This window comes from Copadichromis virginalis, linkage group LG1 (genome assembly GCF_057382275.1).
Source record: "Copadichromis virginalis isolate Kocher_CV1m ecotype Utaka linkage group LG1, C_Virginalis_male_GT1.1, whole genome shotgun sequence".
Lineage (NCBI taxonomy): Eukaryota > Metazoa > Chordata > Actinopteri > Cichliformes > Cichlidae > Copadichromis > Copadichromis virginalis.
This window is the reverse complement of record NC_140618.1, coordinates 4,701,121-4,773,209: the sequence shown is the minus strand read 5'-3', so window position 1 is coordinate 4,773,209 and position 72,089 is coordinate 4,701,121. Positions and strand designations below refer to the sequence as shown.

At 39.7% G+C, this 72,089-nt stretch overlaps 3 protein-coding genes and 3 long non-coding RNA genes across 9 annotated transcripts; 1 reads left to right on the top strand and 5 right to left on the bottom strand.

The window, feature by feature from the left end:
• Nucleotides 1–32,617: 32,617 nt before the first annotated feature.
• On the bottom strand, nt 32,618–33,202 carry LOC146718180 (uncharacterized). Its single transcript, XR_014920741.1, has 2 exons — nt 32,883–33,202; nt 32,618–32,792 (listed from the first exon to the last, which is right to left on the bottom strand). It is a non-coding gene; the product is annotated as an uncharacterized LOC146718180 (long non-coding RNA).
• A 1,600-nt stretch (nt 33,203–34,802) lies between these two features.
• On the bottom strand, nt 34,803–35,850 carry LOC146718179 (uncharacterized). The gene is made up of 2 exons (XM_085432281.1): nt 35,246–35,850; nt 34,803–35,203 (listed from the first exon to the last, which is right to left on the bottom strand). Exons 1-2 carry the CDS (start codon nt 35,848–35,850, stop codon nt 34,861–34,863), a joined length of 948 nt encoding a protein of 315 aa, XP_085288407.1. The 3' UTR covers nt 34,803–34,860.
• A 58-nt stretch (nt 35,851–35,908) lies between these two features.
• Nucleotides 35,909–36,911, bottom strand: LOC146718178 (uncharacterized; the record flags this gene model as incomplete). Its single annotated transcript, XM_085464663.1, has 1 exon — nt 35,909–36,911. A coding segment is annotated over exon 1 (891 nt), but the record flags the coding sequence as incomplete, so codon positions are not given.
• Nucleotides 36,912–37,202: 291 nt separating this feature from the next.
• On the top strand, nt 37,203–38,693 carry LOC146718177 (uncharacterized). Its single transcript, XR_014920618.1, has 3 exons — nt 37,203–37,556; nt 37,745–37,807; nt 38,158–38,693. It is a non-coding gene; the product is annotated as an uncharacterized LOC146718177 (long non-coding RNA).
• Nucleotides 38,694–38,733: 40 nt separating this feature from the next.
• On the bottom strand, nt 38,734–42,476 carry LOC146718176 (G2/M phase-specific E3 ubiquitin-protein ligase-like). Of its 4 annotated transcripts, XM_085432077.1 has the most exons (7): nt 42,330–42,476; nt 41,296–41,750; nt 40,784–41,068; nt 40,273–40,496; nt 39,787–39,987; nt 39,483–39,672; nt 38,734–39,230 (listed from the first exon to the last, which is right to left on the bottom strand). In XM_085432077.1, exons 3-7 carry the CDS (start codon nt 40,962–40,964, stop codon nt 38,923–38,925), a joined length of 1,104 nt encoding a protein of 367 aa, XP_085288203.1. In that variant the 5' UTR covers nt 40,965–41,068; nt 41,296–41,750; nt 42,330–42,476; the 3' UTR covers nt 38,734–38,922. The 4 variants fall into 4 exon arrangements, with proteins under 4 accessions (XP_085288203.1, XP_085287960.1, XP_085288118.1 ...); XM_085431834.1 differs by having other exon boundaries at nt 40,784–41,750; XM_085431992.1 differs by having other exon boundaries at nt 40,784–41,391.
• A 1,382-nt stretch (nt 42,477–43,858) lies between these two features.
• Nucleotides 43,859–47,394, bottom strand: LOC146718175 (uncharacterized). The gene is made up of 3 exons (XR_014915150.1): nt 47,095–47,394; nt 46,222–46,284; nt 43,859–44,384 (listed from the first exon to the last, which is right to left on the bottom strand). It is a non-coding gene; the product is annotated as an uncharacterized LOC146718175 (long non-coding RNA).
• Nucleotides 47,395–72,089: the final 24,695 nt, after the last annotated feature.

The following is a 72,089-nucleotide window of genomic DNA, read 5'->3' as shown; positions in this document are numbered from 1 at the left end:
ACTACCATACAAAAAGACCGTTTTGATAAAATGTTATTAGTCAAAATATATGTTGTCCACTGCATCGCTCACTCTGCTGTGTACCATCTACATGGGATAGGATATAATATGATTCTTGGTGATAATACCAGGATCACGTAAAGATTAATGGATCAAGGACAGACCCTTGAGGAATCCCTGACTTGATTTATGCAAATTTAAACTGTTGAAACAGAAAACCTACTACCTGATAAGGATGATTAGCGCTAACTGAGAACCTGACCTGTTAAACCAACTGACCGATGAAGCGTTTCAATTAAATGTCAGGAGCCACTGAGAAAATCAGCTGTGACATCAGGCAGAACTAAAATAGGAACGAACGAAAGTAGGAGCTATTAGTAGTTGTTTCTGTGCTACAGTTTAATCCAAAATCTGATTGGCTGATTGGCACTTCTCACAAAGAGTGTGAGTTGAAATATATTCATTCAGTTGTTTATAAACATTATTTTCAAATATTTTGCTGAGGAATGAATGATTAGAAATATGTCTATTTCCAACCATTTATTATTAATTACCAGTCCATCCAAGTTATTTTTCTGCGTAGAGGCAGGATATAACATTTGAGACAAACTGGTTTGTAGAGAACTGTTGTTAATATTTACTATTTTTATATCAATGAGATAAAGATTTGAATAGTTTGGTGGGGTCAACTACACAGTTGAAAGACTATAACTGATCAATAATTTTTTTCAGATCTTTAGAATTTACAGGAGAAAAGATGGACATTGTGCAGTGATTTGATCTGAATGTGAGGCAGTTCTATATAAATTGCTAGAGAGGCTAAGATATTACTTCTTATTTTATTAACCTTGTTGCGGAAGAAATAAGTAAAATCGTCAAATTCAGTTGTTATGGTTTTGGAGGGATTAAGTAGTTTATTCATAGGTGGAAAAAACAGAATTGGACTGATTCATTTGGGAGATATAGGATTGCGTTGCAGATTTTATTTTATTGTTGTACCAGTAAAATTGATTTTAATATATTTAAAAATTAATAGGCAGTTTCTCTCAGTGCTCCAGCAGATTCTAAATGCCATCTTTACCTTTTCGCTGTTTGTGCAAGGTGTTTTTGGTGGACCACACACATTGATATTTGTGTATTAATATAGATATAACAGCAGAAATTTGGTCAACAAGTCGAGATATTGCATCACAGAAATGTCATTACATGATGACAGTTCCACATGTGCATTTTAAAAATTCACTAATGAATGTATCATCTGTGCAGGCACTGATTTGGTGCTTACTGCTAAATCAGTTGGTATTTGTTTTGACAGATAAACAATAAACCTCTCAAAGTATGCTATAATGATCATTGACGGTGAAATTTGGAAAATTTGTGACCGTGACATTGAGGACTAAGAAAAAAATTAGATCACGTATATGACCTTTTTGGTATGGGTGGGTTCAGTCACATGCTATTTAAAATCAAAACATTCCAATAAACTAATGAACTTTCAGAATTGTTGCTCTTGTCAATGTGAGTATTAAAATATTCACACTGACACCAGATAACCTGACATAATAATACAATCAAATTTCGGAAAAGTTTCTTCCAGGAAGCCATCTCTCGGTCAAGGAGGAGAAATACTGCAGTAGATACAGAATTAATTACTAAACTTAATAATTCAAAACTTGAATAACTATCAAACGCCAAAGATTTATAATTAATGTTTTTTTTCTCTACATACAACAGCGATCCCCCCACTCCTCCTGTTTTATGGCTGCAATATTCAGAACTATAGCCAGTGGGTGATGTTTCCATCAGCTCTTTGTTACCATGATATAAAGCCAGTTTCAGTTAAAAGCAAAAGGTTCATGATACTTTGAACTTGATTCCAATGATCCACAGCTTATATCCACAAACATGGATTCAACTTCACCTCCCTGGTAGTGCTAGAGTGCTGCAGGCACAGACATTAAACTGATAATGATTCAGGAACTGTTCCCAGTAAGTGTCCCAAATTTAAAAACTTTTTACTACATAGCCTGAGGGCTGCTGAGACTTCTGTGGCACAAAATCAAGGAAGAGGAATTTCATGAAAAAGGAAAAACAAAAGCACTTAACTACTGGCTAATTAGTTTGTTATTGAGATAATCTTTCTGAAATCCAATTTGCATTGTGCCTGGTGAAGGCCACTCCTGCAGGACTTAGTGTTTGTTAACTTAATCATGAGAGTTATGCTCGTGTCTTTGATTGCACAGTTGTACAGGCAATTTTAGCTGCTATGTGTTACTAGCACAAAACGGCATCTATTTTACAACCTCTTTTATGTAGGCTGTTGTATGGATAGTACAAGTTAAAATGGCAGAGATGAAATAAACTCTCAATGAAATGTGCAAGCAAAATTTTGTGGAACAGCTCTGTGAAAATCCTTAAAGAAAAAACACAGGAACTGTGGGGACCAGTGATTTGTTTCTAGGTACATACATCCTGATTGTTTAATTAAATACCAGGCTTTTCTCACACTATTGGGCATTGACTAGTCAGAGAACTACAATCACATTAAGGCACATTCGCTGTGAAATCTTCAACTCTCCTCTCAAAAGAGGCGTAGAAGTTCAAGAAGTCGCTAATTGCGTATCGGTTCTAGGTGTAATTAATGTATGACACATTAGCAGTCCAGATTATATATTTTAGCTATGTTACAAGTGATGTTCTGAGGGTATTTTTTCAACAACAAATAGCCCAGTATGCACTCTGTAATGCACAATGACATTTACCTGCAAAACCAGACTGCATTAACCAATTAATAGAGGCTGGTTTTGCAGTGTGGGCTGCAGTTAACACAAAATTACATACAGCAGGGTAGAAATGCCAGCTATTTTCAAGCTTTATAAAGAAGGCTGAATAAGAAGTTCTTTGGCAGTGCCCAGCTGTTCAGTACAATCATAGTCTTCTACTGTCGACCACTGAGCAGCTCCACTGGAGCGGTCAGGGGAGTTCAGCAGTTTGCTTAAAGGCAGCACAAAAGTAGTTACTGTGAAGGCTTGAGTGTTCCTGATTAATTTCCCTGTCAACCCTTTAAGTTTAGAGTAAGTCTTTCTGGAGAAATAAAACTATCACATTCATTTTGAAATAGTGGTAACAGGGCAGGTACGTCAGTCAGACAAATTCTTCTGTTACACACACAACAGGGTGGAACTTGTGACCTATCCATCTCGTCCATGTCTTTCCCCTTTCTCCAAGCATTGTGGCTCCTTCCAAAAGTCTGGGCATGAGCGCTGGCATCCAGGTCAGGATATCTGGACACAGCACCGGTTTCCAGTGCCACTGTGATAGCACGCCAACATGAAGCTGTTATCATTCAAAGAACAGCCACGTCATGCCCAGAAGAGGTGCTGATACTGAAATGCATTCATTTGTTTTCCAATTTCATTTCATTTCCAGACAGATCCACACAAGGTTATAATGTCAGCGCATCTCTTGGCTATCAATTTAAATAAATCTGTCTCAAAAACAGGCTGGCCTTCTGCCTGTCTGATGTACCATATTCCGAAGAAAGAAAAGAAAACAATGACCCCCATCATTCCCATTCATTACGTCACTACTGTTATATAATAAAACAGAAATAGAATCATTGAAGGCAACAGCAAAGAAAGAAAAAAACATGACTGAAAGTACAAATATGTCCCTTTTAATTGAAATGGGGTTTTTGAGTCTCCAGACACTAAGTGACTCAGGTAACAATGCTGAAAATACATCTTTAGTCTTCCTTTTAATTTATCTTCAGGAAACAAAACAAAATGAAAAACCATGAGATTACATTTTAGGTATGTGTGTTTTTCCACTCCACTGCTCTGGCTTTCCTCCCCCTGTTTCCATCTAGTTCTCTGTTATTAAAAGACAGGTGTCAGTCTCCCTGTTTGCCTGTACGTGCCACAGGCTCATGAATACTGGTTTTATTTTCTCTCAAATTATTTGTTTTGCCTGCATATCCTGGAAAGCTGCAGACACTCTTTGGAGCGATTATCAATCTGAGAAATAGCTTTTGCGCTGATCCCTTTTCAAATACTCTTGAAATGAGACTCCTGCTTTGTATATTTTTTTCTCATTTCCAATAAAAAAATGTATTTCTTACAATTCTGTGGGTTGAATATATTATCTGAATGAATATAGCCTATAGTAAATAAGTGAAAGTAGAGACTATGATCACCAAAAACACTTTAACCTTACGTAATGCTGCTTAATCGATATTAGTCATGACTAAACATTCATTTTACCGCTATATGAGGTAACTGGTTATTCTTTGTCATTCAGAAAGAACTGTGATTGGGCTCTCTCTGTGTGATTAGAGTCTGGGTCTGTCTAATGACTAATTCCTAATGAGTACTTCCTCATCTCTTCATTTCTTTTTCATACAAAGATCATGTCTTTATACAAGTTGGTGATGTTGCCAAAGTAAAAGATTTATTTCAAAGGGCACAGGTATAAAGTACTTTTACACCTGTGCCCTTTCTCACTCACTCCAGCATGTCACTGCTCAGGGTTGCTGAGTCATGTGACTGCAGGACAACTAAACACAGCAGAGCTGGGAGGATGTGGGCGGAGCAAAGTGTGCCTTTGTCAGAGGAGAGGAGTTTGTACAGACATGTCTACTTTCTAAAGAACAGAAGCAATGCACTGAACTTACAGGAAAAAAAACAACGTACAGTATCGATACTATCGATATTTAGATTGATCCACCCACTACTACTGATGCGACTACTGCCATTTGTCTTAATCATGTTAATCGGATCTTGTTATTATAGATTACTAAAATACACCAATAGGCACGATTACTATATACAACACTGGCTCAGCAGATGGTGACTCAAGAACTAACCAAAGCATTAGATGCTATCAATTAACTTGTTGAAATAAATGAGAAATTCATAAGTCAAGTTGTAAATAACTTGCAAACCCAAAGATTTAATATGAGGATGTTGAAAATCATTACGGCTCTAACAGGTCTGTGTGTTGTGCAGGTGTGTCTTATCTCATCCAGGAGCTCTCCTGTGAGCCAGTGCACCTGGATATATTTGTGACTATAATTCTTCAACTGTTGCCAGCAATGCTTGATTACATTCCACCTCGAAGGTGACTCTTACGTAGGGACCTTTTGCTTTGATTACAGGTTGATTCTTCATTCACTTTGGCTCAGTCACACTGAAGTAAAGATATGATGACACTACTTTCTATTGATCACTTCTAATTGCACAGGTTACCTGGTGGAAGACAAACTGTCACCAAACAATCATGGTCTCTTTGAAATAGGGGTTTTAACAAGTTGTATTCTTGTATATTCCGATATAAAAGCAAGGATGTTGAGTGCCTATTTCATTTTGCTATTAACTTGTTATTTTGCAGCACTTATGTCCCCATTCATGGAGGACTTTCTCTTTCAGTTCTACAAGTATGCGCTAAAGATGAGTACTCAGTTTGAGTTTCTGTTTATATAGATGGCAACAGATTGGCAAGAGACTGCAACGGATTTTTGATTGTCATCAGTTTATCAGTCAAAGTGGTGTTATCACAAACAGATCACCTTCAAGTTTTCTAACTTGACCCCACTCACTCACAAACTGTTCACTCACATGTTTCTGTTTGATGATCACTGTCTTGAATATAATGACTGTGATGATATGGTCCACATCTTGAAAGCAACTTTTTATCGTTAAAGCTATCGTCAGCTAGAGGATTGTTGAGGCCAGACATCTGATGGTCTCCATTGCTCTCCTCCTCAGTCGGATAGTTTTTACATAAGCTGTATGTGTGGTATTTTCCTGTTTATGAACAAATTATTCTTCCACTAAATACAAACAAGATGGGATAGTGTGATACTGCTAAAGTCTGAATAAAAAAATAGCTTTACCAGCAAAGCACCCCCGCAGTATAACACATCCTACTCCTCCACACAACAGATACTATCTGTTCACTATCTGTTCATCTTGCAAAAACACAAGGGTAAGAATGAAAAGTATCACTTTTGAATTTATTAGTTTAAAGTGCAGATTTCTACTGGTCGAATGCCCATAGGTAGATTTACTTGCGTTTCTTTATCAAAATTATTCTTGTTCTAATAATCTTAGCTGTAAGTCTTTTGCTGAAATTTAAACACAGAGGTTTGAATGATGCTGTTTTATCAGAACCGTTGATTTGTCGGGTACTTGAACTGAATTGTTGCTTGGCTTCTCATCTCACAAAGAATTAACTTGTTGAAAAGCCTGCTAGCTGTAAAGGCTTCCTTGCATACCGAGAAAGCATGCTAGATATGTAAGGAACCAGATAGTCACAAAAGAACAAACAGTTGTGTACTGTCCAACAAGTGTTTTATTTTACCCTAAATAATAAACGGAAGGTGTCAAGTAAACATAACCATCCTTCCATCCATCCATCCATCTTCTTCTGCTTTATCCGGGGCCAGGTTGCAGGGGCAGCAGCCTAAGCAGAGAAGCCCAGACCTCCCTCTCCCCAGCCACCTCCTCCAGCTTATCCGGGGGAACACCAAGGCGTTCCCAGGCCAGCCAAGGGATATAATCTCTCCAGCGTGTCCTGGGTCTGCCCCAGGGCTTTCTCCCGGTGGGACATGCCCGGAACACCTCACCCAGGAGGCGCCCAGGAGGCATCCTTGTCAGATGCCCGAACCATCTCAGCTGGCTCCTTTCGATGTGGAGGAGCAGCGGCATAAACATAACTTTATTCAAAAATACTGTTTGTCGAAACAAGTACTTCACTTGCCAAACTTACCAGACAAAATAAGTGAGAGTTCAACGTATATACTACCAGTGTGTATATACTAGAAATCGAAATGAAAATAAAGCAAAATACAACGATGCCCTACCTCCAGGCTATCACAGCAGATGGCTTAGTTCCACTCTAAGCTTTCCTTTTTCTGTAACCAAGAATGGCTGGAGCTGAAGACAGGTAACGCAAAAGACAGAGTAAAATGTAAATTAGTCAAATGTGTATAAGTCAGTAATCAAACAATGTGAACCAAAATGTGGACACAGCCAGGGTCAAAAAAATCAGTTGAAACTAATTAACGATACCAACAAACCTAAATGTTTACTATGAGCCACCAGTAGCTATAGCAACATTAACTCAAATATGGAAGGGAGATATTTAAAGTATAAACAGGAATGTTTTAGGCTATAATTTAAGTGTAGTGAGCAAACTAATACTACTAAATTGCTATTTAAATTGTGCAGCTGTAAATTTAGCCACCGTAAAGTAAGTATTGAAAAGGAATTGCAAAGAATCGAGCAGTGGCTATGTGAAGGTAAAACACAAACTACATTATTGTATTATGTTTTATAGATTTGATGACATCAGATTTATGAAACATACTTAAATGACGAGATGTGTCCAACTGGTATTGTTCCCCATTAACCCTACTGAAAACCCTTATCATTGACAGTATTTTTAAAAATTCTTATGTCTTCAAACTCACAAATGCATCTGCAAAACAGGTTTTCATACTCAAATGCACACAAATTAACTCATCAATATATACAGTAAACCTAAAAACAGGTACATCACTGTGTTTACCTATTTCAGCGTTTTCAAGCATATCTCTGAATTTCGTGTATTGACCACTTATTGCTTTTGAAAACATGCGGAAATATTGTTCACATATTCACTTTTTGGTTCAGTCAAGAGAAAGGTGTGCCACACCAGAGACTTGCTGAACTTCTCACATCACAATACTGCAAACTTTTATACATGTAAATCATATGCTGGGACATTTTAAAGTATTTTATTTTCAAAGCTTGTGGTTTTGGTTTTATTACAACTGCTTCTGCACAGACACTACAGGACAAATACATCCATTGTGCATTGTGTTTTCTAAATAAACTATAATAAATTCATATTTTTACACCTTTTAGAAACTAAAGCAAGTTATTAAATTCAAGTTAAGCCTTTGCACCATGTGTTAAAGACATGACAGTTGATTGAGTGGCATAGATCTTCATGCATATGAAGACAAGATATATTTTTTTAGCAAATAGCTTGAAAAATCATGCATCTGCAAGTAAGAAACTTTTGCAGCTTTTAATCTGTTGTTGTTGAACAGATTATCAGTGCAGAGAAAGCCAGTTCTGTAGCCATGTCTTTGATATATCTGGGTTTTCTAACCCCCCACCCCTGATGCCCTGAAACCTGCTGCTTCTCTCCCAATGAGCATTGATTCAGCTAAATAATTTATCTCTCTCTCCATCTCTGGCTCTCACTTATACACACCCATACACACAAATGCAGACACACACATTTATAAACTTCAAAAAAAAGAATAATTTATATATATATATATATATATATATATATATATATATATATATATATATATATATACACTCAACAAAAATATAAACGCAACACCTTTGTTACTGCTCCCATTCCCCATGGGATGGACGTAGAGACCTAAAATTCATTCCAGATACACAATATAACCATCCCTCCCAAACAGTGGTCACAAATCAGTCCAAATGTGTGGTAGTGGGCACATCTGCCATATTGAGATAATCCATCCCACCTCACAGGTGTGCCACATCAGGATGCTGATCTGACATCATGAGTAGTGCACAGGTGTACCTCAGACTGCCCACAACAAAAGGCCACCCTGGAATGTGCAGTTTTTTGCGCTATTGGGGGTCTGGGGACCCAGAACCGGTCAGTATCTGGTGTGACCACCATTTGCCTCATGCAGTGCAACACATCGTCGCATGGAGTCTATCAGATTGTCAATTGTGGCCTGTGGAATGTTGGTCCACTCCACTTCAATGGCTGTGCGAGGTTGTTGGATATTCGTGGGAACTGGTACACGCTGTCGTATACGCCGGTCAAGCACATCCCGAACATGCTCAATGGGCGACATGTCCGGTGAGTATGCTGGCCATGCAAGAACTGGGACATTCTCAGCTGCCATCTGCCCTGAACAATGTGAACCATGATTCATCCGTGAAGCGCACACCTCTCCAACGTGCCAGACGCCATCGAATGTGAGCATTTGCCCACACAAGTCTGTTACGGCGACGAGCTGGAGTCAGGTCAAGACCCCGATGAGGACGACGGGCATGCAGTTGAGCGTCCCTGAGACGGTTTCTGACAGTTTTTGCAGAAATTGTTTGGTTGTGCAAACCAATTGTTCCAGCAGCTGTCTGGGTGGCTGGTCTCAGACGATCTTGGAGGTGAACCTGCTGGATGTGGAGGTCCTGGGCTGGTGTGGTTACACGAGGTCTGCGGTTGTGAGGCCGGTTGGATGTGCTGCCATATTCTCTGAAACGCCTGTGGAGACGGCTTATGGTTGAGAAATGAACATTCAATGCACGGGCGACAGATCTGGTTGACATTCCTGCTGTCAGCATGCCAGTTGCACGCTCCCTCATTGCTTGTGGCATCTGTGGCATTTTGCTGTGAGACAAAACTGCACATTCCAGGGTGGCCTTTTGTTCCCACAGGGAACGGTTCTGGCTCCGTTCCTCTTCACCATCTACACTGCAGACTTCTCCCACAATTCCACCCAGTGCTTCCTGCAGAAGTTCTCTGATGACTCTGCAATAGTCGGCCTCATCACTGATGGGGACGACAAGGAGTACAGAGGACTGACTCAAGACTTTGTGGACTGGTGCCAGCTGAACTACCTCCAGATCAACGCCAGTAAAACCAAGGAGCTGGTGGTAGACTTCCGCAGGCACAAGCATTCTCCACTGCAACCACTGAACATCCAGGGTATGGACATTGAGGCTGTGGACAGCTACAGGTACCTTGGTGTTCATCTGAACAACAGACTGGACTGGACTCATAACTCAGACGCCCTCTACAGGAAAGGGCAGAGCAGGTTGTACCTGCTGCGGAGACTCAGGTCGTTTGGGGTGGAGGGCCCACTCCTGAAGACCTTCTATGACTCTGTGGTGGCTTCTGCTATCTTTTATGGTGTGGTCTGCTGGGGCGGCAGCATCTCTGCTGGGGACAGGAAGAGACTGAACAGGGTGATCCGAAGGGCCAGCTCTGTTCTAGGATGCCCTCTGGACCCAGTGGAGGTGGTGAGTGACAGGAGAATGGCGGCTAAGCTGTCATCCCTGTTGGACAACGTCTCCCACCCCATGCAGCAGACTGTGACAGCACTGAGCAGCTCCTTCAGTGGGAGACTGCGGCACCCACGGTGTGGGACGGAGAGATTTCGCAGGTCTTTCCTCCCCACTGCTGTCAGACTCCACAACAAAGACTTTAACTGAACAAACACACACATCCACACATGTGCAATAACACTAAGTGCAATAATCTTTTCTGGCATCGTTGTATTTTTACTCAGTTGTATATAGCATTCGTATTCTATTTTTATCTTATTGTATATTTTTATTCTATTTTATTCTACTGTATATAGTATATTTTATTCTATTCTGTACAGCTGTGTACTGTATTTATTCTTATTGTATTCTAATTTTTGCGTCATAACTTTTGCACTGTCCACTTCCTGCTGTGACAAAACAAATTTCCCACGTGTGGGACTAATAAAGGTTATCTTATCTTATCTTATAACCAGGGCTGCACATAAGTGGTCCGCAGGTGCGCATTCGCTGTCAAAATAAAAAACGCGCACAAGGGTTAGGGTTAGGGTTAAATTTAAAAACTGTACTTTTGAGTTAAAATATATATTTATAATTTTAATAAATGACAAATTAAAAATGCATGAACATTTTTTTTGTATCGAAAAAATATCGAACCGTGACACCAAAGTATCGAACCGAACCGAACCGTGAATTTTGTGTATCGTTGCACCCCTAATATATATGTATGTATGTATGTATGTATGTATGTATGTATGTATGTATATATATGTATATATATATATATATATATATATATATATATATATATAGATATGTATGTATATATATATATATCATCATCTTCTACTATGCTAACTGGTCGGCAGTTTTTAGCTATCCAAACAACCAAGGAATTGGTTACCTTTTCTCTCACATTTTTTGTTATTCGTCCACAAGCACCATACTCCTGAAGCGTAGACTGGCGAGGTCCCGTAGAGGTGGATTCAGTTGGGTGTTTTGCTCTCAGGTGATACGCCAGTGATGAACTGCTTCTGTGGTACTTGAATTCAGCGTTGCAAATTGTACATCTTACTCTCGTTTTGTCCAACAAGCCATCATGCAAATTCTTAAAGAGAAACTTTCCACCCAAAAGTCCGCCCTCGTCCATGCTTGCGTGTGTTAGCTAGTGTTAGCTAGATAGTAGCATGGTGTCACTTCTTCTTCTTCTTCTAATCATTTCTGTCAGGCCAAACGCCAGCATAGCACACTGTTGCCCCCTCCTCCAGAGGTGCTCATGAATTTAAAGGTCTTAGATTACAGGAAATTAATAAAAAAACAAAATCAGCGTTAAATTATTTTAATGCATTAAACATTTCGCGTTGATCTTAACAATTAACGCGATAATTTTGACAGCACTAATATATATATATATATATATATATATATATATATATATATATATATATATATATATATATATATATATATATATTCTATAAAGGTATGCTGCTTTTACTTAGTACAGATGAGGCCATCTGGCAAGCTCCCTGCACATAAGCTCTTAAAGGTACAATGCATTAAGACTTTTAAAGAGCTGTGCCTGATGCATACTACTATCTACAATCTTATTCCAAAAACTGTGTGATACTGTAATCTATTTCCTTGGCTTCTCAGTCTCATCCTATTATACTGGAGACAATAGTGCAAATTGAGGGCTTTTACAGTGTTCGTAAAGAACATGGCTAATAATGACATTTTAGTCTTCATCTGGCACCATTATCTTTTTTTGGGTTTCTGTGAACTGAGAGCTGACAAAAATCGTTCCATTTTGTGCTGCTTGAATTTCAAACTAGGACTTGAAACCTATAGTGCAGAGTCCTGTCTTTGATATTTGATCCATTAGCCAATATCACTACATGTCGAATGTGGTACCAGCATATGGTGCAACACATGACAGGACAACATTCAAAAGCACACTTGCTCTCTTTCTCTCTCTCTTCCTTCGGTAGTTCAGTAAACTGTGATGTATAATAAAATGCATCACTCAAGGCAGCAGCACTCACAACTCCATATCTTAAACAATGTATTGGGTGCAAGGTGTAGCAAATGTGAATGCAGAAAGAATTGTATATAAAGCAGTCTTTAAAAAAAAGTTTCACTTTTTTTCTACTGAAGTAGAAGACTACTCACTGAGTGCTTTTATTTTGTCCAAGTTCAGCTTAGAGTACCTGCACATATGCACATAACTTTGTCAGTGCAGATGAACAAAAGTTCATTCAACATATTTTTTTTTAATTTAGTTTTTTAAAATATGATCCTAATAAGAAGTAAGCAATAATTGGACAGAGAGAGAAAATCTGTTGCAACTAAATAAATTATGCTTAGCAGATGTACCAATTCGAGGCATCTTCAGCTGCATCTGTGTTTTTAATTGGCATTTAATGAGCTCATTCACAGTTGTCTGAATGTTAACTGTCTAGTAGAATGATTATTTTAGCGTGGATCTTGCTCATCTTGAGGTAGCTGATGAATGCAACTGCCAACAGTACATATATTTTAAAGAAAACTTAACTGCAACCAGAAAAAAGTTTCTCTTGCTGTAATGAAGAATTTATGGAAATTATTAATAATACATCCTTACTTCTGCCAAAACAATATCCATTATACAATCATTTAACTTCTTATGATCATATTTAGGAACTTGCAGTGTAACAAGAGAGAGGTTTTCAGCCTCATTCCAGTTTCCGAGGTTCAGTGTATGTACTTAGAAGGCCACGCCAACCACATCCTACTGAATGCACATCCATGATGCTTCTGAATGTGGCTGAAACTGGCCATTGCTTTTTATGGTGGTTTTATTTATTTGATTAAAAGGTCATTTTAATAGAAGCTATATAAATCAAAAGGCATTACAATTTGGAAAAGAAAGACGTGATAGAAGACCTGAACCATTTGCCCAGTATTCATTATATAAATTGTGTTTATCTTAAAGACTTCATTGTACAGTATCAACCTAATACAGAATTTCACTCTCAGACCGCTCATTTGTTGTTCCAAGGGTATTTAAAAGTAGGATGTGAGGCAAAACAGACAGACACCCTCTCTACTTTTAAGATTAGGCCCCCTCGAACACCCAGCAGAACTAGTCCAGGACCCGGGGTTTAAGCAAACGGCCGGAACAGCTGAACCGGGGGGGTGGGGATCTGACTGAGGGAAACCCAGCCCGGGAGCAAGGCTGGCACTGGTGGTCAGAAAAAGCTGCAGACAACTCGGGCTCCCTTGGTTGTGGGGCGCTCCTAGGGGAAAAAGTAGAATCCATCAGCCCGGTGGTAGGTGGGCGGCCGCGGCGAGGGGCCTGAGCAGGGACTACGTGATCATCTTGCAGAACATGTGCAGGCTTAAGTCCCAATCCAGTCCAAAATTAAATGTTTTTTTCCCGGTTTAAGAACCCTGTACGGCCCGTCATATGGTGGACGCAGTGAAGTCCTATGGGCATCGTGCCTGACGAAAACAAAATGAGCAGAGTCCAACGACCTCGGAACAAAAGTGTCAGGCAGGCAGTGGTGAACAGGGCCAGGAACAGAAAATGAGTCCCTTGGGGGGCGAAAAGGCAGCACAGAGGTATCGAAACACGGGGGGCTGGCCGAGGACTAGTTCAGCTGGGGAAACCCCGAGGTCTTCTTTAACCACGCTACGCAATCCCAGCAAAACCCATGGAAGACGGTTGACCAAGTTATCACCTGTTAAGGAAGCCCGGAGCACGGCCTTGAGTGACCGGTGAAACTGCTCGCACATCCTGTTAGCTTGCTGTGATGGTATGCTGTGGTGCGGTGGACCTTGACCCCCAGGCCGTCAGCCATGGCAGACCAAAGCTCAGAAACAAACTGGTGGGCCCTGTCCGAGGTAATGTCAGCAGGGGAACCGAAACGCGAAACCCACGTTGACAAAAATGCTCTGGCCACCGTCACCGCTGTTGTGGACGCCAGGGGTACCGCCTCCGGCCACCTGGTCATGCGGTCTACCACAGTCAAAAGGTGCGTGAAACCCTGTGACTGTGGCAATGGACCAACCAGGTCCACATGAACGGCCGGGGCGGCCAGTGGAAACGTCGCAATGCAGGCGTGGACCGCTGTCCCAATGGGGGTGTCCTCCATTGGACCGCCGTCCCAGTGGGGGTGTCCTCCAGCATGAGGCCCGTTTTCATTGACTGAAGGGCAAGGATGTCCGGGTCAGCACGTTGCTCAGCGGCCATGGCAGCGTAGTCGACGCCAACATACGCTGCAGAAACCAACACCCGTGATAGACAGTGAGCGACGTCTATCACGTGATTGGACTTACCATCCACATGCTGAATGTCTGTGGTAAACTCCGAAATGGCCACCAACTGGCGCTGCTGGCGTGCGCTCCATGGGTCAGAGACCTTGGACATGGCAAAGGTTTATGGTCAACGTACGCAGTGAAGTTGCGACCCTCGAGGAAAAAACGAAAATGTTGTGTCATGAGGTACGGGCCAGCAACTCCCTGTCGAAAACAGTGTACTTGCATTCGGCATCCCGGAGCGTATGACTGAAAAAGGCAAGCGGTTACCAGACACTTGAAACCCGCTGTTCCAACACGGCACCCACTGCCACGTCAAATGCGTCGGTGCGCCTACGGAAACGGGTGGGCCAGCAGGGCGGCGCCAGCCAGCGCAGACTAGGCTGTGGAAAACGCCTGGATGCGTTCCGGCAGCCAGTCAACAGGATCTTTGGCTGTTTTACCTTTTAAGGCAGCATAGAGTGGCTGTAGCAGGTGGGCAGCTCTTTGGGGTCCTTAGGGACTTGTAAAGCGCTATACAAATATAGGCCATTTACCACAGGCCAAAAAGAGCGATAAGATAAGGGTGAGGTGAATCCGGGGTGAGCTGAGCGGTGTGGAACTCTGTGGCTGACCTGAGATCCAGCGGTTCCTGATGGAGTGTGATGGCAGGGGGACAGGCAGGTGAGGCACATGGTGATTTCCAAAATGGTGGTTTGGTATCCTGAGACCAAGAGAGGAACATAAGCCAGAGGTTTGAGACAAGGTGAGTCCAGGAACTGTAGCACAAGAAAGTAATGTTAGCAAGATAAATCACAAAGAGAGCCTGCTACCAATATGGGTTGATGACGAACTGGTGGTGAATAAACATATTTGAGGCTTAAATCACTCTGGTGATTTTCCTCCCAGGTGTGAGGAACTGGAGGAGGTGGTTGCCCTGCCCACGGACGGATACCAGGTAAACTCAGGAGCCTGATGGAAAATTCCAGCCACACACCCCGGACCATGACACTAGGCTGCTGGGGGAATCCCAGAATGCACTCAGTGTTTCTTCTTCAGTTACCTTTTTCATCCACAATGTGTTTATTCACTACTTTGCATTCAATTCTTAGTTACTAATAATCTCTGGCTCTCTTCCACAGCGTGTCTTTTGTCTTGTCTTGCTGCATAATGCTGTGGTGGCAGTTTTGGTTCAGGGTGCTTCTCACTCTGTACAAGTCGCTGATCCTGGATCCAGCAAAACAGACCCAGACCATCACACTTCCTCCTCCATGTCTGACAGTTGATGCCACACATCGTGGAACCATCCTTTCGCCTACTTGATGGCGTACAAATAATCTGCGTGATGAACCGAAGATTTCAATTTTGATTCATCAGTCCATAATACCTTCTTCCAGTCTTCAGTAGTGGTGGTGTTTCATGGCTCAGGCAAGCCTCTTTGTCTTATTATGACGTCTTAGCAATAGCTTCCTTGCTGCAACTCATCCTGTCAAACCTGCAGCTCGAAGCCTTCCCTTCACACTTGAAATGGAGACTTTCTTACTGAGACGACTATTAAGCTGTGCTTGAAGCTGTTGTCCTGTGAGCCACCTATAACACAAGCTGTTAACTCTCAGAAACTTGTCCTCTACTTCTTTCAGTCAGAGTTTGCCCCATTTTGTGAGTAGCACCACTTTCCTAGGCTTGATCAACCTCAACCTTGGTCAACCACTCCAGAACAGCTGTAAATTGTCAATCCATTTTGTGTTCCCTGAAAAAAAAGTCTTATTTGTATGATTCTGAAATGTACATTATTTTTCAGTTTTGGGTAACCTTGCCTTTTTTTATCCTCTGGCAGTTCAGCACTTACCTTTGTACCATTTCAAGCTATTCATTGGAGTCAAACGACTTAAATTGCAATAAATAACGGGGAAAATTGGGGGGTTCTCAAACTTTTGACCAGTAGTGTATAAACGAAGCCCTAATGATAGCTATCAGCAAAACTCCACATCGTTTTATTCTGTATTTTACTGCAGAACATATCAAAAGCTAAACATCTTCCATTAATAAAATAAATTTAGAGAATTGTGCAACCTTGGAAGCAGGATGTGTTCTCTAAGTGCTTTTTAAAAATAAGTGCTTTTAAAATATTAATATGAACAACTAAATTTCACGTCATTTACTTAGTTTGTCTGTATTTCAAGATAGTCACAATGTTTCATCTTTAAAAAATGTTCAATGAACTTAAAATTACAGGGGGTAGTTCCATAATTAATCAGATTTGGCCAAATAACACCTAACAATCTACCTTTCCTGTCTTATTGTTTTATGGTGAAAACTTTGCAATGACAGTTTTATTTTTCAGCTTGCCAAGGTTTCAAGGTTGTACCCTTGGGTCCAGTGTGACTGAACAGAGTTGTGTTGAAAAAAAGGGGGTGGGGGGACAAACAAAGCGATATAGGGTAAAGTAGGAGAGGGAGAAAGAAGCTGCAGAAGGAGACTGCGGCCAAAGTAATGAGCGTTAGAAAAGCAGAGTGAAGATGAAAAGACTGTTTTCCATGTTTTATTCATATAGTTTGTTTTTAGCCTGTCGGCTCACATTAAGTCCTGTGCACACACACATACACATCTGTATTTATAAGAGCTTGCTTAATATAAAAAAAATGTGCTGCTGAATGGCACTTTACAGGACAAATTGTTTGAATCTTGGTTGGAAGCCACATATAACTGATTATTGAAGTACTTTCTATTTTTCCACTTTATTCTAATGAAACTGAACAGTCATTTTATGCTATGAAATGGATTAAATTGACATATAAAGTGGAAAATTGAGTAAGTGGTACTGATGACTCCGTCTTCCTTGATGTCAGTGTTGTCATTATCTTCACTGGCACAAACATCAAATTCTGTTTAAGTGCACAAAAAAAAAACTTTACAGTGACAAGGATCTTTTGAATTGAAGGAGGATAACAGAATTTGTAGGGGAAAAAACTGCCTTGTGATTACTTTCTTATGTACAGATAATTTATTTTTTAATTACAGCACTCTATCATATTCACTGTATAACACAAGAGCATTATTAATTATTTTTTGATGCACAGATTTAAAACACCTACGTATCAAAGAGAAAAATGCATTCTTTTGTGGAAACACTAATAGGTTCAAATTAGTATCACATGCTGACCAGCAGGTGAATAAGACTAAAACCAAAACACCACGAGTTGGCAAACTTGTTTTATTTTTTCATTGTTACTTTATGCTCTTTTATATCTTCTCTGCTTCCCTCAAGGCTGCCCTTCCCTGAATATATTCCCCCCAGATGTTTCTTCCAGTTAAAAAGCAAGTTATCCGGTTGTTCAGTGATGACGCGACGAATCCTACTTCCGGGTCTAAAGTAGTCTGCGTTTAATATGGCTTTTGTGTTGTTAACATGTTTAATGTTATGTATTTTCTTCTATTTGATCTCAAAAAGCTCCTAAAACAGTCAGTGATCACTGTTGACCTCCCTCGGCTTTTATTACCGCTAATCATTTATTTAAGCTCAGTTTTTAAAACCTTAGGATGTAACTACAGCCCATCCCATGCAGCAGTATATGAATGACTAACCTCGTATTGTGGATGGATTATCTCAGTTGTTCTCCTGGCTGAAGTTTGGTCCTTTTACAGCATCCTGCCATGCGATTATATTTGTTCCTGACCACCGAGAACACTCACGTTAACTTTTATCGAGTGGAAAAAAAGTTAGCTTGTTTATATTATGCTAACATAGCTGTGTCGCTAGCGGTCACGTAGCACATCATTATATACCAGCTAGCCAAACTTCAGTAACCCTACAAACGTCACTGCTGTTTAGTTTTCTGTCTTCATTTATGCTGGAAGTGATAGCAGAGCTGTACGTTTTAATTTGTTTCCAAAACCCCGCAGTCAGGACATGCTATATTGTATTTAGATAGAAGCTAGCGAGCTAGCGACCTGCAGCGGAGTTTAGACCCAGACACGGCTAGTGACGTCAGACTGAACAACTGGATTCCTTTTCACAGTCGCAAAGTTATTGGTATGAAGTATTAAAAACAGATAAAAAGATTTTAAAAAAATATAAAAGAAAAAATCAGATAAGTGCTGTTTTAAATTGGTGCTATATACATAAAACTGAAATGCATTTGTCTGAACTCCAGATGAAGCAAAATGCAATGTTATTATGTCAAAATATAAAAAAAGTGATACATTTTGTTCACTTTGAGTCAAATCATCAGTGTTAGTGGCATTCAATAGTGGCATTCTCATCATTTATATTTATATTTGTGTTTATAATTAAGCAGGCTAAAACAAAAGCCTTTACTCTCATTTTTACACCCTACTTTGTGTCTTACAGTATCTTCAGTGTTGGGCAAGCTACTTTGAAAAAGTAATTAATTATAGTTACTAGTTACTTCTTCAAAAAAGTAACTGAGTTACAATATTCTAAAAGTAATTAATTACTTGAAAAGTAACTATTGCGTTACTTAAAAAAAAAAAAAAACGTTTAACCCTCTGGGGTCCAGGGTATAATTGGCCATTTTTAACTACTTTTGATTTTCCCTCCACATTTAACCTTTAAAAACGATTTACTTTGCCTTGTTTGGTATCATCCTTTTCAGCACAACCTTACGTGTCTGAATTTACAGTTGTCTTTTCATTTTAACATACTGTATTAACACAATTGATCTAAAATCAGACAAAAAACATAAAATCAGAGTAGAAAAAGTTATATTTTTTACTGAAACAACCACAAACATGTTTAATGATCATATTTCACAACTTTAAATGCAAATATAAATTGTCAATTTTAAAATCCTATGCACAACCTTTGCAAACAACAAATGCATCCATTTACCTTTTACCTTGATTTTTTTAAATAACCACTTCAAATTATTTACAGAACAATCAGCTGTTCTGCATTCAATAAGATGCCACACAAACTATTTGTGCCACTCCAAAAAAATAATTTCTGTCCACTATAAAGGAGAACATCACAGCCTGATACCTGCAGGTGTATCACTCCTGTTTCTACCTGGAGACAGCAGTCGTCTCATTGTTCAGACGCCCTTAATTTGACGCGTGCACGTTCGCACCTCGACGCGTGTCTAACACAAATCAATCGCGCGTCAAAATATGCAAAGAAATTACTAAACTTCATGAGTGTATGCACTCACTCCAAGAACCGTATAATTATAAATATGAGCGTGGTGAAAGTTGGGCAGCACACTAACATATTTTGTCCACTCTGTGTGCTCGTAAAGGTCTAACCCTTTCACTCCTCATATCTTTTCTTTGACTTTTCATCAAGTCTGTCTTTGTACGGACCGGCATTGTTCTCCTTCGTTTTGTACATACCTTTTTTGGGGGGGCAGAGAAAAAGCAAGAAGGTATTGGAACCAGAGAATTAACGTTTTGCGGTGCTGCAAATGCTTGCGTTTGATGCATTGCTTTGATTGTTTTGCCACTAGTACCCGGCATGCAATGCGCGAAAGTCAAGTGGCCTGTCAATCTCTATTAGTATATTTTGTCGTTAGTATAATATGAAATAAATTCTACATGTGTCAAGTCGTGTACCAACATTTGCTGTGTAGTAGAACTGAGACATTAGTCATTATAAACATTTATTTGAAATAATATTAAAATTCTCAAACAGAAAAACATTAAACATAAATATATAAAATATAAGTATTTACAGGAAGAGAGACAGGAATAAAAAGACAGGAATAAAAAGGACCCAGCTGCTCTCCAGAGCAGGAACAAGGCTGAGGAGGAAATGCTCCGTTGGAGACTGGCGTGGCCTCTTCAGGGACACCAGGATGGCCAGCTCCACCGCCGATGCACCGTCCCGGGACCCGTCCCTCATCTGCCTCGAAGCTGTCCTCCTCTGTGGGCCTGTAAAACAAGGCTGCTACTAGATTTTCATTTTCAACACTGAAAAGAAAAGAAAAAACAGGATATAATCAGATTGGTTTTAGATATTTAGTAAAGGTGATCACAAGGGAATCCAAGCGAGTAAAAAGCTATCAGAGCTTGCTGTACATCTGATGCTACAATTACATACCTGTGGGTGCAGCAGCAGGAGCAACAGGGGATGCTCTGCTGCAGAATCAGTTGGTTCTATCAAGACAATATTAAATGTTAACAGGTTGAAAACAATAATCATAGAGAAGTATATACAGTGGTCCCTCATTTATTGCAGCAGGGGTTCTCAGAATAACTAGCCCCTCACCACACACTTTTTCCCCACACACATGAACATTAGTCACAGTTCTTACAAGTTGATTCTCAAAGTGCAAACCTTTGTAGAATGCAAGACGAAAAAGTATTATTATGCCGCGTTTTGTCTTCATCTGCCTGCCACTTTCGTGCGCCTTTATCCCTCGTGGTGCAGGTGTGTATTTATAAAGAAGGTCATAGTTATGGGTGTTTTTGTGCTGTTTTTTCTATTGGACGTGATGGTTATCAAAACCAAACATGATAAATTTGGCAAGCGCAGGAGACACGACACGGAGGAGATTTGTCAATCAGGCTGCAGAATGCAATGCTGTACTGTGCAATAAAAAAATCAGCGAAAAAGCGAAGCAGTGACGGGTGAACAGCGGGACCACTGTGTGCTGTTTATTAATAAACAAAATATATTCCTATATAACAACATGCATAAAAGCAGAACGGTATTTGTACATCAGTGGGAAAATAGCAGTGGCTTGCTAGCTTTTGTGCGGCTTCCCCGGGTCAGTCAAAACTTTCAAAAGAGAAATGAATGAACTTACCAGGTTGCCCGATCTCTTCACATATCTTCCTCCAAGCTCGGTCCTTTATATTCCTGTCTCGGTACACAAAGCAGCTCCGGGTTGTTTGCTACAGCGTTGATTAGCCTTTCCTCCATATTGAATGAAGAATGAAGAGCTTTGACCTAGGTCAGAGCCACGTCATCAGGCTCCTGATTGGTTGTTGTGGCGCGAATTGACGCTGGAGTTCAGAGTTTTCCAACTCGAGCGGCTGACGCGATACCCACGTATGCCCAAAATGCAACACGAAAACTGACGCGCGTGGTTTTATTCGGGAGTCAAACGCGACAGATGCGCTACACTGACGCGCGTTTTCGTGAGCAAATCTGCTTCCGAATTAGGGGTGGGTTTTAATAATCGATTAAAATCGATTCTGGCTTGGATAGCGTGATATCGATTCATTAAAATCCTGAATTGATTTTTTAATATAAATGTATTTTGCCCGAAATTCCAGAATCTCAGGTGAAACGTCACAACTGTAACTTCAGAGGTAACGTTCATATGTTGATTAATGGTTTTCTTTCGTTTTTGATGTACTGTAGAATATTTTTATAAAATCCCAGGCCAGGAAAATCACCTTCATGTTTTTCTGTGTTTTATCTTCAGCTACTTTGACACAAAGGCATATGCTGTGATGCTCACACCTTTGATAAAGTCTCGAAAGTGTCAGCTTCCTTTTTATAGATACAAAAATATGTAAATGTATTATCTGAATTATAATATTTCTGACCGAGGCAAAATTTCCCCGATTCAAATCGAATTGTGGATCGAATTGAATCGAATCGATTCAGGACCTTGTGAATCTGAGTCGAATCAATTCTGGAAATCAGTGACGATACCCAGCCCTAATAACAATGTCAGTCATACAAGATCATGTGCAACATAAAGCTACACATAAACAACAGTTGCACCATAGCATACATAAGTGTGCATCAACTAATTACAGTGAAGCAGCTATAAATTAGTGCTGGCTTGTTTGGGTGAAGCCTCCTCAAACGCTGTGTGCCAATTAATATTTGAAACAGCCTCTTCTAAATCTGCCTCCATGCAATAATTTTGGGTATTAAGGTTTTATTAAAGAATAGACGTAGCCCAGCAGTATTAATGAAATCAATTGCAGTTCTCTGAAATAATTACCTCTAAAGGGGAGGATGAAAGCACAGAAATGCCTTTATATACAAAAAGTACTACTCAATTGTGGATATTTAAAGAACTGTTCAGATTTCTGTTTATTTATTTATTCTTACAGGTGCAAACATGTATGAATAATACCATACACCACAGCATTTGTAGACTAAGCAGTCTGCTTATGCAGTGCTTGTTCCTAATTGGGCTTTTAATAACATCATGGTCGGATTCTTTACACCAACAATGTAAGGGGTTTATTCTGTTGACATCACAGCTTTGGAAAGTTGACATTTCTGTCAAATCTCATGAAATGCTGTCAGATGCATTGATCTAACACTTCCCAGCATTTTACTGACGTCAAATGTTATCACCTAATTGAATGACTGTCATTAATTCTAATGTCTTTAGTTATATATAACACCCTCTTGTACCAAGTCATAGACAAGATGATGCGTTGCTTTCTGGCCTGATCAGTTTTTAATAAGCAGAAATTGTTTTTATTCTAATTTCTTTCAAGTAGTTTTAAAGCTTTAAAAACGGAATTAAACTGAACTCATCTCTCCAAGGTAAAATCATTTGATTTATACTAAAACCGCAGTTTTTACTTGTTTCAAATTTTGTTACCCTTACAGAGATGGAAGTGGAAATACTCATTTTCATGTATCTGTACATTGGGTTTTTTTATTTATTAATTTTTTCTGAGCCCTGCGACAGTCTGGCGACCTGTCCAGGGTGTACCCTGCATCCCCCCCACAACCCCGAAAACGACAAGCGGCAGAGAATGGATGGGTGAATGTTTTTTTCTGACCTCTTTTCATTTTCACTCATTTTCACTAGAAATTTAAAAGTTACGTGTTTTGAGCAGATGTCTGTAGCATTAATGCTGTGTTGCTGAAGTTATGTTGTTTTAAACAGATGCACTTTGCTGCAGAGCAGGACGGTTGTGGTCAATGTTAGATTGCATCAAGGGTAGCAGACATCGATATAAATTTGAGCTGATGATTCCCTCACCGAATTCTACCTTTACTAGATTTATACTGTCTTTATACTGGGGTTAGAAATCAGACATGGCAGCTCATGTAACATCTGCTTCATTTTTGCTGAATTCAGTTGTGTATTGAATGTCAGTTGAGACTCTTACAGGAGAAGCAATAGACCTCTGCTGATCAGACCCTGTACACACAATCTTCTGGAATAAACTATCAAAATTAGTGTAACTTATTTAACTTGTGACTCATACCCACCACTCCATCCCTGCAATAAATCTTAAGTTTTACACACCTGATAATCACTCATAAATCTCTGACTACTCATTTTGCTATTTATCTGTGGATGTAGTGACCAATCTACAGGGTGGGCCATTTATATGGATACACTGTAATAAAATGGGAATGGTTGGTGATATTAAAGTCCTGTTTGTGGCACATTAGTATATGTGAGGGGGCAAACTCCTCAAGATGGGTGGTGACCATGGTGGCCATTTAGATTTTCTATAGGAAGAGGGCCATGTGACACATCACACTTATTGGTATTGTCACAAGAAAAACAATGGTGTGGTTTGTTTCAACGTAACTTTAATATCATCAACCATTCCCATGTTATTATGGTGTATCCATATAAATGGCCCACCCTGTATAATGTAGACAACAGCAAATAGAGCTAGGTTTGTTTTTTGTTTTGTTTTTTTAAATTCCCCTTGTTTTTTTTCTGCGTGTGTTTTACAGGTTTAAGATGAGTACATTTATAAGAATTAGAATTTAATTTGAAAAAAGTTTGCATTGTATTAATATTGTTATTTTATATATTATGATTTATATTTATATTATAATATTTTATTTACATTATTATTTATTTTAATATGGCAGGTTAGCTTCAGAGGTTCAGTTAGCTATGCACGAAAATAGCTGATGGGGGAGCTTCTTTTTAGGTTTATACTTAAATTTCAGAGCCTTAACATTTTTTTCAGTTTCACTTTCATATTTTTAAATATGAGTACTTCTATTTAAGTGAAAAATGTGTGTACTTTTACCACCTCAGATTCATTACTGTTCATCAAGGCAGCACCACCTAAATGAGGGAATAACATTCTGCTGAGCCAAAGTAGCAGATGAGGTGGCCTATGGGGCTTTGAAGCGTGATGTCACGGGGCGTGGCCTCCGAAGCGCCATTTTAGCAGGCCAAACAAAGGGCTAAAGGAGCGCGAAAGCATCAGCAATCGCACTTGCTGTGTTGTCGGTTGTTAGATCGCACGATCAGGAAGGGAATAAGTTGGAAAATGGGCTCTCTTTTTATTGTTTCCCCACCTGGAAGCAACGTGAGGGAGCTCATGTATTGGATGTTACCAAAAGCAGGCGTCTAGCCTGGATAGCAGCTGTGAGACGAGCTGATATCCAGTTCTCTACCATCCAGAGATATCTGTTGGTGTGATCATTTTCATTCAGGTAAGTTCTAAATAAGTTCATATTACTCTTTATAATCTGTTAGTTTTATTTTCAATGCGCTCTGAGGTCATAGCAAATTAGAACAAACATCCTAATGAGTGATTTTGTAGATATACGTTCTATTTATAGAGTTGCTAATTGTTTTTCATTATTGCAGCAATGAAATCCAGCCTATGAAATGAATGAAACAAATCCTGACTGGGTTCCAACGCACTTGGGGCACTCCGAAACCTCTGCTTCAAACAACATGCTACATACCACCATGCCAATCAGATTCTTCCATGTGAGGGTGAAGAGGTGACCCTTCTGGATAAGATGGTGAAGGTTTGCTGCGTTTTGGTGAACATGTGCCCCAGTGTGGTAGTAAAACCAGGGAAAAATGCTCGTGTTAAATACTCTTGTGCTGTTTATGTAGTGATAAGTTTTCAAAAGAGACAGTAAATTACAGATTGCTTGTAGTGGGTAATATTATTTAAATGCTGTCATGATTTTATGTGAACATTTTGTCATTTGTAAACTATAAACAACATGGATTCTACATTGCTGAAGAGGAGAAGTCTATCTTATGGCCAACCACTGACTGTATCTTGGTCTTATTACCCAGCAAAACCCAGCATGCAGGTTCATCTGTAACAGTCCTTGTGCCACAGATCAACACGGTTGCTTCTACTTTAAACAGAAGAGCAGTTCCATGGCTGCAGGTCTCTATGACTCCGGCCATACAGGTGCAGTGGACGGCTTCAACCTTCCCTGTGATGCTCACAATGACCCATGGCTGCAATGCTGGTTCATTCAGTCTTTGAGAGTGCAGGACCTGAAACACACACAGACAAAGTTAATTTAAAGACAAGAACTTTAATGAGCCAAGGCTGACACAAATGTGTTTTATCTACTTTCAAATCTATTTATCATAAATGTAACAAATAAAATGTTTAAAACTTTAGCACATACATGTAATTTTTAAGCTTTTTATGTATCCATCTATAGAATGCTGCATGGCATATTCTAAATCTGCCTGGGTTTTTTTGTTTTGTTTTGGGGTTTTTTTAATCTGCCAGCAAAAAATGAACCTAAAGTATGTAATGCAAGCAAAAAAGTAATGAAAGCATAAAGTTCGACTTTAAGTGACAATTATGAATCACTTAATATGATTAGGAGATTCTGCACATCATTAATCAATGTATAAAACCAAAACAGAATGTATTTTTAGTGACACAGGACATAAACACAGAAGCAAGGTGTGTAATTAGGAATATTTATAATAAATATGAATTAATTAGAGCAATTTGTTTAACCATAGAGAATGACTAAGTGCTTCATGACAATGTCACATCAATGCATTAAACTCACTATGTTATCCCTCTAACAGAGCTTCCACATGTTCTCACTGTAATTTCCCCTCATGAATGAATTTATGCTGCACTAATCTGAATGTTCGGAGGGAAATCAAACTCATTTTACTCGCTGTACTCAAGCTGATTTACCTTTGTTTGAATGACGGCGAATTCACAACGTGGAGTCTAAAATTCGCCAAATCTTGTACCCAACCATTGATGAATTGGATGTGCACCTCCAGAGATTTATAATTGCGAAATTGGTTAGCCGTGTATGCGGTGACTGCACAGGTACGAGAATATATCAGGCTAAGTCAATAGCAGTTCGTCTTCAGGGTTTCTACTCCACGGCCGTATTTCATACGGGTCCACATTTCCAATGCACGCTATTTTTTGCAAGTACCGTCTCTTTGCATCTGGACGCAATCTGTCTCTATAACGCCCTTTTTCTTTTGAGCTGCTTTTAAGTATGCTTCATAGCAATCTTCCTTCCAACACAGAGTGTTCGTTTTGATTCGTAGCCTGCTAAGATGGTGCCACGCTCCCACAATGCATCACGGCATAACGTCAACTCCAAAGCCCTATAAGCAATATCGATAGCAACGATAATTGGCTGAATATTTGTAATAACTGTACTTTAACAGAATATTTAAATGTATAAAGAATGTTTACTTTGTTAAGCACATTGAGCTTGAGAATATTAAGTAGTTAAAGGGAGCTCAACTTTAAACATACGTAGCAGTAATATTAATCCTTTTAGTGCTGATGAGGAAAATCTTTTCTGCAAAATATCTATTTTTACTTGTGATTGTTAACAATTTTCCAGTGGTACAGTTTTACGTGTAAGAAAGTGTTTTCATGGTGTTGTTGCTTTCCCAAAATATATGGTTTGAAAAGTTCCTCCACAGCTATTTTTGATATTATCATACATATTTATTACATATTTATTTATTTATTTAGCAACACAAGCAATATTATTTTACAATTTATCAGCCAGAAATAAATCCCGGTAGAGTGCAGACCAACAGTACAGGCTGTAAGTTTCATTCTGGTTCAGTTTATTTTGTTAAACTGTTAAACTACATGCCACTGGTGTACATATACAGTAAAGTTAGAAAATTCGCTTCACTTTAGGAGCTTTCTCACACAACAAACAAGTCATTTTTTACATATACACACACGCAGCCAATGTGTGCACTCAGAAAGTCAGTCAGGGAGCTCCTCCTTTGACTGTTTGTGGCAACAAATAAATAAATAAAAACTGTCAAATTTCAACTCATGATAAGATGAAGATCTGCTATTGTTAAATCTCAACTCAACATGCTTGTGGGATAGAGCAGCATGTTGGAGACAAAAAAGAAAATCAACACTGACTTTCAAAAACGCCGCTCCCACTCCCCAACATTTGCCTACCTCGGGCATAGTTTACGTTTGTGGCATCAGTGCACCTGTCATATGCTGTACTAGTTTGTGGATCTTCGCGTGAGCTGGAGTTTGACTAGCTGTTTCCCCCCACAGTCTGCAATAAAACCGTTAGAATGGATTTCCATAGGGGTGTGAGCTATGTTTAAAAGACAGATCTTACAAAATAACACCACATACCAACAAAAAAATATTATTATTGATTATTGGACAGGCCTCAGAACACTACTTCCAAGATTTCCATCCATTATTCTGCTTTTTTTTCAGCCAACAATGTGCTGGACTTGTAGTAGGATGCATGATGGACATGGTATCTGTCTGTCACTGGGGCAACACACTGACAGCCATTCACTTACTTTCACACCTGACAGCTTGAGATTTACTAAACCTACATGTATGTAGACTATGTGAGGAAATGGCATACCCTGAGGAAATTCATTGACATCCAAATTCCACAGTGAAAGGTCCCACTCACCTACTGGTTAAAAAAAGAGTACCTACTGCTGCTAAAAATGTAGGATATTCATCCTGGAAGCCAGCAGTTCTTGTCACACATTGTTTAGCCATTCTCACCTGCAGGGGATAAAAATGCCGACACCATACGTCAGGCAAATCTTTACAATTAACAACAGAAAACGATCCAAGTTGCATTTTAATGAAATACAGATTAGGAGAAGGAAATCAGTCTTGTTTATTTCCCCTCATAAATCATACTTATTCATCTTTGTTTCACTGTGTTTCTCCCCATTCACTAAAGCAAAGAGAGCAAATATTATTAATATAGCTACTCTACTAGTATGGGAAAGTTATTATTCATATTTCTGACCAAGAACTGGAGTACCTAGAATTGTGTTTCCATTAGCATATGAACAGTAGGGACAGTTACAGAGAATAGTCGGCCATCAATAAACTTTTTTTATTAAACTTTAGAAGAAAAATACATTTTAACAGATAAATAACATTATTGCAGGGAACAAACACAAACAGGCTATGCAGTCACACTCAAGAATACTTCATTCTATCTCTGTATACACCTACGCAGCCAAGTTAAAATTATTGTTCAGTTTTTTGCAAATAACTTCACTTTACTTACTTTTCTGTTAGAATAAAATGAAGATACTATCCTGACCAGAGGCAAAAAACACCAAATAAAAAATGTGGCTTTGCATTGTAGATTTGATTGCCATAATATTACATATCACAACCAAATGTCCAGTACACTGAAATTCATTTCTGGAAATTTTCCCAGGTTTTTTTTTTATGATTTTTCTTGTCAAAAAGTGATGGGCACACAGAGGACTGTTAGGACCCATTTTAAGTCCAATTTTTACTGGAAAAGTCTGCAAAGTTGCACTTGTTATTTCCAAATGTGATATTTTGCTTTCGGACATACAGACACAGCAGTTCTTCTCCAAGGAGTCTGCAGATATTCCTCCTTAAATTAGTCAGAAATGAGCATCTTTTGAAACAGAAAATCATGTTTGTTTGTTTTTTGTTGGATTTTTTTGTTGTTTTTCTGATTAGAAGCCAATTCTGCAGAATTTTTGGCAGCTGTTTTACTTCATAATCTGAGGCACAAACCCAGTTTGGCAGCAGAAAGTGTGAGAGTCTGAGAGAAAACAGACTTCTGTAAGACAGTATTTGAATGTAAAGCAAAGGGAGGGTGGCTATCTGCTGATAGACTCTGGTATAATGTCTCCTCTTCTTTTTTCACCTTACCTTTTGCATCTTAAGCCTCCGTGCGTACTTGTCACACTGCCTCAGGATGCTGCAGCACTCTGTGTTGGAAGGAGTGTGTATAGGTGAAGAGACATGGGTGTTTGTGGTTTTGTGCCTGCCCTTTTGTGCTTCTCTGTATGTTGTTGGGCTTGTGTTGAGAGGGTTGCAAGAAGAATGGTGTGGGTGTGTGTGTGTGTGTGTGGTGGTTGGGGGGATTGTGTGGAGGGTTTTCTAGTTGCCTCAGCAGCCTCTCGCTGAGCATCTTAGCTTGATAAACAGAGAGATTGGAAGAAGGTTGCAAATGCCTCCAGGAGAGAAATGCTGTGGTATCAAAGCTCTCTCTCACAGTGTTCTCTCTTACACACACAGACACACATATTCACAGATGCAAACAGAAAGCAAAACAAAACATAGACACAAAGGCACACACACACACACACAACTGAGTAGACCTACGAATACACACACACACACACACACTCTTTAGAGCACACCCACATGCTCTCATGGGTTCTTTATCTGTGAATCCCACCTGACTGGCAAGGGTTTAGTAGAACCTGGCAGACGGACAAACTGGATGATCTGTAGGGCAGAGAGAGACATAGACAGAGAGAAAAGGAAGGACACAGAGGCCAGACGCAGACAGAGACGACAAGTTTTGGATATTCTTTAATGAACCTGAGGCTAAGGCAAAAAAAAAGAGATAAGAAAGGTCAAGCAAGGGAAAGAAGCGAGGTGGAGGAGTTTGGAAGTACAGAGCTCAGCAGAGAGCAAGGTGAGAGGCAGAAAGATCAATGACCCAATGAAGAGAAAGGGTCAAAGATGAAAGAGAGAGACAAAATGAAAAAAAAATACGACAGAGTGGGTGAGGCAAAGACGTGTTTGGAAAGGATGAAAAGGTTGGCTGCAGGAAGGAAGTGACAAAAAGATATTCTCTGGAGATGAGGAGAATACATAGTGAGAGATGGTGTGTAGTGTAGCAGATGTCACATAACGAATCACGGGGTCCGGCAATATGGGACAGCAGGATTAAATAACTGGGGGACCCAACCATTTCAGATGAAATAGCTGGGGGGATTTCCTTGCATTCTTCATAAAATGATTACTGTTGTCAGCTCAGTGTGCAAGGAACATCATTTAGAGGAAATCTAGACATTGTTTTCACACTCAGCCTGGCCTGTAACAGCAGATTGTTACGATGGAAATTTAGTGTTTAATTAGCTGTTGGTTTAATTAAACATTTTATTTTTAAAAAGCATGAAAATACTTGCAGAACACATTTACATGCTTGTTAATTGTAAGACACTTGTGCAAATACATTTTGGAAGCTGCAAAAGAGTAAAAATGAGAAAATGTGTGGTAAAGAGAAGGAGAGAACAAGAAATTTCTATCATGATGAATAGACAGACAGCAAGAAAGTTCTAGACTACTGGCAAACCTGATTTAATGGAGTTATCAAGTAGCACGTAATAAATGAAATTGTGGTCTTTAACACCACTGCCAATGAGCATGTATTTAAATGTGACTAAGGCTGAAATAGGGCGATCGTGGCAATGGTGGCTCAAAGAGTTGGCAGTCCGTCTTGTAACCCGAAGGTTGCCGGTTCGAGCCCCGGCTTGGACAGTCTCGGTCGTTGTGTCCTTGGGCAAGACACTTCACCTACCGCCTACTGGTAATGGCCAGAGGGGCCGATGGTGTGATATGGCAGCCTCGCTTCTGTCAGTCTGCCCCAGGGCAGCTGTGGCTACAACTGTAGCCTCCACCAGTGTGTGAATGTGAGAGTGAATGAATAGTGGAATTGTAAAGCGCCATATAAATGCAATCCATTATTATTAAATAAGTAGTAAGTCTTTAGCAATACAAAATCAAAACACATGATTTCATATTCATAATCTTATAAATAGAGGTTTGAGACACTTTCTTCATATTTGGGTAGATATGAGAACTGCCACGGCGAGTGAGAAGAGCCGTGTGGAAAAGGTAGAGGAGGATCCAAACGCAGGCAGGTGTGAAGGTGATTTATTGAACACGAAATATAGAGAGGCAAACGGCAAAATGGAGAACTAAACTATACTGGGACAACTAAACTACTGAGCATGAACAAGAACACAAACCTGAACATAAAGGAAGGAAGACGATGGTACTTGATGATGACAGCAGGGAACACACGAATGAAACATGGTGGCTACACAGACGGACCAGCAGCTACAAACACAGAAGACACGACTTAAGAGAAACACAGGGAGATTACACACAGGTGGGGGACACAGCTGGGAGTCATTAACGAGACGAGACAAGAGGTAAAACTGAACACACTCACATGAGACGCAGACCTTCACAATAAAACAGGAACAAGAAACCAGGAACAAGAAACCATCACACTAAGACGCAGACTCGACACTGAGAGACAGACAGAAAATGACACATGGAACTAGACTAAGCAGACACAACCGAAGAACAAATCCTAAACACAAATAAACAGAAACATGAAACTCTAATAATAAACATCATCATCATCATTAACACAACAAGAGAACAAGAAAACAATCTCTGATGCAAAATTAAACCAAAACATAATAAACTCAAAATACTGGGTAGAAACTGACCTAGAACCGTGACAAGAACACATGAAATCTTAGGCTTTGAGATGACTCATTCATCTCAATTATTACTCAGAGCACTAATAAAGGCGACCAGCAGTTACACAAAAGCACTGCTGTGAGGTGAAGAACGGCTTATTACTGTTTTTCCAGCTGCAGAGTAGTTTGCTCTAGCCTCATCCCCTCCTCCTATTGGCTAGTAACCCCGCCTCCCCTCACAGTGCCATCACTCTTACTGAATCTGCCTTCTCCTTTTTTTTCCCTTTTCCATCTCCATCACCTGTACCTCCACTTGTCACTTTCCACTGCCTCTCTTCAGACCTTTTCAGCACTCTTCTCACTCGTGCCTTTTCTGTTTCTGTTCACATTTTTCATTATGTCCCCATCTAGTATTTGTCTGTTTTAATTTACAATTCAAAGAAGCTGGTGTTGGCAGTGAGTAATGATTGCCAAGATGGGAAGCATCCCATCATATAAACAAATTCAGCTAGTAATCATAATGTGACAATAGCAAATGTTTGAATAACGGTGCAATAATTAGCTCATCAGTCAAAAATATAATTGTGTTAAAAGTACAAACTGATAAATTTTTATTATTATTATACATCTTAAATATAAATCTGTTTTTCCTTTTTTTTCCCTCTCTCTCTCTTTAGTATTGTAAACCACCTCCAACCATGCATAATGAAGTCCAAACTAGTGTATCACCAGCAGCACAGAAACAGCTTCAATTTCGATTTTTAATACAGCACATCAAGAATGTCACGGTATGGCATGGCACACCGTGGAAGGAGTGGGGAAAGGAGGACCCAGGCGCGGTGCTCTATGTATAAACAGTGTGTTTATTTACAGAGTGGAACAAAAACAACAATAAATCCCCGTGTTCTCCCAGACTCCCGTGTCGTGTCTCTGCGTGAATAGTTCGTGTCTCTGTGCTCTCCGCTCCCGTGTCAGCACCCCCCGGTGCTCGCTGCTCTTCGTGCCTTCCACGCTCCTCCTGCGGGAAACAATAGACGCAGCCGTCAGGACACAAATAACCGCGGGCATACACTTACACACATTAACTCAATTCAATGGGACGACTAACGTGGAGTCTCAAGGAATGATCCCGCGTCGGTGGGAGCTCCAAGACTCTCTTAAGTAGCTCCCCCGACGAGGCCTGATCAGCAGCAGGTGTGTGGCTTCGGGTGTGGCCAGTCCCCTTGCAGGGCCACACCCTCCAGGCCTGACGCCGCCTATAAACAAGTGCTCAGCCACCCACACACACACATATACACAAGCACAGGGAAGGGGGAGCAACACCAAAATACACAACAATAATAATAGTAATAATATAATACATAACTGCTCAGGGATCCTGGGTCGCCCAGTCCCAGGACCCTGACAGTACCCCCCCTCTAAGGGTCGGCTCCCGACGACCCCAAAACAAAAAACAGCACAACCAACCCAGGGCGGGCGGCTGGGGGAACCAGGGGCCCGTTCTTCGTACGTCGCTTACTACATCCAAGATCAAATCATCGCGCTAACCGTGAGCTCGCTAATCCGGTTCCCCGAACACACCTGCTGTTGACGATTACTACAGCTGGACGCAGGAATGTGACATCACTGGGTGTCGTAAAAGGGGCTACGCATCGATAGTAGAAACATTGATCGTCAACCCGCTGATTGGTCGGCGAAAATGTCGAAGGGGCGTGCTCGGTATTTTCCGGCAGCAGAGCAAGAACTCATGAGTGAGGGATTTCAGGAGTTTCAGAGTTTAATTAAAACGCAAGAGAACACTGCAAAGGCTGCAAAAGCAAGGAGAGAGGGCTGGCAGAAAGTTGCTGACAAATCAAACTCGTAGGTAATTTAATAATAATAATAATAATGGATTGGATTTATATAGCGCTTTCCAAGGCACCCAAAGCGCTTTACGATACCACTATTCATTCACTCCCACATTCACACACTGGTGGAGGCAGCTACGGTTGTAGCCAGGCTGCCATATCGCGCCATCGGCCCCTCTGGCCAACACCAGTAGGCGGTAGGGTAGATCTATCATATGACACTATATTGTCCAATATCATATGGCATTATATTATATTATAATATGTTATATTATATCCCCTTTCACATTAGAGCCACAACAGGACCCACAAGAACATGGGAACAAGTAAAAGTGGAATACAGGAGTATTCTACAGAATGGTAATATTTATCTCTTAGATTGCTTTGCGTCTCTTGGCAAGGTAATACTGGCCTGTAATACTCTGTTAGTTTGTTCATAACAGCAACCAAGAAAAGGGCAGAGGAAAAAAAGACAGGTGGTGGTCCTGCACCCCCTCGTCAACAAGTTGGTTAAGTAAATAATACCCTCACGGGAATATCGATATCTCTCTATGAGCACACTGTCGCGCTGAGCTAAAGGATCCTGTCTATCCCGCAATATACGCTGAATTCTGAGGACTCTCCTTATCAATCTTGCACCTTCCGCAATGGGTTGGTCGCGTAAACGGACAGGACATGGCTGCGACAGGCTTCCCAAATCCACCTTGGCTTTTATAGCCGTGGTCTCTCATCTTGATTACACGAAGTAATTTACAATTACTACTCTGAAATATGAATTACATCTGTAATAATCACATACATGTAATAGAATGTTAATAGTACATTTCCCTTTTTTAGGAAATGACCTGTATGTATCTGTGTGACATCAATAAAAGGATCAAGTGCTGCATTATCTTTAGTTACATTGATGTTATTTATTTATGGTGAAACAGTGGTGGAATATCGCTGTTGCTTTCGTATGAATGAAGCGGACATACCTGCGTGGCCGCGATCTAATCCTGTTTACATAAAGTAAACCTGCTCCCGAGCAGGTTTACGCTTACGGCTCTGTTGCTATGACAGCAAGTCCCGGATGAGCTTCGGGGAACCGAACGATCCAGGATCACGCGAAATCGTCAACAATCTAATCCGGCTAACCTACTTAGCGAGGTACGAAGAACGGGCCCCAGGACGGAGGGCCAGAACCAAAACAAGCAAAAACAACAAAACAACAAACCGACCCAGTCCACAGTCTCAGAGTCAGACCGCGCATCCCGCAGCGGTGCAAAAAGAAAACGAAAAGACGCCACAAACAGTCACAGGCGGCCCATCAACACAACAAGAGAGTTCAGGGGGCCTACCTCGAGCCCAACGGCGGCGACGTAGCAGCTCCGGCGGACGGCCCCGGGTCCGGCGGCAGCAGCAAAACAGTTCAGGGGGCCTGCCACGGGTCCGGTGGCGGCGGCGCTGCTCCTCCGGCGGCCAGCCACGGGTCCGGTGGCGGCAGAACGGTTCTGGTGGCCTGCCACGGGTCCGGTGGCGGCGGCGCTGCTCCTCCGGCGGCCTGCCACGGGTCCGGTGGCGGTGGAACGGTTCCGGTGGCCTGCCACGGGTCCGGTGGCGGCGGCGCTGCCCCTCCGGCGGCCTGCCACGGGTCCGATGGCAACGTCGCTGCTCCGGTGAGCAACAGCGAGGCGTGGCAACAGGTCCATGACGCGCCGATCGCTGACGTGGACGCACCGGACGTGGACGGCGAGGAGGCCGCGCTAGACGTGGAGGTCCCTCCGGTCCGCTGACCTCCTCGGCCGGCAGCGAGAGCTCCTCCTCGGCCGGCAGCGAGAGCTCCTCCTCCGGCTCGCTGAGCTCCTCAGCTGGCAGAGCGGGCTCCTCCGGCTCGCCGAGCTCCTGCTCGGGCATGCTGAGCTCCACAGCTGGCGATGCGGGCTCCTCCGGCTCACTGAGCTCCTGCTCGGGCATGCCGAGCTCCTCCGGCTCGCTGAGCTCCTCAGCTGGCGGTGCGGGCTCCTCCGGCTCGCTGAGCTCCTCAGCTGGCGGTGCGGGCTCCTCCGGCTCGCTGAGCTCCTGCTCGGGCATGCTGAGCTCCTCCGGCTCGCTGAGCTCCTCAGCTGGCGGTGCGGGCTCCTCCGGCTCGCTGAGCTCCTGCTCGGGCATGCTGAGCTCCTCCGGCTCGCTGAGTGCCTCAGCTGACGGTGCGGGCTCCTCCGGCTCGCTGAGCTCCTGCTCGGGCATGCTGAGCTCCTGCTGCAGCTGGACGAAGTCTGAGGTTTCCCGAGCTTGCACTACCCCCCCGGGCTTTACGCAGGGTGCAAAGGCAGGCGGAAACTCCCTTGAGCTGGCCGAGGTAGGGGTTTCCCTCCAGGATTGCCTCGATGGCGTTTAATCCCACCACTCTTGCCCTTGTGTTGGTGGTGTGAGTTACCCAGTCCATCAGGCGTTGGACGCGTGTGAGGTCGCTCTCTCCGGACAAGGCCGCTGGAGTGGGTAGTGGAATGGAGGCTGCTGCTGGTGGAGAAGATGGCTGAGCGGGTGATGTGGATGGTGAACAGGATGAAACTGTAAGCGGTGAGGTAGATGTCGCGGGGGATGATTCAGCAGGTGACGATTGGCTGAGGTACAGCGACCAGCTGGGCTGCGCTTTGGCTACCGGCTGGGCAGCTGGCTGTGCCGCAGCTACAGGTGGCTGCTGAGCAGGTAACTGAGCCGAAAGCGGACGGGCAGCTGACCGTATAAACATAGCCCCAGAGTAAACAGTTGAGGTGAGTGACGATGAATTGTCCATATGACTCACCACAGCCGGCTGTTGAGATGTCTGTGGATCTAGCTGCGGTGAGGAACGCTGGCGGCGCGAACGTCGTTTCCGTGTCGGCGTCGGGGCCGGCGTCTCAGGCAGTGAATCCACCAGCTGTCCGAGCTGGTGGGCAGCCTGAGGAGGAGAGTGGAGGTGGAGGGTGGAAAGTAGGAAGTCCAGGACCACTGCATTAAGGGAGTCCACCAGCCAGGGGAATTTAAAAAGCATCTCCTGCAGCCGCCTCTCCACGGCGCGATGCAAACCTTCCGCTGGCTTCTCCCACCACACCTCACATAGGTGGTACACTTCGTCCATAACTTCCCTCCTGAGCCTCTCCTCGGAGACCGCTGGGTCCATTAGAGGCGGGATCATTCTGTCACGGTATGGCATGGCACACCGTGGAAGGAGTGGGGAAAGGAGGACCCAGGCGCGGTGCTCTATGTATAAACAGTGTATGGGGCGCCGTTTGTAAACTGAAACATGCCGAAATTAACAGCAACATTTTTCCACATTTAGCTCTAAATCTTACAAAAACATGTTTTTTCGAGTCATTTTTTACAACATTTAGTAAAATATTTGTAACTTTTCATATTTAAAACAGGATTTTAAATGTTAAATCTAAATGCTAAATGTTAAATGTTAAATCTAAATGCTAAATGTTAAATGTAAATATTATATTTAAATGTAAATGTTAAATGTAAATATTATATTTAAATGTAAATGTTAAATGTTAAATGTAAATATTATATATAAATCTAAATGTTAAATGTTAAATCTAAATGTTATATATAAATCTAAATGTTAAATGTTAAATCTAAATGTTATATATAAATCTAAATGTTAAATGTTAAATCTAAATGTTACGGGAAACTAAATATTTAGCTAATATGCAAATTTATTGTACGGGTCAACGGAAATACCAAAATAAAAGCTTCAAGAAAACCTCCCGCGCTAAAGTGTGCCGGTCGCGGTCAGGTTCTGTGTTTGCGCTCCTCTTACGGTCACTTTTGACTGCCATGAGCTGCTTCGACTATTCCCTACCAGCATGTCCAGCGATTTAGCTGAAAACATTGGAAGAGCCGTTTTGTCGGCCATCCAACGATTCAGCGGTAATGCACCCTCGACCTCACAAACGCCGCAGCACTTGGTAAGTTTATTGTATAGCATTTTGGACGGGTTGATAGCAGTGTTAGCAAAACTAGCAAAGCTAAATTACTTAGCTAGTCCTCAATTATTTCATTTGGTAGGCAGCAGACAGAGATCGAACATCATACAACTCTATTTATTTATTTGGTAGGTAGGTAACAGTCGTTCTTGATGTAAATGTTTCCTTAGGAATCCAGCAATGCACCTGGACCAAGTAGACCTGCCGTCTCCACTGGGATACCATACTGCTCGGTAGGCCTTCTTACACATATCATTTAGCTGACTAATTTCTGTTTTTTCTTTGGTGTAATATGTCACCTTAAATTAAATCCTGTCAAAGTAATGATTCTGATTCTACATACATTTCATCTTCTTAGGGTCCATCACTAGCAGTGTCACATCACCACCAACAACATTCACAAGTTTTACGTCATATTTTATTACTGTTTTTGCTCTGAAGTGTCTTTTGATTGCTCACTTTCATATTTTAAAACTATTGATAAAATATTACTCTAGCTAATCTGTCACAGTACAATTGCCTCAAATTACCCATCTTTTGTTATAGAATTGTGCTCATTGAGATTTTCTGTGCCGTGTTCTAGGATGGTTACCAAGGAAGGCTTCAGATTTCCAAAGAACGGGCCGGCTCGCCGAACACAGCAGTATATTTTTAACAAACTTGTAAATGTGTGACCTCAACCACAGGATACCAGCGATGTTCTAAAGAGTGATGACACTTAATATTCTTAAATGCTGTACAGCAAATGCAGTTTTTGTACTACTGCAGAAGCCCCTCCCCTCTAGCAGTGATGCCTCCTGCCACATAAGGACTCAGAGTTAATGACTGACAGTGACTCATAGGCTATTCAGAAGGCTACAACCAGTTATTCAGATTGAAGTAAAGATCAAATTCACACTGTAATACAGTATAACAGTGAAAATTATCAACACTGAACAGTCAGTCTTTAAATCAATTCACAAGATTATCTACAGTATTGTTTTAATCATTGTAAAGTTGCAATAGTCTTAATAAATGTTGCTGTTAGATGTCTAAGTAATCCTGGCTTGTTCTACAAAGCATGTTTAGTATACTCTGTGCATAAACTGTTTTGAAATGTCCTTGTTTAAAAAAGAAAAGCTTAATAAAATTATTGTATTACACCAGTATTGATTTGTCGTTGAAAATACAGAGTTAGCATTTTTATAAATCTATTGAAGCTTTGAAAATTATTACATTTCAACATTAAATGCAGTCAGAATTTATTTCAACTATCTTGTATGAAGCAAAGTTACTTGAAACTACAATTAATGAACAGGATTAGAGTTAACAAACCCACCATTTTAATTTCACTTTTTTTGGAACATGTTTAGATGGTGCTGAATAAAGCTCCATTCATGAGTGCTACTAAGAAGCAGTAATGAAAAGCATCATCATCAGCCATTGTTGTTTCATTCACAAAAAGCTGAAGCTCATTTGCACATGTGTGTGCAATCGGGAGATGTTTGCTTTCATCGTGAATGAATGTTATTTTAGGAGCTGGTTGAAAACCTATGGCTGGAACCTTGCTGCTCCCGGTGGCAAAAGCCAAGATGTGACCAGGCCTCAAAGCCTTCACAAATGCCTCTTCATCCTTGGTAAGAGTCCTTTCTCCAAGTGAGTCTCTCAGCTCTTCATCTAAAAACAAAGAAAAACCACCGTTAACCTGGGGACACTAAAATAGTTAAAGCTTGAGCTAACAACTAAATGATGGCTAATGTTTTTATAAAAAATACAGAGGTTCTGTCTTTGCCTTGCTTGTCAGTTGTAAGCTATCATACATCTTTATTCCTGTTTTGTGTGCGCGCATGTGACATAAAAAGACAAAGTTTTACTTTAGTGTCCCGAATTGTTTCATGGCCAGACTACATTATGTGAATTTCTGCTTACTTTCGACACACTGGAGAAATTCCCGAAATTTGACCACCATCAGCTCCTCTCTAACTCTTCTGTTGCTCCCAAGGACAGAATAGCTTGGCCTGAGAACCCCAGCAATTAAACTGGCTGTCAGATCTTTGTCCTCCCCCGATAGGTCAAGCAGAACACGCAAACTGGGGTTCTCTCTCAGGAGTGATAAAATCTAGACAGAAAAGTTTAAATAATGGTTAAATTCCAGTTTTAAATATAAAAAGTAGCTCACTCTAAATGATTATAAAATAATGACCAATTGATACAGAAAAAATATAACTCTCACTCCATAGTAGGACAAGCCATCAGTTAGTTGATCGAAACAGCTTTGCCGTTGCAGAACTGCAAGGTATAGAGCTGCATTTTTCACAAACAGATCTTTATTGGCCATGGTGACTGTGAGTGGAAGACCTTCAACTTGATATCGCCATGAGTCGCAGCAGCTGACTGCTTCCTCCAAATCATGTTGAGTTGTTGCATTTACAACCTAAATATTTAAGAAAAACACTTTAAATGTTTGTTTTTTACCAGTGTACACAAATACTGCAGATGGTTCATTTTAATTGGACTCGAAACGTTTTTGTTTTGGTTTATTTGGCTGTATTTCACCAATATATTTTTTTTTTAACAAAAAGGAAACAAATTGAAAATATAATACATGGAATTGCCTCTAATAACCAAAAGTGTATTTATTATATATTATAAAAGAAGACCAGAAGACTTGTGAATATAGGAAATATTACAATATTCTTGTTATAATATTGCAATTCACCTTTTTCAGATTCTCTCTTAACTCAGGGTCACCTATATCATCCGGTGTTAGGTGTACTTGAAGAATGTCTCCTGACACAATGTAGTCTACTACATGTGGAGAGAGAAAGGCAGGTGCTTCTCCACCTTGCACTATTATCGTGGACAACATCCTGCCAATGGTTCGATATACTCCATTTTGCAAGTGTAGGATGTTAAATTTCAGTGTGCATCCATTTGGTGTAGCTGAAAAATAACACACAAAAAAGTATATTCTGTACAGACCCCAAACTGATATCTTGAGATTGACAGACAAAAATGTATTACTTTTTTTTTTTTTACTGTTTCAGACACACAGAACATAACAGATTTATTATCTGTAGTCATTTATTAACTTGTTAATGTTCTGTCAAACAATGTTCAGATCAGGTGGTTGTTGCGTTTGTAACATTATAAAAACGAGTGTCGTCAACAAGCCTTTAGGCCTTGAGTAAGTAAGTAAGTTAGGATTTCACAGTCAAACTAACTATTACCTTCAAAAGCACCACTGTCCTGAAAGATGGCCTTCACCAGTAAACTCCCGCCTTGGCCCCCCAAGGTCAGCAGCATCTTCCTCTGTATCATGTTCATCGCTTGCAAATGTGACATAAAGCATCTCACAGCTTTCTGCAAACTTGGGTCTCTTGAACTGACGCAAAGCAGTCGACCACACATTGGCTCGACTGATATGGAGTTGTCTTGTTCCTGGTGTAATGACTTTCTCACTATGAGCTCTAAGAAGACCTTCAATTTCTTCTTTGCTGAGCTTCTTAAAAGACCTATATAAAAAAGGGACAATGACAAACAGATCTTGGGGAAAAATGGAAATTTGCTGTACATTTGACTCAAGTGCACAGAGTTACAACATATAATTATGTTGTGATAGTCCATATTAAATTAGTCAGAAATGAGCAATTACCTTTGTAATTGTGTAACTGCAAAAAAATGATGCAAGTAAAGATGCAAATAAAATATTCAATTATCAAAGGTTACTTTCAAATCTTACCTTGAAATATGAACTTCACTCTGTCTATCAGACTCTTCTAGGAGGCTACGCTGAATTGCCTCTTCAAGAGCTTCATCTTCCTCCAGAAAAATAGGGCTAAGTAGATAAGAGATATTAGAAATCATAAAACATGTCAGCCTTGAAGAATTTCTCACACTACATCATTAAAAAAAAAAAAAAAAAATTAAATGTAAATCCTAAAGTTGCAGTCATTCAGCAAAAAAAACCCCAAACATGCAAATTGGAAACTTGCATCAAAACAATATCCTAAACAACATCTAAAATGAAGGATTTCTTTAACCCCTAGACAACAGCTTACACAAATTCTGCCACATTATATAGAAACATCTGCTGTCCCTCTGCCTGTCCCTCATTTTCACTCTCTTGAATGCAGCTCTCTGTTTCCTGATGCTTGGCCTCACTTTCACCTGGTGTTGTAGACAACGCATGATGCACTGAACAAAGGAAAGAAGGTCAGCATGACTTGCTTCATAATGTTAACAGCCTTTATATATCCTTATATTAGTTTAAGTGAAAGTTGGGCACATATTCCTCCTTGGCTGTAATCACCTGTGATAATTCGTAAACATTAAAATGGTAAATGGCCTGTATTTGTATAGCACTTTTACTAGTCCCCCCTAAGGACCCCAAAGCGCTTTACACACCCAGTCATCCACCCATTCACACACTGGTGAAGGCAAGCTACAGTTGTAGCCACAGCTGCCCTGGGGCAGACTGACAGAGGCGAGGCTGCCATATCGCGCCATCGGCCCTTCTGGCCAACACCAGTAGGCGGTAGGTGAAGTGTCTTGCCCAAGGACACAACGACCGAGACTGTCCGAGCCGGGGCTCGAACCGGCAACCTTCCGATTACAAGGCAAACTCCCAACTCTTGAGCCACGATCGCCCCAATCGGACAAATTAACGATGCTCTCATCAAACAAACCCCCCAGGAATTATTACGCACTGCAGTAACAAAATCTAACTGGTCATCGAGCTTAGAACCTCACTAGGTTTTCATTCACATCACATACCTCGTCTTCTCCGGCAGACTGGACTTTCAAAGTCACTATCAGACAGCTCTTCTGGTTCCTCCTGAGGGAAAAGAAAGCATGTTCTACATAAAATCAAATACAGTTGCACCAAATCACTGGTAACACAGAGGCACATGGCTGCACTAAAAACTGTTTACACCTGCTGAAATTGCAATATTAATTAATACAATTAATAAAATTATGTTTCGTGAACCTCGGGACCAAAAATGGTCCCGCCCCAAAAGTGCTCTAAAAATGTTATATATCAATATTTTTTTCTACTTTAAATTAGTCAATCTTTTAAAACTACTTCTGCTTAAAATATCCATGTCAAGTTTTAATTATATTTTCATTGTTTTAACCCTTTAAATCCCAGTTTTATTACATGAGCGCCCTGTTTTTTTAGCCCCAAAAAACAAAAAACTTGAATATTTTCCAAAAAAAACATTTGAGGTAATATTCAATTGTTATTATAATTAGGCCTTTAGATGGACTAAAGATTGGCACCAAGAGTCATTTCGATCGCCTTTTATTTTTTTTCCAGGAGCGCATTTCATAAAATGCACACTATCGACCACGCCCAAAAAGTGCTATAAAAATATTAAATATTAATTTTTTTTTCACTTTAAATTGGTCAGTCTTTTAAAACTACTTCTCCCTGAAATATTCATATAAAGTTTTAATTAATATTTCGTTGTTTTAACCCTTTAAATTACAAAAAAACTAAAAAAAAAACTAAAAAACTAAATATTTTCCCAAAAAAACATTTGAAGTAATATTTGATTGTTATTATAATTAGGCCTTTAGATGGACTAAAGATTGGCACAAACAGTCATTTCGATCGCCTTTTATTTTTTTTTTCAGGACCAGAAAATGGTCTCCAGGCGGCAAATGCTTCTCCTCTAGCCCGGAATCGGTGCATGCTCCCGGGTTGACTCGCGACGATGACCGGGGCATGTTGCGTCGGACCCCTTTTTCCAACACACACATCCGGTACCACGTCACAACAAATACGTCATTTCCTGTTGATTAAAAAAAAAAATCCAACCTCAAACGGTCCTGGGGCCGAAAATTGTCCCGCCCGATCAGCGGGCGAAGCCGCTGCAGCACGCCGGAAAAGAGGCGTCATTTCCCGCAGGTCTCTTTAAGCAGCCCGCTGTTTTCCAGCCCCGGGTCAAATGTGGAGCAAGGGCACCACCCGGTGGACAAATAAAAAAATTACAATTCTAAGGCCTCTTCTCCAAAACAAAAACGAAACCTAAGCCATCACCCAGATGTTAACGGTATAAATCCTGCAGTGAAAAATAGCGTTTATAAAGGGTTTCAATGGGGCACAAATCGGCCACGAGGTTCGATAGTGGATGTATGCCTTTTATTCAGCCATTTAAGCTCATTTAAAAAACTCAGACTGAAATTTCAAAATAAAATGGGAAAAAAATACATGTTAGAAAATTTGGCTATACTCCATTAAACACAGTGGAAATGGCGTGGAATTAAAGGCTGCACTAAAAACTGTTTACACCTGCTGAAATTGCAATATTAATTAATACAATTAATAAAATTATGTTAAGGGAACACACTCACTTTTTAGACAATAAATATTTCTGCACTGCAATATAAAATGTTTACCTGTGCAGGTTTTTGTATCCCTGCCATTATATAGAGGCAGGTGGTGGAACAAATCGAGCCAACTTCTTGGCCACCCCAAAGAAAACCGCTAGAAACATTTGGTTTCATTAGTCGTTTACATCCTCTAATTGTACTCAAATACTCAAAAGGGAATGTCTGGCCAGTTGACAGTGCAAATGTTCTTCTGAAGATTGCTGCTATTTCTTCTCTAAGTTGTGCTTCAGACCAGTCAGATGTAAAGGAGATCTTCCCAATAAGGCCATCTTGTGCTAGTTTTGCTCGTGAATCTCCTCTCGGTATGAGAAACGTTGATGTTGAAGACAAGGGCAAGCACACAACATCTTTTGTATAGTGTTTGCAGGTCTTGTTTTTTCTCACAAAATGTGAGCGCGTAGCATGAGCTTGAGGAACTGATGGAAGAGGAACCTGAAATGAATTCAAACACAGATACAGATAGACACCTATGCATTACAATACATCCGTAAGGTTTCTGTTATCTGTTCATTAAAAACAAACAAACAAACTGTAGACTCAGACCATCTTACTATTGTCTACCCATTACACAGAAAACTGAACCTTTTGTATCTTGTAGATTAGCATTTGGTGATTGTTGGTCAAGTTGGTGATTCAGTTCCCAGGTGCTCTAATCTAGAGCTCCCAATGAGTTTATCCGACTATGACTGTGTGCGAATGTTGGACAGAAAAAGTGCTTGTATTAATCTGTGCATGTGAATGGGTAAATGAGATCTGTTGTATAAAGTGCTTTGAGCACTCAATTAGAGTAGCAAAGGCCTGCAATTAGGTCAGTGTGTATTTGGACCCTAACAAGTTTTATTTTGTTGCCCGTTTACTGAAACATATTCCAATCAAAATTATATCATGGACATGATGTGCAGACTAAGCTTTAATTTAGGGTATCCATATTAAAATGATGATGTCATTACCAATTAAGCAGATAAAAGGCCTGGAATTGATTTGAGACGTAGTGTTTGCATTTTGAAAATTTTACTGTGAACAGACAACATGCGGTCAAAGAGAACATAACAGAAAAAAGAAAATTAAGAAATTAATACAGCCACTACAGTGACCATCAAAACGATGAAAAATATTGACGTAAAATTTATTTTGCGACACCACAGAACAAATGATAGCGTATAATATGAAATGATAGATGTTTTCATATCGTCATATCGAACAGCCCTAATACAGAGGGTTCACTGCAAGGTGCAAGCCACTCATAAGCCTCAAGAATAGAAAGGCTAGAATGGACTTAACAAAAAAAAAAAAAAAACATCTAGTAAAAGCCAGCTAAATTTTGGAAAAACATTCTTTGGACAGATAAAACCAAGATCAACCTCTACCAGAATGATGGCAAGAAAAAAGTATGGAGAAGGGTGGAACGACTCATGATCCAAAGCATACCACATCATCTGTAAAACATGGCAGAGGCAGTGTGATGGTTTGGGCGTGCATGGCTGCCAGTGGCACTGGTAGTGTTTACTGAATATGTGACACGGGACTGAAGCAGCTGAATGTGTTCAGAGACATACTTGTCTGCTTAAGTCCAGCTAAAAGTAGTCACATTGATTGGGCAGCATTTAATAATAAAGATGGAAGATGACCCAAAACATACAGTCCAAGCACCCCATGACTTTAATAAAGTAAAGAAATAGAATATTCTTGAATGGCCAAGTCAGTCACTGGATTTTAACCCAATTGAGCATACATTTCAGTTGTTGAAGACTAAATTTAGGACAGAAAGGCCCACAAACAAACAGCAACTGAAAGCCAATGCAGTAAAGGCCTGGCAGAGCCTTAGTAAGGAGGAATGCCAGCATCTGGTGGTGTCCATGACTTCAAGACTTCAGGCTGTCATTGCCAACAAAGGGTTTTGAATAAAGTAATAGAAATTATCATTTTATTTTCAGTTATTTAATTTGTCTAATTACTTTAGAGCCTCTGAAATGATAGGATTGTGTTTACAAATTAATTTTTCCCTCTCACATTTTTATGCATTCATTTAGTCCAACCCACTGAATTAAAACTTAAAGTCTGCACTTCAACTGCATTGGAGTAGTTTCATTTTTAATTCATTCTGGTAATGTACAGAAGCAACATTAGAAAATGTGTCTGTATCCAACTACTTATGAACCTGACTGTATATCAAAACCAGTCAGCTAAGATAAGATAACATACCTTTATTAGTCCCACAAGGGGAAATTTCATGATAAATGAATTAAATGATATGTGTAAGAAGGCCTACCGAGCAGTATGGTATCCCAGTGGAGACGGCAGGTCTACTTGGTCCAGGTGCATTGCTGGATTCCTAAGGAAACATTTACATCAAGAACGACTGTTACCTACCTACCAAATAAATAAATAGAGTTGTATGATGTTCGATCTCTATGGAAGCCCGTTTCCGCCACTAAAAAAAAAAAAAAAAGGATCCATAACTCAAAATTTCGAGTTATTTTCTCGAAATTTCGAGTTATTATCTCGAAATTTTGAGTTTTTTTTCTCGAAATTTCGAGTTATTATCTCGAAATTTCGACATATTAACTCAAAATTTTGAGAAAAGCAACTCGAAATTTCGAGTTAGCGCTGCCAATCAGTAATCTACGTGAATGACGTCATTTCCATGTTACCCGGAAGCTGAAGCCCTCAGCTACAAATGCTACAGCTAAGCTACCGGTATTACATCCAGTCGTGAATGCACAGATTGCTGAGTGTTTTCAGCCTGGCTTCACAAATGATGAAATCCCTGTGTTATTAGCTGAATCACATGGTGTTACTATCAGCAAACATACTTTAATTTGTTGGGATCCGTTTTTGAGTGCGCGGTCCTGCGCCATATGCTTCCGGGTAACAAGAAAGCGACCTCATTCACGTATATTTTTGATTGGCAGAGCTAACTCGAAATTTTGAGAAAAGTAACTCGAAATTTCGAGTTATATTTCTCGAAATTTCGAGTTATGGATACTAGCTTTTTTTTTTTTTTTAGTGGCGGAAACGGGCTTCCATAGATCTGTCTGCTGCCTACCAAATGAAATAATTGAGGACTAGCTAAGTAATTTAGCTTTGCTAGTTTTGCTAACACTGCTATCAACCCGTCCAAAATGCTATACAATAAACTTACCAAGTGCTGCGGCGTTTGTGAGGTCGAGGGTGCATTACCGCTGAATCGTTGGATGGCCGACAAAACGGCTCTTCCAATGTTTTCAGCTAAATCGCTGGACATGCTGGTAGGGAATAGTCGAAGCAGCTCATGGCAGTCAAAAGTGACCGTAAGAGGAGCGCAAACACAGAGCCTGACCGCGACCGGCACACTTTAGCGCGGGAGGTTTTCTTGAAGCTTTTATTTTGGTATTTCCGTTGACCCGTACAATAAATTTGCATATTAGCTAAATATTTAGTTTCCCGTAACATTTAGATTTAACATTTAACATTTAGATTTAACATTTAACATTTAGATTTATATATAATATTTACATTTAACATTTAGCATTTAGATTTAACATTTAAAATCCTGTTTTAAATATGAAAAGTTACAAATATTATACTAAATGTTGTAAAAAATGACTCGAAAAAACATGTTTTTGTAAGATTTAGAGCTAAATGTGGAAAAATGTTGCTGTTAATTTCGGCATGTTTCAGTTTACAAACGGCGCCCCATAACAGTGTGTTTATTTACAGAGTGGAACAAAAACAACAATAAATCCCCGTGTTCTCCCAGACTCCCGTGTCGTGTCTCTGCGTGAATAGTTCGTGTCTCTGTGCTCTCCGCTCCCGTGTCAGCACCCCCCGGTGCTCACTGCTCTTCGTGCCTTCCACGCTCCTCCTGCGGGAAACAATAGACACAGCCGTCAGGACACAAATAACCGCGGGCATACACTTACACACATTAACTCAATTCAATGGGCCGACTAACGTGGAGTCTCAAGGAATGATCCCGCGTCGGTGGGAGCTCCAAGACTCTCTTAAGTAGCTCCCCCGACGAGGCCTGATCAGCAGCAGGTGTGTGGCTTCGGGTGTGGCCAGTCCCCTTGCAGGGCCACACCCTCCAGGCCTGACGCCGCCTATAAACAAGTGCTCAGCCACCCACACACACACACATATACACAAGCACAGGGAAGGGGGAGCAACACCAAAATACACAACAATAATAATAGTAATAATATAATACATAACTGCTCAGGGATCCTGGGTCGCCCAGTCCCAGGACCCTGACAAAGAAAAGCAGTTCAGAACAGACAAACAGAAGGAAAGATAACTTAATATTCAATAATCAAAGATTGCAGATGGGGTTGCAAGACTCGAGAAACTTATTATGTGACAGGCAGTGTAGCCATGAATAGAATAGTCGTGTGATGGAAAGAGAAAAATATATTGTGAATTAAATTTGTAAAGAAAATAATAGATTTAGTGCTGCCATTTAAAATAGAATCCCATCAATGCTGCTTAATGAATTAAAGCACATCCATGTGCATTAATATGAATAAGCAAATATGTTTAGCAACAAACAAAAGATTACAAATTATGATTTTTATCAACATAATGGGTTTGAATTAGCATATTTGTTGCAAACTGTTTATTATAAATGTGTTAGAAATGTTACAATGTATTTCATTTGTTTTTCACAATATCTTCTTGCAGAGACTAAATTGTGTTTTTGATGATGATGGTGGTGATGGTCTTAATCAAAAACTGAAACCACTGAACATTTGAAGCACGAGTTTTATCAACATTTAAATCACTACCCTTTGCTAACCTTGACTAACTCAGAATGCAAATTGTTATCAATTACACCTTTCCTGAAAGCGTCAATGCTTTTTTTTCATAACAGTAATCACAAATCTCAATCGTCAGATTGTCAATTACCAAACCAAAAAAAAAAGCTCAGGTCCTCTACCAGAGGCCTGGGAGCTTGAGGGTCCTGCGCAGTATCTGCTGTTCCTAGGACTGTGTCATGTTTCGGCTGTGTGCAGGCAGGAGAAGGACCCAAACGCAAAACTCACCACACAGGAATTAAACTCAAAAAGCTGCTTTATTGCAGAATGGCACGAAAACTATAACTAAACTGGGACATGGATAACTAACACACAGGGGAAACACAGCCATGAGGGCGACTACAACACTGACAAAGAGAAACACAGGGCTTATATACACTGAGGGATAACGAGGGAATGAGACACAGAAGGAGAGCACAGCTGGGAGTAATCAGGCTGGACGAGACAATGGAAGCAAAACTAGAAACGCTGACATGAGACACGGACCTTCAAAGTAAAACAGGAAACACTGACTGAACTCTAAACATGTAAACTTAACAGCAACTGGGGAGACAGAACATAGGCACATGGGACAGAAAGGCACAGTAGACACAACGTGGACATAACGCCACAGGGAAAGAGTACAACAAAACACAGAACCTCTTAGAAAATAAAATAGGAAACCTAATGAAACGCAGACATGACTACATGAACTTGACAACATAACAGACATGAAACACATGAAGGGCAAGGGAGACTTAACAGGGATTGGAAGACACAAGGGGAATCTAATAACAAATGAACTAGAAAACCTAATGAGCTTAACCATATACTATAAACATCAAAATAAACATAAGACCCAGGATCGTGACAGACTGCACTCTTCTGGACAGACATCTCAGCTGTTGTTCTTGGGATTGGCTGGAGCCCCTCGCCCTGTTTGGCATGTTATTGCCCCGAGTGCTCCAACTGCCACAGGGTCCACTGTTACCTTCATCCTCCACACCTTCTCAAGCTCCTCTCTCAGTCCTTGGTATTTCTTGAGCGTCTCAATGTCCTGCTTCCCGATGTTGCCATCAGTTGGTATAGCCACATCTATCACTCCAGCCTCTATCAATCTTGTGCTTAGAGCTTGTTCCTGTGTTGCCATGATTAGTGCTTCTGTGCTGTCTTTCAGTCCAGATATGTGGTGATGTCAGTGGTTTCTATCTCCTCCTTTGGCCAGCTGATTATCTGGCGGTCATCAGACCTCAGCAAGGAATCCTAGTCAAACATGAAAATCAATAAAATATACCAACAAAGTCAACTGAGACTCAAATCCCAGTTTGAATTGTTATTTCAGCTTGCCCAAAAGAGAACATTATTAGGCACAAATAAAGTAATCAGCCAGCTGACAAGGGTAGCTGACACTGACAAGCTGTCTACCGGAATGATTTGTGTAATATGGTTTTGATATATAAAACAAAGAAAAAAGAATCAGACGTTTGTTTGCTCCTAAGATTGACAAAACCGGGTATTTTACCAAATTGAAATTGGGACCAAAACAGAACCAGTTATTGTATTGTATTATAGTGGCTAATCATACGTCTGAATACAATGGGCACCGTATTTCTGAATGTGAGATAACCTTTAAAAATATCCTTTTGCATTTAAAAACAAATAAAAAATGAAAAAAGGAAATTGCCTTAGCCTCTCATATCAGAAGATGCACTTTCATGCTATTTTAAATGTAAACTTTGAGGCTTTCATTTTTAAATTGTTTCGATTTGCATTTTGTGTGACTCGCAGTTTGTTTTAAGGAGAGTGCAATTAATTTTACAGCTACGCCATGCATGTCTGTCAGAGACTGATGCACACAGAGGCTTGGAAGAAGAAAAATGTTTGACTATAACAAGGCGGCCTGGCTGGGGGGAGTGAGGTGGAGATAAAGTATTTGTTAACCAGCAAGCACAGCTCAGTTAAAACAAGGCAGATAGTGGCTGTAATCAAAGTCTGCGTTTGTGTGTGAGCATGTAAGCAGCAGCGGGTAATTACTTGACAATATTTCTCTTTGACTATGAGCCCTGTGAGAACAAAAAACAAACAAACACTGAAATGGTAATGACTGCAACACTCTTGGACATTAAACGCATACCAAGAACACAGGTAAAATGATAAAGACTCCCAAAACGTCCTAGTGGAAGTCTGGGTTAAATGTGACCTGAATTTACAAAGACTTCACACTGCTTTTAAACCATTCACGGCACGAAGATCCCAAACTCTGTGTTTGAAATTGATGAATTGTGTGGGTTTTTTTTCTCTGTGTTTGTTTTTTGTGTTGTTTTTGTAAAATGTGAAGTGGACTCTGACAGAAAATGAATCTGAAAATACAAATATCAATAAACACTTATGATGAATAGTTGGTTTAGGAGTTATTGCGGTGGTGTCTTTTTGTGCACAGTAACTCAAATCTTGCAGGTAATATAGACTCTCAGTTTAGAGGGTGAGGAGAATGGATTTGAGTCATACATGGACTATCAGGTTTGAGATATACATGTTCAAACATGGTTTCAGACGTTAATGTCTGAAAAAAATGGTCTAAGTATGGGTCGACAGAGTATTTTTCAAATTAAAATTAAAAATTCACAGCAATCATTGTGTCCAAACTGTGTACCATAGGTATTATAGTCGACTAAAACTAAAATTAAATGTAAATAAAAACATTTTAGTTAACTAAAATGTAAAATCTGAAATCTCTGCTGCTACAAAGACAATGAGAAATCCAATTTACTCTTTACTCATTGGTCAGATGGATAACGACTTAGTTAATAATGACCATCAAGCACTGAGCCAAAGCCATGGTATAAACAGTATATTATATTTATTATTCATTCTTTTAGAATTCTGTAAAAAAAAAAAAAGTACTACGTGTTTAAAAGCTTTGTTTTATTTCATGCAAGTCTGTCGTATCCTGCTAACACTTTAAAATATCTTAACAGAGAGGATACAAAACATACATTTTTGTATTTTACTGATTTTGAAGTGATTCCTGCTGAAGTAAATGCAATAAAACAGATTCTTAACAAACAAGACTCTACGAGACCCATCTACACATTTATAGCTTTACGAACAATCATTCTTCAGTCTGTGCATGGTGTAAATAAAAGTCTGAGTTTTATTATAAAACATGCAGACATTTGTTCATACCATCGCAAAAATACTTGAAATACTAGTCTGCCAGCACATAATGGGATATTAAACAAAACATGTCAGTTTTTTTCTCTTTTAAAACAGAACAAATCACAAATAAATATTCTGTCACTGCTATGTGCCTTCGGTCACTGAGTGGGAACAAGTTGGTGAGCAAAGTCAAATTGCCTTTACAAATCACAGTGTGAGTGTGAGAGACAGCCCAGCAAGACTCGGCAGTCTCTTGCTTTGGAAAACGCCACTGAAGTTCAAGACTTTGAAATAAATGCACTAAAGAAACTTCTGTGATAATACAGCTGGAGATCCTTTCAGTTTTATTTATCTTCATGCTGTGAGCATTCTCTTCAAAAAAAGAGCTTTTTGTTGGATTGTCGTCACACAGCAGAAACAGATTAATCGTCTAGTAAGGACAGAGATAATCTCTGCAAGCAAGCCTGTGATACTTGTGAGATCTGTTACCATGATTGATATATTCAAGATTAATGTGCCTTGTGCTTTTTCGTTAGATATTCATATTGCAAATATGCCATTATGCCACTTGAAAGGAACACTTAAAAGAGCAGATGATCTGGGAATGTTCTGTTTGGGTGTTTTCACACTAACAGTAAGGCTGTGCATACTTTGATCAGTGAGTGATTAAAAGATTAATTCAGTACTTGGAGAAAATTGTGTGCATCAATTTAGCTTTGTGCTAAAAAATATTCCTTTGTTCAGACTTTCCATGTTTTCTTTTTAAACCATTCCCAGTGTGCAAAAAGATCGTTATCCTTGTTGGAAGATCTGCTTCTTCAGCTTTCCAACAGATGGCCTTATTTTATGTTCAAGCACTCTTTGATATGATTTAAAATGTAAAGTTGAATCAATGACTGCAAGCTGCTGAGTCCCTGAAGCTCTGAAGAAAACTTGAACCATAACATTTTTGAAGAATTTACTTTACAGTTAATATGAGCGTCTCCTCCTAAAAAGCAACCTTCGGCCTGAACCAAATGTATCTGCTGTGGCCATCCAAGTCTATATTTGATTTATTTTCGAGTAGCAAATTATTCCAAAAAATAAATAAACTTGAGACATAAAACTCTGTATATTTACAAACAAAACTCTGTGCGCACACAAAGGCACTCACGTCGCATCTTAGAGACATTTAAACCATTTAATTATAACAAAAATTGTCTTTATTCTTTCTTTCTGATAGAGCACTCTTGAAAATACATGTATAATGCATATTTCCATTTCAAGGTGTTTTTTTTAAATACTTGTACGGTGTGTAGGAAATATGAGAGTTACTCAATAACATGATTGTTAACAGGAGTTTGTGTCTCACCTGGTATATTTTTTCCTTTCATTGTTACATTTACTTTTCAGTTTGGTTCGTTTTAGGAACAAGTAGAGTTCGAAACAAAAATATGTTTTGGGTTCAAATCCACCAAAGAGAGTTTTACAGGTAAAAACTTTACAAAACTATTTCTGCACCTTTCAAAGGAACTGACACATCTATGTAAGTATGGAAGAGAAATTAATTACTAGAATAGTGATCCAGCTGACACAATCCCACATTTATTAAGATGATATATATATAAGCAACAGAGATTTCACATGACAATGCATTACAGCAGACTTTCTGTGTGTCTAATATTAGCTAATATAACTAATAAAATTCAGTGTCAAACTGCCTTCCAAGCTGCAAAAAAACTACAGCAACAGTACAACTTTAGTTTTGGTTTTTAGATGATTAATTAAAGAAATTGAGGGTCTCTCACAAGTTTAGATACTGTTTCTCTTGGCCGTCTCAGCCTACAAAAGGTTGTTATGTCGATCATATAAATTAAATAACTGATAGATCACAGCAGCATATAAATAAGTTGTAGCTCTCCTGCTGTGAGGGGAGGTAGTACAGCCTAAAGAGAAAATCCCATGAAATGTTTTTGCAGCACTGCATTGACACACGAAGAAATACCAAAGTGATCCAGCACAACTTCTAGCCTTGAGAAATTTGAAGCACACAACAAAAAACTAAAGAAAATAAAAAATGCTCAACCAAAGGCAACAAACTGGATATTTTTGTCGTGGAGTGCAGTGTTCAGGTTTACTCCTTTGATAAAGGGAAAGGAAAATAATGGTGTGTACACATGGGAAACCAAAAGCGCCATGGTTACATAGAAAGACACTGAGCACTGTGAAGGACACCAGACGATGGGGACGCGCCGGCTCATAACTGCGTATATATGGTAAATGGCCTGCATTTGTATAGCGCTTTACTCAGTCCCTAAGGACCCCAAAGCGCTTTACACTACATTCAGTCATTCACACACTGGCGATAGCAAGCTACATTGTAGCCACAGCTGCCCACTGACAGAGGCGAGGCTGCCGGACACTGGCGCCACCGGGCCCTCTGACCACCACCAGTAGGCAAACATGGGGTTAGTATTTTGCCCAAGGATATTTGGCACGCAGCCAGGAGGCAGCCTGGGATCGAACCACCGACCTTCTGATTAGTGGCTGACCTGCTCTGCCACCTGAGCTACAGCCACCCCAGTATACAGTCTGAATGTCTACCCTCCCTACTCTGAACAAAGCTGAGCATCTGAGTGGCAGCTTCCCTTTAGATCAGTGCTCTTGGAATATGACTGGGTTCAATTTAGTGGCTTGGAAAACTAAGCCCCAAGGGTCTGCAACGTTGGGCTCATCACTCTCTCTCTGGCATTGCCTTAGTAATAATAAAATAGTCCAACAGTCTCTTAGAATCTGTTCTCAGTTTCGGAAGAGTCTTGATCTCCGGGCTTTCTCACTTCAAAGCCCAATTGCAGCAAACCACCTATTAGTTCCTTCAGTGACAGATAGTGTTTTTCACATGTGGCATAGAAAGGGTCTAAAATCTTTTGCAGAGTTAGACATAGAAGGACAATTTGCAAGTTTTTTCAATTATCTACCAAATTTGGCATTGCTGCTGCTCAATTCTTTTTGTTTTTCACAGGTCAGACACTATGTTCAGACTATGTCAGCACAATTCTCCCCAAAACCTCCAGACAATCCGGTAGATGATTTTTTTTAATGATCAATCCAATCTCTAGGGGCATAATATCAGCCTTGTACAGTTTAATTTTCAACTTACAGTGTTCTTCAGTTGCTGCCATCAAATCTAAATGGGAACAAGACCTTAACTTTCATATCACGGATGAATGTGGAACTCTATCCTCGGCCAAGTTCACAATATGGGTGGCTGTAGCTCAGGTGGTAGAGCAGGTCATCTACTGATCGGAAGGTTGGTGGTTCGATTCCCGGCTTCCCCTAGTCTGCATGCCAAATATCCTTGGGCAAGATACTAACCCGAAATTGCTCTCCGATGCATTCATCGGAGTATGAATGTGTGTGAATGTCAGTTGTGCTTGTGCGAGTGGGTGTGAATGGGTGAATGCACAAGTTGTGTAAAGCGCTTTGAGTGCTCAGAAGAGTGGAAAAGCGCTATATAAGAACCAGTCCATTTACCAATATATCAATGTGTGCTCGACACACACTCATTCAGTTTAACATAGTTCATCAGGGGCATTGGTCCATGGCTAATGCTGGTGTGTATACACCCAGAGATGGACCCAACCTGTAGAAGGTGTGGGGGTGCGCCTGGTACATTGTTTTATATGTACTGGTCCTGTCCTTCGTTGACCAACTTTTGGAACTCTCTTTTCCATGTCTGAAGTCCTGTGGCATTAAATTAAACCAGAGCAACTCTGTGCTATGTTTGGTGTGGTCCCAAAATATGAAGTTGCCCAACTCCAGACTCAGAGCACAAAACTTTTCATTACTGCTGGCCAGACAAAACCTTCCTCCCCCCCTGGAATGTGCAATGGGCAAAAGATATGTTATACACTTTGTGGGTCAAAAAACAAATTTTATAAACTGTGGTACCCTTCCTGGATTTCTTTGAAAGACCCACGACTATGTGTGTGTTTGTTGGTTTTATGTTTGGTTGTGTATTGCATTTTTCTTTATGTTTTGTTGGGCAGCTGGCTGCCAGTTATTTGTTGTTTAATTGTCGGGGAGGGAATCAGAATGTGAAGATTCTGAAGTTCTTTGTATAATACTGCAACCTTTGTCTAATAAAAAGAGTGGAACAGAAAACAGAGGAGGTTTCACCTGAAACATCTGCTAAAAAGGACCCACACGCTTTTCCACACCTCAACTCATGTGACAAAGCACATGATCAATAGCGCTCCTGGTGCCGCAACTTCTGCATGTCCCTTTCACACTGTGAAGAGGCAAAGTATGAAATGGACACGGTGGACTGCTTTGATGTGATATCAAATTGCACACATGCACACACAGTTTACAGTTTCCATTTCTCATTCATCATATTAATTAGTTTTAAACTTTGATCATATCTTTGATTAAGAATAAAGATGATTATCTGTTAGCAAAAGCACATATAGATAAACTCTGTTTTAGCAAACTGTATTGCTGTAAACATGAACGACTGGATTTTAGCCCATCTCAGATGTAATAAGAAGTAACCCAGGGGGACTTTGATCTCTTTCAATCCCACCTATCTCGACGCCACAGCGTTGCCATAAAATATTGTGGTTACAACTGAAAATGTGTACCCAGAATTTTGTTTTTGACAACAAAGGTTGTCATGCTAGCTAGGCACTCGCGAGGCCTAGATACAAGGTCGTAAGACACAAACGGTATAGGAAAATGACTGAAGGGTGGCAATTTGGGAAACTAGTTTTCCGGAAGCCACAGCCAGCACATCACAAGCAAATCTTTTTTGATAGCAAAGCCACATGGCAGCTGAATGACATATCAGCTTTGTGCTTGATTATTAAAGATGTAATTTGAAGTTAGGGAAAATGTGGAGACAAGGAAACAAAAACAACTTGCTGTTGACTGAACTGATACTGAATTTTTCCTGTTGAAATACCTGTTTATTCTAGATAATGACATGTCAACCAAGCAATTTAAATTTGACACTAATTGCTATATTGCAATAGGTCCACTTGATGAGGTGGTAACTGTATTCATCACATTCAGCACAAAGACTTGTTCTTTGTGCTGAATTGTTCTTTGTCCCTTTTAAACGTTTCACTAAAAATTCAATATTCTGGCAAACCATAAACAATTGTTGTTATTTTCCTTTTTGACTGACAGCCTATTCTCTACCTGCCAAGATATCTGGCAGTGGTTAGGGACACACAGACTTACATATGTACACACGCACGAGCAAACACACATACAAATGCATAGCTTCTTAGTTAAAGGTTATGGACTTGAGGAATGTTCTCATTACTTCTTTGTACAACACTATCAGTATATGCCTCAGCTGTGGAAAGTGCACAATGTTTGCATGCATGTGTGTGTGTGTGCGTATTTGTGCATGGTTGTGCACTTACATCTGTGGGGATAATGAGGTGATAGTGCTCTCGAAGTGTGAGCTTGTGTGCTGAAAGCCAAGGTGGTAACTAACACTCTGACAACACTCTCCATCACCTTAAACCCCCTGGTGTTAAGAGCACCAGATAGAGCACAGTTATGTTAATTAGCTTCTCTAGCTGTCAGTCAAACACTCATGATAGCATGTTGTGTCAGGCTTAATGTCAAAATATACTAGACTTAAAGACCATGCAAAACTTCTCTCTACAACAAAATATCCAATTAGAGCATAAAATACAAACAATGTATTCTTCTGTATGTATTTTGTGAACAAAATAGTCAAGTCAAGTCAAGTCAAGTTTATTTATAGAGCACATTTAAAAACAACCAAGGCTGACCAAAGTGCTGTACAGTAAATACAGATAAAAATACAATAGAACACAATTTCGTAATAACACCTCGCTGATAAAAATAAAATAAAAATATATAAAACAAATAAATTAAACCTTTCTAAAAGCCAATGAAAAGAGGTGAGTTTTAAGAGCGGTTTTAAAAGTTTCTAGGCTTTTGGAGAGTCTGATGTGAGGAGGTAAACTGTTCCACAGTCTGGGTGCAGCCACAGCAAACGCCCTCTCTCCCTTTGTCTTTAATTTATACCTGGGAACATCTAAAAGCATCAGGTCGGCTGACCTCAAAGATCTCCTGGGGCGATAAGTTCTAAGGAGTTCTGACAGGTAAGAAGGTGCAGTGCCATTTAAAACCTTAAAAGCCAGCAATAAGATTTTAAAATCAACTGGGAGCCAGTGGAGAGAGCAGAGAACCGGAGTGATGTGGTCTCTTTTTTTTGAACCGGTCAACAGGCGAGCGGCAGCGTTCTGCACCAGTTGAAGGCGATGTAGACAGGAACGATCTAGGCCAGCATAGAGGGAATTGCAGTAGTCTAGCCGTGAAGTAATAAAAGCATGGACCACTCTTTCTAGATCGTTCCTGCAAAGGTAAGACTTGACTTTGGCTAAAATCCGCAAATGATAAAAAGAAATGAAATCCATTTAATTGTGTGGATGCCTTAATAGGCATCCACACTATTGAGTTCCTGTTTCTCTTTATTCTTTATTATTCCGGGTGTTTCCGTACACTTTTCGCCGTGGATCTACTTCCACAATTTTTGTGCTATTTTCACCGTTCAAACTCTAAACTGTTCTGCTCTTTCTGCTTATGCCGGCTATGACTTTTGGTGTTTATTACTATTATACTTTTTAAAATATTACACTTTTTTCCTTTAATTTGTCCCATTGAAATGAATGGGAAACTTCCACAATTCTGCTAAAACTTTCTTGTCTTTGAAACTTAACTACTGCCTCATACTTTCACCTAGAAACTCCATTCAAACTTTAAAACGTTCTCAAATGATTGGGCTATTCCTGTATGATTCAGCTTTTTCAGATCTTCTACTGTTTTCATCTTATCTCTCTTTAAGTCTTCAGTTGCAAAATTGTGATTTTTCAGAAAATACATGCGTTGCTATGGTTGCTATGCAATTAACTCAGAGGGGACAGTGAAACTGTTTGAATTTTCTCTTCATGTCCAAACAACTTCTTGCTACTCGCTCAATTTCCACTCAAGCCCCACAGATTATACACCAAAACGTAGGTATTTTTGCTGGCTTTCAGAAAATGTCCCTATCATTGTTGTGGGACTCATAGTTATTTTGCAAATCTCCTCAGAGTAACACAAAGTCAGAAAACTCTCCATATAAACTCAATGGAGAGTTTGTTCAAAATCACCGCTGGATTTCTCTAATGAGAGGCATTTTCAAATTGTCATATCTCCTTAACGAAGCGAAGTTAAGACATGAGGCTTGTCCCGGTATATCTTCAGACACTCCTGATGCTCACAATTCAAGAATTATTTTCTTACCTATTACCGTTCTGAGATGAGTTAGACTTGTTTGAGGGTAGGAAATTTGTCCCTCGCTCAGATTTCATCAGATTTCAAATTCTGGAAATGAGTCACTTTTTTCTCTCATCATATCTTTTTGATGGATTTCCACAGAGCCCTGAAAATTTCCATGACTGTTCACCAAAGCCTGCTGTTTCTTACGGTGAAAGAATGATTTTGATGCTCCATATAGATTTAGAGTTACCAAAGGTTGTTTGAGAGCAAGTCAAGGCAGTTTTTGCTTCGCCTCTACTCAGTTACAGTGTATTACAAGTCATATATCTTTAATAATTTATATTTTATCTCTGAATTATGAAGACCTGAAGATTCCCCCATCTCTTCTGAACAAAACAATGTCTGAATGACCGTTCTAGCCTCTACGGTTAGGAAATTATGGCCATTTGTTCGAGGGGAATCCTGAATGTCAGAAATAAACTGAAGAAAACTCACACCTCTCTCTGTGTCTGCGTGTGTAAGGGCTGACTACAGCAGGTGCAGCTAATTTAACTGACCTACATATACCAAGCCCAGACTCTCAACAGCTCCTGTTCCCTTTACTGTCTGTGTATGTGTGTCTGTGTATCAATATTTCTCCTATGTTTAGGTATTACTCCTCAATCATAGTATTTCTGCTAAAGCAAAGTACTTCTACTACATCTTAGTACTTCTGCTAAATCATAGTATTTTTTGAAAAATCATAGTATATTTGCCAAATCATGGTATTTGTGCAAAATCATGGTTTTGGGGCCAAATCATAATATTTCTGTTATGTTATAGTATATGTGCTGAATATATTATATGTGCCAAATCACAGTATTTATACCAAATTATAGTATTTATGCCAAATTACAGTATTTCTGCTAAAAAGCAGAAATAGTCCTTTTTAGCAGGAATTTCTGCCAAAAGATAGTATTTATGTTAAAACATAGTATTTCTGCTAAATCAGAGTATTCCTGCCAAATCATAGTATTTGTACTGAAACATAGTACTTCTGCCCAATCACATTATTTGTACTAAATGATAGTACTTGTGCCAAATCATAGTATTTGTGCCAAAGCATCGTATTTGTATGGAGTCATAGTATTTCTTCTAAATCATAGTATTTCAATCAAATCTCAGTAGTTGTTGTTAAAACGCAGTATTATTGCAAAATCATAGTATTTGTACCCATTCATAGTATTTCTGCTAAATCATAGCATTTGTGCCAAATCATGGTATTTGTGCAAAAACATAGTATGTCTGCAAAACCATAGTATATCCCTTATGTTATAGTATTACTACTAAGGCATAGTATTTCTGCCAAATCATAGTATTTGTACTAAATCATAGTACTTGTGCCAAATCATAGTATTTTTGCCATGTCATTGTATTTGTGCCAAATCATAGTATTTTTGCCAAATTGTGGTATTTGTGCCCAATTAATAATTCTGTTATGTTATAGTATTACTACTAAGTTGTAGAATATCTGTTATGTTATAGTGTATCTGCGGAATATAGTATTTGTGCCAAATCGTAGTATTTATACCAAATCACAGTATTTGTGCTAAAACATAGTATTTCTGCCATATTGTGGCATTTGTGCAAGAACATTGAACTGTTATGTTATAGTATTACTACTAAGTCATAGTATTTCTGCGTTGTTATAGTATTTGTACTAAAACGTAGTATCTCTGCCAAGTCATAGAATTACTGCAATTTCATAGTTTTTTTTAGGAAATCTGTTATGTTATAGTATTACTACTAAGTCATAGTATTTCTGCCAAATCATAGTATTTGTGCCAAAGCATCGTATTTGTATGGAGTCATAGTATTTCAATCAAATCTCAGTAGTTGTTGTTAAAACGCAGTATTATTGCCAAATCATAGTATTTGTACCCAATCATAGTATTTCTGCTAAATCATAGCATTTGTTCCAAATCATGGTATTTGTGCAGAAAACTTGGTTTGTCTGCAAAACCATAGTATATCTCTTATGTTATAGTATTACTACTAAGGCATAGTATTTCTGCCAAATCATAGTATTTGTACTAAATCATAGTACTTGTGCCAAATCATAGTATTTGTTGCACATCATAGTATTGGAACCCAAACATAGTATTTGTCCCAAAGCATCGTATTTGTATGGAGTAATAGTATTTCTTCAAAATCATAGTATTTCAATCAAATCTCAGTAGTTGTGTTAAAATGCAGTATTATTGCCAAATCATAGTATTTGTACCCAATCATAGTATTTTTGCCAAATTGTGGTATTTGTGCCCAATTAATAATTCTGTTATGTTATAGTATTACTACTAAGTCGTAGAATATCTGTTATGTTATAGTGTATCTGCGGAATATAGTATGTGTGCCAAATCGTAGTATTTATACCAAATCACAGTATTTATGCTAAAACATAGTATTTCTGCCATATTGTGGTATTTGTGCAAGAACATTGAACTGTTATGTTATAGTATTACTACTAAGTCATAGTATTTCTGCCAAATCATAGTATTTGTGTGAATTTGTATACTGTAATATCACTGTAGTATGTAGTGGCTAAGTAGGGGGTGTTTACAGTGTAAATAGGTCATCTCTTGTGTTGGAGTGCCCTCTTGTGGCGCCTTTTGGGTAGTGCCTTAGTAAACGTGAACCCTGTAAGAAGTGGTATCAGACTGATTTGTAGTGGAGGAATTTGTTGCCAGTGTTCTTAATCATAGAAACCACACCATATCACCTCTCCACATCCTCCTACTGTATGCCATGCCTCCCTGTACCATCCATCTGACCGCCAATAAACTCCACCTGTGGTAATCTAATCCCTGGATGTCAGCCTCTCCTTCTGACCGAGGATAGTTACTATTGCAGCACCACCCAGCATTAAACTGACGTACACCATTCTGTACAATAGTATTTGTGCTAAAAAGTAGTATTTCTGCCAAATCATAGTATTACTGCTATTTCATACTATTTAAGCGAAATTACAGTGTTTCTGCAAAAACATGTTTGAGGGGTGGAAATCTGTCCTCCTCTCATTTTTCAAACTCCGAAAATTAAGCCATTTCTTCTCTCGTCATGTCTCCGCGACGGAGATACAAAGAGCTATGTAAATCGTAGTCAAAGTACACCAAAGTCCGCTGATTCACCCAGTGCAAGAATTATGCTTCTATCCCACCTAGTTTTTGAGTACAAATTTATACACTATCACAGACCGGTAATTCATATTGATAATTTATTACAATTCTGCAAAGTTTTATGATTTTAGCAGCTTTTCTAATATGGACCTCACATTCTTGTTAACAGTCTATGGCAGAAATACATACAAGTACACAGCCTGATGAAGCAGACAGAAGCAGTACCTCTGATTGGTTCAGCATTTTCACCTCTTATCTGCACAAATCTCAGCCTCTTCTGCTGTTTTCATTAGAATTGTAAGCTTTTCCACCTTTTTTCAGTTACGTGAGAACCAGTTTGGCTCAATGAGTAGCTGAAAAATGTCAGCCTCTTCTGCTGTTTTAGCAGGATTTCAGAGTTCAGCTTTTTCACTTGTTTTAAGCACAAATTTCAGTTTCTTTACCTCATTTCACAACAAAGTTCTTCCTCTTCACCTCTTTTCTGCTAATTTGAGCTTCTGCTCCACAGTGCACATTGTCCCTCTCATCATATCTTTGCTTGTGACCAGAACTCATTTGGCTCAGAGGGTAGGGCATCTGCCGTGAGACCCGGTGGCAGAGGTTTGAATCCTACCTGTGACAGTTGCTACACATGTTCCCTGCTTGCATGCGCTCTGCTTTCTTGTGTGTCACTGCTCTCCAGTGTGTCATTACACATACAGCCATCTTCAGCAAGTACTTCTGCTTCTACACCTCTTTTCAGCTCATCTTTTTGCTTCTTTGCCTCTTTTCAGCAGAAATTCTTCTGATTCACCTCTTTTCTGCCAAATGTTTAGCTTTTTCACCTCTTATCAGCACAATTCTAAGCAGCTTCTGCTAATTTCACCACAATTGTCACTCTCTCCACCTCTTCTTTGTGTGAATGAGTTTGGTGCAGTGAGGTGAATTGCCGCCTTTAGACCAGAAGGGCCAGGTTCGAATCCTGCTCAGGGCAATGTTTTTTGTTTTTTTTTTTCAGCTTTTTTCAGCAGACATCTTCAGCGTTAAGGCATCCACACAGCATTTTCGCAGGAAATGCAAATTTTTCTAGTTTTGATTGTTTCCCTACCCAGACACTGACATAGTTCAATGAGTGCTGTGCAACATGTTGAAAATAGTTTGTATTTTATTTGCCAGTTACAAACAAATGTAAATTATGTCTAGTTGGGCAAATGTAAATTATGTCTAGTTGGGCATCTTCAGAAGATGTACTTTTTCAACAGTAATATATATATATATATATATATTTTTTTTTTTTTTTTTTAAAGTAGTAGTCTGAGTTAGTAGTCTGACTGACACTCTTTTTATAATGGCTCGCCTACACAAACGAAAATTGCCCCTCTACTTTTGTGTTGCAGAAAAACAGCAGGGCATGTGATTCTGGTGGATTTAATACATTCAGCACCTAAGGCCAAGATTAAACCAAGCAGTTGTAAAATAGAAAGCGACAATGAGCGCCTATAGAGAGAACCAGGCTGTTATGTAGCAGGAGTGTTTGTGTTCGTTCTTTCCTGTACCGTATGATGGAATGTGTATGTTTTATCCAATCTGTCATGTTGTATCAGTGTGTTTAATCTGCACACAAGAGAGAAAGGGATCAACGTGTAAGAAGCACATAAGAAAAAGAAAAGGTCACGTATTTTCATAAAAATTTCTACAGCAACCATTTATAGGAAACATAAGCTGATTAGAGGGCGATCGTGGGCAATCGTGGCTCAAGAGTTGGGAGTTCGCCTTGTAATCAGAAGGTTGCCGGTTCGAGCCCCGGCTTGGACAGTCTCGATCGTTGTGTCCTTGGGCAAGACACTTCACCCGTTGCCTACTGGTGGTGGTCAGAGGGCCCGGTGGCGCCAGTGTCCGGCAGCCTCGCCTCTGTCTGTGCGCCCCAGGGTGGCTGTGGCTACAATGTAGCTTGCCATCACCAGTGTGTGAATGGGTGGATGACTGGATGTGTAAAGCGCTTTGGGGTCCTTAGCGCTATATAAATACAGGCCATTTACCATAGAGCAGAAAAGAATCAAATTTTTTTTAAGAAGTAGAGGTTTAGAGGTTTTTGAATGGTGTGCCACTAAATTGAGTAACTGACTTTTGCATTTAGCTGATCTGTGATCTGTGGAGTGTCTTAAAAAAATCAATATATTTTCATAGTTTATTCTTCCAAAGCAAAAATAAACAAATATTTATTTATTTATTTATTTATTTATTTATGTATTTACCAGTTGTCAGACTGTTGACCTGTACAAAGTACCCCACCTCTTGCCCTGGGGTAGCTGGGATAGGCTTTAGCCCCCCCGTAACCCTGCTAAGGATGGATGAATGAATGAAATAAAAATTTATTTTTATGTATTTTGTGAACAAAATATGTGAAATCCATTTAATTTTGATTGTTTCCCTACCCAGACACTGACATAGAAATAAAAATTAATTTTTATTTTAAAAAAACACATTTCCTGGTGATATGGAAAGACTAAACAAGAAATTGATGATCTTACCAGAGAAGCAGTCACAATGTTGTTTCTGGGGTGTTGTGCTTCCAGTCACTCATATGGTTGTGATGCAGGATGTGATACTGGAAACATGTCTGTGAAGGTTCTCAGTCATCCAGGTCATCGTATATAGTCAAAGGAGCTTGCAGAGAAAAGCGTCTAGACTTCTTTAAGTTGCTTGAAGATGTTTCACCTCTCATCCGAGAAGCTTCTTCAGTTCTAAGGTCAAATGGTGGAGAGTCTCAGATATAAACCTAGTGGGAGTTTCCCCCCACAGAGGGACAAAAGGACCCCCTGATGATCCTCTAATCGCCTGAGCCAAGGTGTGAAACTGGGCGTGGGTCCCAATCAGCCAGAGTTTCGGGTGTGAACTGAAGAAGCTTCTCGGATGAGAGGTGAAACGTCTTCAAGCAACTTAAAGAAGTCCAGACGCTTTTCTCTGCAAGCTCCTTTGGATACTGGAAACAGTTTAAAGCTTCAGTGGTCTTGTCCATCAGGCTCTGTTCAGAGAAATTGCATGTTCATATTGTAGTTTCACTTAAAACAAAGACTAATGAAAGGAAAGTACTTATAATAATAATAGTAATAAGAATAAGAATAAAAAAAATATAATAATAATAATACATTTTATTTAAAGGCACCTTTAAGACCCTCAAGGTCACCTTACAGTAGCACAAGAACAATAGCAACAATACAATATAATAAAACATGGAAAAATAAAATGTTGACATAAAAGCATGAAAGTATAAAAGCTGAGCAATGTAAAAATGGACTAAGACAGATCAGGTGTACGCAATTTTTCAATAGATGGGTTTTAGACGTGATTTAAAAGTGGCGAGAGACTTTGTGGTCCGGAGACCTGGTGGAAGTGCATCCAAAGTCTTGAGGCAGAACAACTAAATGCTCTGAGTCCCGTGGTAGTCAGACGAGCATTATTATAGGTATATCTGCTATCATGTAAAGCTGTTTATTAAAATGAGTATAAGAGTTGCAACTGAAGACCTTTATCTTAAAGAGAAATCAATGTGTGAAGCCCTGAAGCACTAGCTTAAACACAGTACTGCAGAATGTTTCCTGACACTGAGTAATGATTGCTCTCTATTGTCATAGACGTCACAAAACTTTCCAAAGCACAAAGCAATGGTGCACGTTCTCCCTTTCAGTTCAGTCTTTAATCAAATACACCCACATAAAAGTTATTAAAAAAAACCATTATTCATTATAATATCAGCCTCTGGACATAATACATGCAGTTTCTGCAAACTTTTGCCTTATCACAACAATAAGATAAGATAAGCGAAGGAACAAATACATGAAGCATAAACTATAACCTATAACAGTATCACTAGTAGGGCTGCCACAAACGATTATTTTGATAGTCGACTAGGCACCGATTATTTATGCGATTAGTCGACTAATCAGATCATCATCCACTGGACGTAAAACTACAGCTTATTGCACCAGCAGCATCTGCTCTTATATAACTATCATTAGCTTACAGCTTTAAGCTTTTAAGGTGCTAACTAAAAATAAAGACAAGATGATAGTTTATTAAATTTTAATGAAATTTGCAGATTGTTTCGGTGAAGTTTAATAAACTCCTTGCTATCTAAAATATAACAGGACACTGGAGTATATTCTGGAGCATCTCACACTTCTGATAATCAGCTGTCTGCTTGACGTTTATTCAGCTGTGTAAAAACTATAACTTTAATCTCAGCCAAACCGATTTACTCAGGAACAAATAAAATACTAAAAAAAAAAAAGCCAAACAACAACATTTTTAATTTATCTAAGTGACTCATATATATTTAACCTGAGTAGCGAAAGACGGCGGTGGGTTTGAAAACAATTTGCCGGGAGTCCGGTGTTCTCACAACGCTAGTGACCTAGCCCCCGGCTAACTATCGAGCTAGTGGGTAACAGACGTCTCCGAAAACGTCGGAGCGCTTTTGAAAATATGTGGTGTCCTGATAAACTGAGCCGATATTTGAGGTTTACACAGCTACATTCTCGCCTGAAAATATGTTAAACGTTTATTTTGTGACCCAGAAAGAATAATAAGAGTAATATTAAAACTAACTAGCTACCGCCATTGTTGGAAACTAAGCTGGGCCGCGCTATGAATTCTGGGACACAGCTGCTTCTCTTCTTCTTCTTCTTCGGGGTTTAACGGCAGCTGGCATCCTTGTACATGCAGTGCTGCCATCTTCTGTTTCAGTCCGTTATTACACTCTTAAATCCTGCTACTTTATTCCTGCGTGTTTTGCGATCTTACAAACCTTCAAACGACGTGTCGACTATTAAATTTGTCGTCGACGATTTTGATAGTCGACGTAATCGTGACTAGTCGACAAATCGTGGCAGCCCTAATCACTAGGTGTATATGCAGTATGTTAGCTGATCATGAAGCCATTTAAATATAAGCTTAAGGTTGGAATAGCTTTGAAACTCTCAAAACATTTTTTTTTTCTTCTTTTCGGAGAATCTGAAGCAAGATTCAGGTTCAACTGTGAGTTAAAAAAGTAGGAGCAGCTACTTTTTTCACTCATAAAATCAAGCATGCGGATCATCACATTAACAATGACCGCCTCTGGTGCTGTTGGTCAACAAGTGGTCGTGAAAACTGTGCTAATGTTAGTCGATGACAAAGAAGAGGAAATAAGGAAGGCATGCTAGGAGGCATTGGGAAACATGTAAAGGCAGGAGTGTGGAGGTGTGAGTAAGGACTTTAAATGTAGGTATTATTGCTGGTAAACAGAGAGAGCTGGCTTATGATGGAGAGATAGAAGGCAGATATACTGTGTGCGAAAGAGACCAGGTGGAAGAGAAGCAAGACCAGGAGCACTGGAGGTGATCGTGAGTGCACCACAGGTTGGATGTCAGTTTAAAGAGATAGAAGAAATTTGGAGTAACTTGAACGAAGTGGTAGAAAGTGTCCCGAGGGGTGAAAGAGTTATGATTGGAGCAGACTTCAATAGACATGAAGGCTGAAGGGACCAGGAGTGATAGGGAGGTGTTGGGCAGAGGTTGTGGTAAGGAAAGAAATGCAGAAGGGCAGAGTGGAAGAAGCCACATACAGGTGGACTACATCTTTTGCAGCGAATGTGAAATCTGAAGCAATAGGAGTTTGCAAGGTGTCAGGGAGAGTGTAACTAGGACTGGGTGGTAATCTGTAGGGTGGCTTTGGTAATCACACTGTGGACAAAAGGCAGAGATTAATGATAATGCCCTAAATAACCACCTAAAATGAGATAGGGCCTGATTATTCAAGATCTTGCATGTGAGAAGATGGATCTTATATTTAACAGGGAGCCAATAAAAAGAAGCTAATATGAAGAAATATGGTCTCTCTGTCTAGTCTGGTGTGTGCAATCTGGATAAATAAAGTTAGGTATCATCTGCATAGCAATGAAAATGTATGCCATGCCTTCTAATAATGCTGCCTTAAAAAAGCAAGTACAGTGGAACCCCGACTTACGACTACCCCATTTAACGAAAAATTCAAGTTACGAAGGCACTTAACGGCAAGATTTCTGCCTGTGTTACGGCAAAATGTCCGTGTAACGAAATCCGCTGGCTCTGATTGGCTGAGCCCAGAATGCCTACAATGCCCACAATGCGCTTCGCTGTTCCACTTGAACAACGTATTGTTGTTGCAGTCAGCAATTAGCCTATCGTTCACTCAAAAGGCACGATAGGTGATTCGACTAACGAAATTTTTCAACTTACAAAAGACCCTCAGGAACAAATTAATTTCGTAAGTAAGGTTCCACTGTATAATGTCACTATATTTGGTCGAAGCAAAGCATGCTCATGAACTCCATAATTAACCTTAATGTGTGTGAAGACAATTCCCCATTTACAAGAAAAAATGTGATTGTATTAGATGAATATGATTCAAACCACTGCAGGACATTTTCGTTAATGTCTACGGCATGTTTTTATGTCTGTAGTAAAATATTGTGCTCAGTAGTATTGAATGATGGTATTTAGATGTTATTACAATCATTTTTTTTTACTTCTTTTTAGAAAATATTTATTAACTCAGAAAAGAAAATCCATCCATTCTTTTCCACTTATCCAGTTGCTGCATGGGGCTGGAGCCTATCCCAGTTGCCATAGGGTGAGAAGCAGGATGCATTTATTTATCTAAGTTTATCATTATTATTATCATTGTTATTAGGTTTATCTAAATCTTTATAATAATAATAAAAAAAACATGATTAAATACAATAAGCAGGTTTTGGTCTAGTCATAGTAGTTCATAATAGTAATAGTAGTTCATAGTAGTAATATCCATCATCTGAAGCCAATAGAAGCACTTCCTTTGGTTTATCACTGCACTCTGACACAGTGGTTCAGTGGTTGGCACTCTCACAGCAAAAAGGATTCAGGTTCACCCCCTGGCTGGCGCCGTTCTCTGTGATCTCTTTGCATCATCCTGCTGGGTCTGTGTGGGTTTCTGAACTTGCTGCCAAAGTCCAGTGATGTTCATATTAGGTTAAATACTGATTATAAAACTGGACACTGTATAGAATGTGTTGTACATGATATAAATAAACAAATGCATCTTGTAGTCTAAAGTGGTTTAAGTGGTCAATAAGATTCCATCAGAGCCATCCCACACCCGAAAGGCAGGATATGAGTCTGTAAAGCCACTGCTGATCTAGATCATGGCCCACTAATCAATGAGATCAACCATGAGCTAGCCACAGTGACATTACTGTGCATTAGTTGATGCTAAAAAGCTTAGCTGTAAAGATAGATGTGTGAAAGTAGTCGTGATTCACATTAGCTGTAGGAAAATGTTATTGCAAATAACATTGGAGAAGCGCATACAGGGAGATGCTTGGCCAGTAACAGAGTCAGGCTTTTGCAAGTTGACAGTTTGTACCAGTATGATATGTGCTAACTGTGTTTCTTTATTTTTTGGTTTTATTGTATTTTTAAATCACAAGGTTTTTCTGCAGAATTTTTTTTATTTTTTTCCATTTGATATTGATTTCAAACGGTCTCTGCCATGTATTTATGATTTTTTTTAATGGCTTGGCTACTAATAGACAAGAATATTATGTTTATATTATTTATATATTATTTAAAGATGAATTTTTATTTAAAAACTTACAAATATAGACATCTCAAAATTGTATACACACTTACTGTAAGTTATGTGATATAGACAAGTACTATAAAAACAGCAGCAACTGTTTTTCGAAAATATTTGTAAGGTTGTGTTATTTTGGCCATTTTGATGTGCTTGTCCTGACGAGAGTGGCATAGTTTCTGTTGCAGGTCTTCTTCCTGTCACTCAGGATTTGGAATTATTAGGAAACATAGTGTTTACCTATGCAAATGGGTCTTGAACTGTTCTTTAAAAGTTTCAGTTGACTAATTAGGCTGTACATTGTGGAGGCGATTCCTCTCAAATATAGATAAAATAACAGTGCATTCCATAGTTCAGAAGCCACATTCTCAAATTCAGAGTTTCCATTAGTTTTCAGTCTAGGACGAGGAACCACCAACCAAACGTGTGACAGAAGTTTATATGGTGGATCAAGCAAAACACAAATCCAAGGCCAATTATGTTTGAATAAAAGGGGAAGTGTGCAGCAGGAAAATGTCAGTGATTTTTTAATGTCAGAGGTTTTTTTTTTTAAAGAAAGGAGTTATAAAAAATATGTTCTGTTTCATGTCAGTCTCAATCAGAGACAGTACATAACACGTATAGACTTGCATGCATACACAAAGGAAAATATAAATGTGGCCAATTCGTTCAGTGCAGGGCCACTGATTAGACCAAACTCATCTTTCTTTCTTGATAGAAACAAGTCCCTGATTAAAGATTTGATTGCATCGTTTGCCCCATGTGGTTCACATGATTGAATGGTCATGTGGAAACACAAGCAGAACATTAAGAAATGCTGTATTAGGAATTGATATTCAAGAAAAAAAACACAACTGCATTTCTGTATGTACACTGAGCATTAATGAAATATGCTAAAAAACATCCCAAGAGAGACAGCAGTGAATGAGCTTTTGTGAGACCATCTCCAGTGATAGACTTTGTGTTTTTGACTGGTATTAATCAGATTTTGTCATCCCAGTTTTTTTTTTTTTTTAAATTACCTCATTGGACAATTGGCAGACTGAGTATATACATCAAACTTATCCAACTTTGAGAGCAATCGCCACTACAATATACAGCAATATATATTTTTTTTGGTCCAAGAATTTTTCATAATCAGTGTGTCAGTGGCTATCAGTGGCTGTTTTTCACCACCTCATAAAACGTTACATCAATTGATGTGTTGGGTTAACACAATGACAATCAGGAAGGAAGGAGCGACCAGTAAGTCAATTAAGAAGACCTGCTTTTCTTCACCTTCTTATGGTGAGCACACGATGGTTCCTAATAATCATTTTTATAATAGCTAATATTTTCCAGAACGCAAAACGCTTTGGAATTATTGATGACTGCAGTAAAACTAAATATTGTATTGGCTACCAAGACATAGAAACACTCCACTTGCTCTCAGAGACTTATACAAAAAAAGAAAATTTGCCATCTGTAAATACTTAACCTGACAAACTGTCAGGCTGAAGTGAGTAATAAAAGTCTGCGTAAAATAAATGGGAGGTAACAAAAAAAAATCAATAAAACATATGGAAATGTAGCTGAATAATTGTTGTCTTTGACCCAGGGTTTATCATATTGTTTTTCCCATTTTGGATCTCTTAAATTGAACTAAACCACACACACGCACACTGACACACACAAACAAAATGAATTTAAACAGGAAACGACACCCAACGCTGTGCCACTAGCTCACTTTGAAGTCTCCCACCCACTATATAATGGCTCCTAAACATCCAGCACCCTAAATCAGCTTTCCCTTCTCCCCTTGTCTTGACTTAACATGACAAACAGACATTCTTTAGTGGGTGGGAGGGATAATCTGTTAATCTCTTTGCTGAGGCAAATGGTAGCAAGGATAGACAGGCAGATTGATCTCCACAAAGCTGATGAGATGCTCTCTAGTTTTGACTGAGGCAATGAAAGCTGCAGTGTAGTGTAGGAACTGAGAATGGATCCAAATGAGCCGTTTTAATAAAGTGAGAGAAAGAGACATGGGGGAAGAAGAGAGATAGATTCAGGAAAGAAAGTAGAAATAAATGGTAGTAAAAGAGATGGAGCGAGGTAGATTGAGTAAAGTAAGAATAAATGGGAAGGTAGTGGAGAGAGAGAGCGATGGATGGATG

What these genes read in the sequence shown, in the direction of transcription:
- LOC146718179 (XM_085432281.1), bottom strand. Translation starts at nt 35,850, where the DNA reads ATGCCCGAGCAGGAGCTCAGCGAGCCGGAGGAGCCCGCACCGTCAGCT. An exon ending in TGCCATCGGACCCGTGGCAG is followed by an intron (nt 35,204 to 35,245) that starts GCCGCCGGAGGG and finishes GACCCGTGGCAG; the next exon opens with GCCACCGGAACCGTTCCACC.
- LOC146718176 (XM_085431834.1), bottom strand. Translation starts at nt 41,180, where the DNA reads ATGGACTATCACAACATAATTATATGTTGTAACTCTGTGCACTTGAGT. An exon ending in GGACAGTGGTGCTTTTGAAG is followed by an intron (nt 40,497 to 40,783) that starts GTAATAGTTAGT and finishes GTTATTTTTCAG; the next exon opens with CTACACCAAATGGATGCACA. An exon ending in TAAGAGAGAATCTGAAAAAG is followed by an intron (nt 39,988 to 40,272) that starts GTGAATTGCAAT and finishes TTAAATATTTAG; the next exon opens with GTTGTAAATGCAACAACTCA.